Here is a 72089-nt window from a genome sequence, read left to right as displayed (position 1 = left end):
TTTTATGCCATAACATGTCTCCATGTTTTAATTGAATGGAAAAGGTGCAGATTAGGGGGATAGGGGGTTCCTTGGCCTATAGGTCTCTGAAGATTGGCTGAAACCTGGTAAAAAAAAATTTGATAAATTATTGTATGAGGCACTAGAGATGTCGCGAACTGTTCGCCGGCGAACTTGTTCGCGCGAACATCGGGTGTTCGCGCTCGCCGGAAGTTCGCGAACGTCGCGCGACGTTCGCCATTTTGGGTTCGCCATTGTTGGCGCTTTTTTTTGCCCTCTCACCCCAGACCAGCAGGTACATGGCAGCCAATCAGGAAGCTCTCCCCTGGACCACTCCCCTTCCCTATAAAAACCGAAGCCCTGCAGCGTTTTTTCACTCTGCCTGTGTGTGCTGAAGAGATAGTGTAGGGAGAGAGCTGCTGCCTGTTAGTGATTTCAGGGACAGTTGAAAGTTTGCTGGCTAGTAATCGTTTTGATACTGCTCTGTTATTGGAGGGACAGAAGTCTGCAGGGGTTTGAGGACATTTTAGCTTAGGTAGCTTTGCTGGCTAGTAATCTACCTTCTACTGCAGTGCTCTGTATGTAGCTGCAGTGGGCAGCTGTCCTGCTTCTGATCTCATCTGCTGACTGCTGCAATAACAGTAGTCCTTGTAAGGACTGCTTTTATTTATTTTTTTGTTGTTTTACTACTACTACTACTACTACTATAAGAGCCCAGTGCTATTAGTCTAGCAGTGTTGGGGAGTGGGACTGGTGTGCTAATCTGCTGCTCCTAGTAGTTCAGCAGCACCAACTTTAATTTTTTTTTTTTAATATTCATTTTTTTTTATTTTACTTTTTTTATTTTACTACCGCTGTAGTAGTGTATAAGTTGACCTTTTAGGCATTATTTGCCCTGTAGGCATTATTTGCACAGTGTTTTCTTCAACCCGCCATCTAGCTGTGTGACCTTGTTCACATTCTGTCTAAATATCCATAATATTACCGTCTCCAGAAAAAACACCGGAGTGACTTTTTTCAAGCAGCCATAATATATTTTACGTAATCCGTATCCACCGCTGTAGTAGTGTATACGTTGACCTTGTAGGCATTATTTGCACAGTGTTTTCTTCAACCCGCCATCTAGCTGTGTGACCTTGTTCACATTCTGTCTAAATATCCATAATATTACCGTCTCCAGAAAAAACACCGGAGTGACTTTTTTCAAGCAGCCATAATATATTTTACGTAATCCGTATCCACCGCTGTAGTAGTGTATACGTTGACCTTGTAGGCATTATTTGCACACTGTTTTCTTCAACCCGCCATCTAGCTGTGTGACCTTGTTCACATTCTGTCTAAATATCCATAATATTACCGTCTCCAGAAAAAACACCGGAGTGACTTTTTTCAAGCAGCCATAATATATTTTACGTAATCCGTATCCACCGCTGTAGTAGTGTATACGTTGACCTTGTAGGCATTATTTGCACAGTGTTTTCTTCAACCCGCCATCTAGCTGTGTGACCTTGTTCACATTCTGTCTAAATATCCATAATATTACCGTCTCCAGAAAAAACACCGGAGTGACTTTTTTCAAGCAGCCATAATATATTTTACGTAATCCGTATCCACCGCTGTAGTAGTGTATACGTTGACCTTGTAGGCATTATTTGCACACTGTTTTCTTCAACCCGCCATCTAGCTGTGTGACCTTGTTCACATTCTGTCTAAATATCCATAATATTACCGTCTCCAGAAAAAACACCGGAGTGACTTTTTTCAAGCAGCCATAATATATTTTACGTAATCCGTATCCACCGCTGTAGTAGTGTATACGTTGACCTTGTAGGCATTATTTGCACAGTGTTTTCTTCAACCCGCCATCTAGCTGTGTGACCTTGTTCAAATTCTGTCTAAATATCCATAATATTACCGTCTCCAGAAAAAACACCGGAGTGACTTTTTTCAAGCAGCCATAATATATTTTACGTAATCCGTATCCACCGCTGTAGTAGTGTATACGTTGACCTTGTAGGCATTATTTGCACACTGTTTTCTTCAACCCGCCATCTAGCTGTGTGACCTTGTTCACATTCTGTCTAAATATCCATAATATTACCGTCTCCAGAAAAAACACCGGAGTGACTTTTTTCAAGCAGCCATAATATATTTTACGTAATCCGTATCCACCGCTGTAGTAGTGTATACGTTGACCTTGTAGGCATTATTTGCACACTGTTTTCTTCAACCCGCCATCTAGCTGTGTGTATTATCGTTTCCAGAAAAACCAACTGAGTTTTTGTTGTTGTTGTTGTTTTTTAAAAAATAATGCCAGGCAAAGGCAGGCCGCCACGCAGAGGCCGTGCTAGGGGCCGTGCTGCTATGCAATCCTGTGGCCCTAGCAAATTGCCCAGTTTTAAAAAGCCAATGACCCTGAACTCCCAAAATGCTGAAGAGGTAGTTGACTGGCTTACACAGCACACCCCATCCTCTACCGTTTCTAACTTTACCACAACATCCTCCTCATCCTCCACTGCTATGGCCACCCCACGTAACACTTCCTCCACCACCGGTGCCCCTTCTTCACTGGGGTCAGAGGAGTTATTTTCCCATGAGTTTCTTGAACTGAGTAATGCGCAACCATTATTGCCAGAAGAAGATGAAGGAGATGAGGACCTTACACCAGATTTAATTCTGGCAGAGAACACGACAGAGATGGACATAATGAGTGATGAGGAGGAGGTCCCCGCTGCTGCTTCCTTCTGTGATGTGTCAGAAGAAATTGATGCATCTGAGGAGAATGATGATGAGGAGATTGATGTTTTGTGGGTGCCTAGTAGAAGAGAGCAAGAGGAGGGTAGTTCAGATGGAGAGACGGAGAGTCAGAGAGGCAGTAGGAGAATAAGACTTAGAAGAAGCAGGGAGGACAGCCCGCAGGGATCAGTAGGGCAACAACATGTATCGGCACCTGTGTTCAGCCGGCCAACGCACCCGCCATTGCCGCCAATGCCGCCAACTTCTACTGTTACCGCCAGATCGCACACTTCCAAAAAGTCAGCAGTGTGGGATTTTTTTAATGTGTGTGCCTCTGACAAAAGCATTGTAATTTGCAATGAGTGCAGTCAGAAACTGAGCCTTGGTAAGCCCAACAGCCACATAGGTACAACTTCTATGCGAAGGCACATGAGCGGCAAGCACAAAGCACTTTGGGAGCAACACCTCAAAGGCAACAGGCAAACTAAAAGCCACACTCCTTCTGGTCCAGCATCTTACTGCTCTACCTCTGCTCTCCTTGACCCGTCTGAACCACCCTCCACTCCGCCTTCCACCTTGACCACCTGTTCCCATTCCCAGTCATCTGCACCAGCCAAGTTTCTGTGAAGGCCATGTTTGAGCGTAAGAAGCCAATGTCTGACTGTCACCCCCTTGCCCGGCGTCTGACAGCTGGCTTGTCTGCACTCTTAGCCCGCCAGCTTTTACCATACCAGCTGGTGGACTCTGAGGCCTTCCGCAAATTTGTAGCAATTGGGACACCGCAGTGGAAGGTACCCAGCCGCAATTTTTTTTCTAAAAAGGGAATACCACACCTGTACCAACATGTGCAGAGCCAAGTTACCGCATCTCTGTCACTTAGTGTTGGGCCAAAGGTCCATATGACTACTGACGCATGGTCCTCCAAGCATGGTCAGGGCAGGTATGTCACCTACACTGCCCACTGGGTGAACTTGGTAATGGCTGGGAAGCAGGGAATGGGTAGCTCAACAACAACAGTGGAGTTGGTGTCACCGCCACGGATTGCACGCGGTTCTGCCACCACCTCTACTCCTCCATCGCTCTCTACCTCGTCTTCTTCTTCTTCTTACTCTGCTGCTGGGTCCTCCTTCTCCTCCTCCACACCTGTGCACCCCCAGCTCCCCTAGGCTATTCGACGTGCCAGGTACGCCGTTGTCACGCTGTCTTGGGGATGACGTGCCTGGAAAGCAAAAACCATACCGGATCTGTACTCCTGTCATCTCTGCAGTCACAGGCCGATCGGTGGCTGACCCCACACCAACTGCAGATCGGAAAAGTGGTGTGTGACAATGGAAGCAATCTGTTGGCAGCGTTGAGACTAGGCAATTTAACACATGTGCCCTGCATGGCACATGTGTTAAATTTAATAGTCCAACGTTTTGTCTCCAAGTACCCAGGATTCCAGGACGTTCTCACCCAGTCCAGAAAGGTGTCGGCCCATTTCAGACGTTCCTACACAGCCATGGCACGCCTTGCTGACATTCAGCAGCGCTACAACATGCCAGTCAGGCGTTTGATTTCTGACAGCCAGACTCGCTGGAATTCAACGCTCCTTATGTTGGAACGTCTGCTGCAACAACAAAGGGCCGTCAACGAGTACCTTTTTGAACTGGGTGGTAGGACTGGATCTGCACAGCTGGGGATTTTTTCCCCCGTTACTGGGTGCTTATGCGCGATGCCTGCAGGCTCATGCGACCTTTTGAAGAGGTGACAAATATGGTCAGTCGCACCGAAGGCACCATCAGCGACCTAATACCCTTCGCTTTCTTCCTGGAGCGTGCCGTGCGACGAGTGACAGATGAGGCTGTAGACCAGCGTGACGAGGAGCTGGAAGCGCACGATTTCTGGTCGGAATCACCAGAACGAACCCAGGCACCTGCTGCAACGCAGGGAGAGGTGCCAGAAGTGGAGTCAGAGGAGGAAGGTGGCTTTGTGGAGGAGGAGGAGGAGGACCAACAGGAGCAGGCTTCCCAGGGGGCTAGTGGTGACCTTTTGGGGACCCCTGGTCTTGTACGTGGCTGGGGGGAGGAGACCGTGGATGATGCAGTCCTTGATAATGAGGAAGCGGAGATGGATAGCTCTGCATCCAACCTTGTGAGAATGGGGTCTTTCATGCTGTCATGCCTGTTGAAGGACCCCCGTATCAAGAGGCTTAAGGAGAAGGACCTGTACTGGGTCGCAACGCTACTAGACCCTCGGTACAAGCATAAAGTGTCAGAAATGTTACCAACATACCACAAGTCCGAAAAGATGCGGCATTTACAAACCAGCCTGCAAAACATGTTGTACAATGCTTTTAAGGGTGATGTCACTTCAGGAACTCATCAACATTCCAGGGGCAGAGGTGCCAGTAATCCTGCCACGAGCACACCTGCAAGGACAAAGCCCTTTGGCCAGTCTGTAACGTCAGACATGCAAATGTTTTTCTGTCCAAGGCAGCGCCACAACCCTTCTGGATCCACCCTCAAAGAACGCCTCGACCGGCAGGTAGCGGACTACCTGGCATTAACTGCAGATATCGACACTCTGAGGAGCGATGAACCCCTGGACTACTGGGTGCGCAGGCTTGATCTGTGGCCAGAGCTGTCACAATTTGCCATGAACCTCTTGTCTTGCCCAGCCTCAAGTGTGCTCTCAGAAAGGACCTTCAGTGCAGCAGGAGGGATTGTAACTGAGAAGAGAACTCGCCTAGGTCACAAAAGTGTCGATTACCTGACCTTTATTAAAATGAATGAGGGGTGGATCTCGGAGGGTTACTGCACGCCGGAAGACTTGTTCTGACTTCTATGCAGCTGTCCTTCTCTTCAAGCCTCATGACTCCACACACAGCTGTCCTTTAGCGTCCTCCTCCTCCCTCCGCCCACGTTACAAACTAGGGTGCAAACCCTACTGGTTTAATTTTTTCTGGCCTCTGTGCTTCAGTGGCTGCAACCAAAAAAACTGGGCAAACAATGTCTACAAGGTCAACGTATGGCAAAAAATGACTATTTTCAGCATTTATATGGCAATTTTTTTCTGGCAACTGTGCTTCAGTGGCTGCGTCCAAAAAAATGCATATTTTCTGCATTTATATGGCATAATTTTTCTGGCCTCTGTGCTTCAGTGGCTGCAACCAAAAAAATGCATATTTTCAGCATTTATATGGCATAATTTTTCTGGCCTCTGTGCTTCAGTGGCTGCAACCAAAAAAATTTATATTTTCAGCATTTATATGGCATAATTTTTCTGGCCTCTGTGCTTCAGTGGCTGCAACCAAAAAAATGCATATTTTCAGCATTTATATGGCATAATTTTTCTGGCCTCTGTGCTTCAGTGGCTGCAACCAAAAAAATGCATATTTTCAGCATTTATATGGCATAATTTTTCTGGCAACTGTGCTTCAGTGGCTGCGACCAAAAAAATGACTATTTTCAGCATTTATATGGCATATTTTTTCTGGCCTCTGTGCTTCAGTGGCTGCGGCCAAAAAAACTGGGCAAACAATGCCTACAAGGTCAACGACGTTGACCTTGTAGGCATTGTTTGCCCAGTTTTTTTGGCCGCAGCCACTGAAGCACAGAGGCCAGAAAAAATATGCCATATAAATGCTGAAAATAGTCATTTTTTGCCATACGTTGACTCAACGTATATGGCAAAAAATGACTATTTTCAGCATTTATATGGCATATTTTTTCTGGCAACTGTGCTTCAGTGGCTGCGACCAAAAAAACTGGGCAAACAATGCCTACAAGGTCAACGTATGGCAAAAAATGACTATTTTCAGCATTTATATGGCATATTTTTTCTGGCAACTGTGCTTCAGTGGCTGCAACCAAAAAAACTGGGCAAACAATGTCTACAAGGTCAACGTATGGCGAAAAATGACTATTTTCAGCATTTATATGGCATATTTTTTCTGGCAACTGTGCTTCAGTGGCTGCAACCAAAAAAACTGGGCAAACAATGTCTACAAGGTCAACGTATGGCGAAAAATGACTATTTTCAGCATTTATATGGCATATTTTTTCTGGCAACTGTGCTTCAGTGGCTGCGTCCAAAAAAACTGGGCAAACAATACCTACAAGGTCAACGTATGGCAGTTGTTTAAAGAGAACAGTAGATTACTAGCCAGCAAAGCTACCTAAGCTAAAATGTCCCTCAAATCCCTGCAGACTTCTGTCCCTCCAATACAGAGCAGTATCAAGCAGATTACTAGCCAGCAAACTTACTATCATCTGTCCCTGAAATCACTAACAGCTCTCCCCCTACACTATCTCTTCCAAGCACACACAGGCAGATTTTTCAGATACATTTTTGCCCTTGATCCCCCTCTGGCATGCCACTGTCCAGGTCGTTGCACCCTTTAAACAACTTTAAAATCATTTTTCTGGCCAGAAATTTTTTTTTTAGATGTTAAAGTTCGCCTTCCCATTGAAGTCTATGGGGTTCGCGAACCGTTCGCGAACCGCTCGCGTTTTTGCGCAAGTTCGCGAATATGTTCGCGAACTTTTTTTCCGACGTTCGCTACATCCCTATGAGGCACACATACTAAGGAGCGAAGTGGCTAACGCTAGCGACAATTCGCCAATTTACTAACAGCGGCAGGCAGCAATTTGCTATCGAAACTGACCGTCGCTAGCGGTCATTCGCACTCTATCGCCAGGCGACTTCTCACTCTATCGAACGGACGTTACTCCACAAATTCACTAAAATGTGGATTTTACTGAACGTTACCTCTTTCTCCAGAGTTACCTTCACCACCTCAGACCAGGGTAAGTGCTATAAAGCAGTTAGATCTTTCTCGATCTTCTGTCTCTTACATCATATCCTGTGTGCTGAAAATACATCAAAGTTCAAAAAACGCTGGCGACTTTTACTTTTTTTTAAAGCGGGATTGGCTGCAAAAGCCCTAACTTACTTTTTTGGATAAGCGGTTTTCTCAAAACATTTTATAACACATGGAACATTAATTTTTCAGTGGGCTCACATGTAGGGCATTATATTAAGGGCTCTTACACACGGGAGGTTCTTACTGTGCTTCTTCCGTTCAGCCGCAGGGGAGCGCCGGAGTAGACTCACTCAATTATTGTGGAGGGGGCTGTACTCACACAGACGCATGTATGCACCAAACGCAGGTGAAATGCAACATGCTGCATCCCACTTGTGTTTGGCGCTTACATGCGTCTGTGTGAGTACAGCCCCCTTCACAATAATTGAGTGTGTCTACTACTGCACTCCCCTGCGGCTGAATGGAAGAAATCACAACGCAGGGGAGCGCAGGAAAACCCGCCCATGTAAAAACCGTAACTCTCTTGTCTTTATTAGTGAATTAGCGTATTCATGGTGTATTTGCGTTTGGCGAAGTGGTGGTAACGCTGGCGATAATTCGCCTGTTAGTGAATCTGTGCTCAAATGAGCAGAGAAATAGAGTGCAATCAGGTGCGTAACTATAGAAGAAGCAGACCCTGCGGTCGTGGGGGGAACTGGGGGGCCCAGACTGCAGGGTCTGCAGCACCAAAGAACTCCCGCCGGTGCCATCTTAAAGAATTTTTTGCATGCACGTCACATCGAGCAGGCGTGCATGCTCGAGCGACGGAGGGGGGAGTAGTGGGGGACTGTTTTTATTCCTGCAGTACCCCTTGAAAGCTTTTTGGCGGGGTGGGCCCGGCAAACACTCGTTACTCCACTGAGTACAATGAAAAGTAAGGTTAGACAACTTGGAGACTTTTGCATGCAACCAACCATTAATAAAATCAAATCCGTACACAGAGAATGAGAGGTGCCAAAAGAATCAAAAATGATTTTACAGTGGAATGATTATCTAAGGAAATGAACATTACCTGTTCACAGGAGATACACTCACTATCCAGTTCCTCTGCTTCCATTGTTGATGATGAAAGGGAGAGCAGAGCAGCTTTCTTCAACCACTGGGGCATTTGAAAGTTGGTAAGAAATGTTTTTCATTAGTTTCCCATCTAACACATAAAATAAAAATATTACATAAAAATAACAGATAAGCTTAACAGAAAGCTACAAGAACAAAAACAATAATTTATACATAAATTAACAAGACAGTGGTTATGTACATGAAACTACAGTCAGTACTGTTACAGTTGCTGGAGTTAAGCCATAACTACATTTGAAATGCCTTCAAATCTTGACTTTGCATCTCTTCATTTTATTGCATGTGGCCCCCACGTTACTTCCCAGCCATGCAGAACTCAAGCAGCTTTGTTTGTTTCTCTGTAGAGCGACTGTGTAGAGATTTGGATTGGATTGGATAAAATCCTCATTAGATTACAGCACAGGGCCCAGTGCAGTCTGCATATTCTGATTATCAGTCTTGCAGCCCAGACCACATTGAGCATGAGCACAGTCTTGGTCTTGCAAAGATGTTTAACAAAGTTACAAGATGGTGACCCCCTGTGGCCAACTTTGAAAGCATAAATTATTTGTTTGATTAGGCTTGTGGTGCAGTAAGTTCATGTTTATGTTTAGTATACAAAATACAGCATTTCTAGCCTTATTCTATTTTAGACTTTACTTTAAATTGCAAACATCCTCTCCATCCCAATGTTAAAAGGGAATAGAAATGATGTAATGAATATTGCCTTTCAGGAACTTCATATCTTCTCTCTACATTGCCTTAAGAAACAGATTTCTACCATGAGTTGTTTCTTTTTAGGAGCAGACGGAGGGGCAGTGCCTTGGGATATCACTGTGGAAAGCCTGAGATGCTCTAAGCAAATGGATGCACATAAAGCAACTAATTACAGAATAAAAAAATGAAAATCAACTGCAAATTGTCTCAGAATATCACTACAGATCATACTAGAAGTTTATTTAAAGGTGAACAACCCATTTAAAGCTGAGCAGAGAGTGCATGTGCGATTGGGTCTCAGTTTTTGAGAGGAATTATTTGTATACATTTTGTGGTACTGTCATGGGAAAACATGTTTTTTTTTCCAAAATGCATCAGTTAATAGTGCTACTCCAGCAGAATGCTGCACTGAAATACATTTCTCAAAAGAGAAAACAGATTTTTTATATTCATTTTTGAAATCTGACATGGGGCTAGACATATTGTCAATTTCCCAGCTGCCCCTGGTCATGGGACTTGTGCCTGCACTTTAGGAGAGAAATGCTTTCTGGCAGGCTGCTGTTGTTCCTTCTCAATTTAACTGAAGGAGTCTCAGTGGGACATGGGTTTTTAATATTGAGTGTTGTTCTTAGATCTACCAGGCAGCTGTTATCTTGTGTTAGGGAGCTGCTATCTGGTTACCGTCCCATTGTTCTTTTGTTTGGCTGCTGGGGGGGGGGGGGGGAGGGAGGGGGTGATATCACTCTAACTTGCAGTACAGCAGTAAAGAGTGATTGAAGTTTATCAGAGCACAAGTCACATAACTTGGGGCAGCTGGGAAATTGACAAAATGTCTAGCCCCATGTCAGATTTCAAAATTGAATATAAAAAAATCTGTTTTCTCTTTTGAGAAACATCATGATAAGTCATCAGGGGAATAAAGACATTTGGTCCAGAGTCCAGACTAGTAAATGCTGCTCTAAGTGTACTTTTCATGCAATGAAATATCACTATACACTTTCTAGTCTAAGATGATTCCACCATAACTCCTATAACTCCTCCATATACAGGTGAACAGCAATAAGTAAAGTACATAACTACAGGCTGGTGATTTAACCGCTCTACTTTTTAGTTCAGAACAAATAAAATAATGTTGGCAAAATATATTACATTGTGCAAAATAAAGTGAGATGTGGCATATTATTTTGTAGAGGGCTGTTTGGTATAACATTCTTATATTCTAATACGCAAGTAATGATGCTCTACCCTATTGTGCCTAATGCATGTCTATGGACACAAGTCCACAATCTCATGATTGTTCCTGTAATGTTTTCTGCTTACTGCCCTGACATCAAGTGGTTTCACTGGAATGCTGGATGCACTGAATTCAGGATTCTCCTGAATCCAAGTTTTTTTAGGTGAATCCTGAATTTGCCCAAACTACAGAGGAAGCAGACCCTGCGGCTGCAGGGGGGCCCAGGAGGTACAGGGGCCCCATGTGGCTCTCATTGATGAGCAACTTGAACATATATTGGTAAAAAAGGACAACCTCTGGATATGTTGGGGGCCCTAAAATGAATTTGCTGTGGGGCCCAGCAACATCTAGTTACGCCACTGCCCAAAAGCCTGGACAAACCAAACTCAAACCCCAAAAAATGTGAAAAATTTGCTGTGCTCGCTATAAGCACATGCCAATTTGTGCATGTGCATCAACAATTTCCACCTCTGTCAAGGGTTCAGATTCTGCGGAATCCACAATCGAATATTCAATGCATCCCTAGCTGGTACAGAAGGGGCTAATGTATTTTTTACTATTAATGCCATTGCTATTGAGTGAGTTACATTATAAAAGCTAGCATTATATAAATGTTGTTCTGAAAAATACCACTGGCACAAACTCACATTCAGGGAAAGTGGTAGGTTTGGTTACTATAGGAGCAAAGGATTTTGCAATCCATCTCTCCCGAAGCCTGTAGTAAAACAGTGTAATCATTGTCAAGTGTGTATAGTTGATGAGAACAGAAATAAAGCAGAGTTTCTGAACTATTATTTTTCATCAGTCTACACAAATGAGGAACCAAGTAATGAAGGTTTCCTTCTAAATAGTCCCAATGCTATTAATACATTAAATCATGCACAGTTCACGCAGGGGGAAATTGAAAAGAGACTACAACATGTAAAGATAAACAAGGGACTGGGACCAGATGGTATTCATCCCAGGGTACTAAACAAGCTTAGCTCTGTGATTGCCAAACCTCTTTACTTAATTTTTCAGGATTCATTGTGTTAAAAGTAATTTTAGCAATTTTGATAACACTAGTGTATTGATCAATTGAACTTGCAACTGTTGAGAAAGCAATTCACTAATGTGTATTCAGTCAACATGATTACAGATAAGGGATCTATTACCGATTGGTGTCCATGCCACAAGGCTACTAAAAGTATTTTAAAATGCCAATAGGATTGTTTTGCCACCAATATGGGCTATGCAGCTTAGTTACCATCAAGTACAATGTCCTATTTTCTTATTACAAACAAAAAAGTTTGAATTGTTTGCTTAATACTCCATGGTTCATGCCATTTTCATATTTTGGAGCTTTTCTAAGATATGTTATCCAAGGTTAAAAATCCCATAACTGTACTAAGGGAGGCCAGGTGTAATTTGCAGAGATGGCATGTGCCTCTGGTAGGTCTCATATAGGCCACAGCCAATAGCCTGACATGTCCTGAGCATGCCATGATCACATTGTTTTGTTATGCTCCCAGCAGCCTCTGGGAAAACAAAATGTCCATGAGTGTGGAGCACCACATGTATTATACATTGGGCAAAGGATTTGTGAAATCGTGTGTTATTTTAGTGGGAAATAGAGACTGCAAAAATACATTGTCACCAAGAAATAATCCATAACAGGTCTTTATTTAAATATACCCTGGATAAATATTAGAGATGACAGTATTTACATGCTGGCAGTACTTCCATCTCAGGAATTACAAGCACCTGACAATACGAAACCTTTTTCCTTGGATTGCTGTCTCTCTGCTTCATTACCATGAGGAGGATGAGATGCAATTGATATAGGCTCAAACTTTTTTATTTTTCTGCATTTCCTTTTGCTCATTGAACAGAAACTCAAAAACACTTTTATACTAATTGCAACAAAAGAACTGAAATCGAATAACATTTAATTATAGGAAAGGACATTTGCCTCTCATTGTACTCATTGTAAGCATTGCAATTATTGAGAATGGGTATATCAAGCTTTTTGTGAACAGAAACAACCTTTATTCCCCTGGTTGACAAGTACATATTTTGGAAGATAATTTGAGCCTTTATTATTCAATTTAAAAAAAACATTACCGAATCAGAAAATGACTTCTTCACAAAATAATCAAAAAGGAAATGGCCACAGCATTTGTCCACATAATTCACACTTCTACTTTTCAGACTGCTGATTCAAGATCTAAGTAAAAACATTACTTATAGGTTATCAGATATCTGACTGATGGTCACTAAGGGCAGTGTCCCACTTGGTATTTTTTGTCATGAAAACGACACTGGCATAGATACACCAGCAGAGAAATATGTGAAGTAGCCTTGAAACTAGCCAGCAGTATCTTCCAAAATATATATTATATATATTGATGTCTACACTCCTTTTAACTTTCCATATTTTAACCTACCAACAGTTACTGTACATTCTTAAAGGGATTTAATCCGTGAAAAAATAAAAAGTAAGTATGTTTTGTGTTGAAATCCATCCCATTTGTGCTTATCCCATCCCTGTCAGTGCATAACAAGATAAGCTGAACAGGCTTATCTATGCCAGTGGATAAAACACATAGGGGGTTATTTAATAAAAGGCTCTAAGTTTGCCCAGGTACAACCAATCAGCAGGTAGCATTTACTGGTCATCTGTTGAAAAGCAAACATCTTATTGGAGCTATGGGTTACTGCTCCTGGACAAACTTTTATTTACATATGGTGGATAGGGGTATATTTATCATGCTGTGTCTAACAAGTGGAGTTAAGCATTACCAGTGATGTTGCTCATATCAACCAATCATAATGTTAAAATTTAATTGCTGATTGGTTGCTATGGGCAACATCAGCGGTAATGTTTTACTCCACTATTTAGACAACATGATAAATAGACTAACTGTGACACTTATCTTTTTCTCACTGTGTCCATAGTCTAGTTATAGTATTCTATATTGGGGAAACTAAAGCTACTCCATGTTTGAATCTTGCAAGATAAATACAGGCATGTGGTGTCTTATCCAGAAAGCTCAAAGTTACTGTCTGCTATAAAGTAAATTTTATCCAAATAATGAAATTTTTTAAATTATTTTATTTTTCTCTGTAATAATAAAACAGTAGCTTGTACTTGACCCCAACCAAGATACAATTTATCCTTATTGGAAGCAAAACCAGTCTATTGGGTTTATTTAATGTTTGAATATTTTTTTTAGTAGACTAAAGGAATGAAGGTCCAAATTACAGAAAGATCCCTTATCCAGATAAACCCAGGCCCCAAGTATTCTGGATAACAGGTTCCAATACATTTTTTCCTCATTAAGACAAAAATGATGTTCAGTACAAGCCCTATTAAATGCACTTTAAACTGTTAAACAAGGGGTTTACTACTCCTTTAATGATACACTACTGTTGGTTACTGGCTTGCACCTTAAGAAAAAACAGTTCAGTTTCAGTTTTCTTATGAATATTTACTAATATGAAACAATGTCACATTAAAAATTAATTTTACATTTCAGTGGTTTAAAACTAAAAGATCACAGTGAACATAATTTTAGTTCAGGGTAAAATTCTAGAATTGTTCAAGGGGCCGAAAGGCTGCATAAATAACTTTATCTGATGCAAGAAAAGAGCTGAAGATGCCCACAAGCCTGTTGCTCACATAATTCACACCAGTGAAGTCCAACAGGAAGGCTCCTGTTTCCATTAGCATTGGGCTGCCAGGCACCCTGGTTAGCTGTTGTGCACTACTTCAATTTTACCGTGTACATGAACTGCATAACAGTACAATATGAAGACTTTTGCAGGAATGTCTCATTAAAAAAGTAAAATGGCGGTATTACTATAAGCAACTGAAAAGTACTATCTATATGTATTTTATCTCTGGCAAGCAACAGGCAAACTTATTTTGTCAGCTAACCTTCTTCATCTATTGATTTGATTCTAAGGGCAAATCAAACACAGGACATGTATGGATCCATGGGGAGTTGAGGTGACAGTTCTAACAGATTATCCTGCGTGTCTACTTGCATACTCAGCTTGACCAAAATTGAGAGAACAATAATCAATCAACTTAATTGTGTTTTAATGGTTATTGTATGGCCATCTTAATTCATTCCTGCAAATCTCCCAGTTCCTTTAGATAAAGTGGAGCAATGATAAACCAATTCCAAGAAACAATTAAAGTGGAAACAGATTTTAATAGTTAAAAGTTCTTTTCAAAAATGAAACAAATGCCCAAAACATTAATGACAACAAAAATACAAGTATTACAAAAAATTCACGTGGAGGGTCAGGAGGCCTAGTTATGGTTTGTCAAAAGATCTGGAACAGTGAAATGAGAAGAACACTAAATAATCATCAGATATCTAATACTACTGTCTCTGCCCATAGCTTCTGGGTAGCTGTAAAGTCCACACAGGATTACATAGTATTTCCTTATGTTATCTCACCAGAAGTATGTCTAAGGTTGCCCTTATTGATAAATACTACTACGTTTGAAATAGATCAATTTAGTTAAATATTTAGCTAGATTGCTCAGGAAAATTACAAACTAGTATAAAAGTGTTGTGTATAAGTTATCTCTTGTATTATTGCCCACCACCTACTAAAGTAAGTTCACAAATTGTTAGGGATGACAAAATGGTATAACAATTCATTGTAACGATATGTGTCATTGCAATTTAAAAGAGAACTAAACCCTAAAAATAAATATGGCTAATAATGACACATTTTATATACTGAACTTGAACAATGAGAAAATGTTAGCTTCTCAATAGATGCAATGATCCAGGACCTCAAAGTTGTCATAGGGGTCACCATCTTGGAAAGTGTCTGTGACACTCACATGCTCAGTGGGCTCTGAGCAGCTGTTGAGAAGCTAAGTTTAGGGGTTGTCACAAATTATCAAGCAGAAAATGAGGTTGGCCTGTAATATAAGCTGATGCAACAGGGCTGATTATTAAATTTTGATGCTAGTTGCACTAGTTTCTGAGCTGATGTAGTAATTATCTGTATTAATTACTAATTAGCCTTATATTGTGACATTTATATTCTATATTGTGAGTGGGTCCCTAAGCTCAGTAAGTGACAGCAGCACAGAGCATGTGCAGTGAATCAGCAGAAAAGAAGATATAGAGCTACTGGGGCATCTTTGGAGACACAGATCTTTACTGCTAAAGTGCTGTGATTGCCTTGGGCTGGTACAGAAGCCCAAAACATAATGTACAGCATTTCTAGCTACTTATTTAGTTAGGCTTTAGTTCTCCTTTAAATTAACTCATAATTTTAATCTTAAAATGTTTAATACAGGTACCATATTCTAATTGGATGTATCCCACAACTCTAACTTTAAATGCAAATTTAAATAAAAATCTATAAAAATTTAACCACTTGTGTTGGATGTGTTGAATATGAAAAAGTAGCTTTTAGGTGGGAATGTTGGTAACAATATGTAGATGGAATCAGAATGCTGGAGTCATTATTCAATATGTGTTTTTAGCTAACCTATCGTTTAAAGAGAGATTTTGTATCCCATAAAAATTGTTTGTGTGAATACCATAACAAACAGGGGAAAGTTGTGCTCACCACTAATTTTTAAAACCATTAGGCGGGGGTGCAATGAGGCTGTGACCACAAAATACATATAGACAAATACAAGAGTCCTCTGCACTCAACCCATTATCAATATATTTAAGACATTGAGATTTGTGCATAGAGCTACTAAAAAATCCCATAACCTTTAAACAAAAAAGGAATTGTTTGTCCATATATTGAAATATATTTAAGCTGGCCAACTACTATTTAAGCATGTTACAAATACCATGCCACAATTATGGGGCAGATTTACACTTAGAAAAGTGGCTAACGCTAGTGACTTTTTGGCAGCGTTGCCATCCGCAGGGACATTGGCAATTCACTAACAGGCGCAGGCACCAATTCGCTAGCGACTTTTCGCTCTGGCGAATGGACGTTACTCCGCAAATTCACTAAGATGCGGATTTTACTGAAAGTTAGCTCTTTTGTCGCCACCTCAGACCAGGCGAAGTGCATTAAAGTAGTTAGATCTTCCTCAATCTTCTGTCACTTACATCATATCCTGTGAGCCGAAAATGCAGTTCAAAAAAGTTCAAAAAACGCTGGCAACTCTGGAGAACCAAAGCTTTTCAAACACATGATCCTTTATTGAATTGCACTACATGTTTCGGATCAGGATGATCCTTCCTCAAGTGATAAAAAGCCAATTGTAGGGTATAATTCTAGGAGATTATTTAAAAAAAAAATCTAAGGGGAATAATTTAACTCTTACTACAGAGTAATCTAGATGTGGAATTATGTATGAAATATGTTAGTGTTACAGGATCTGTAATATTGTTAACATCATTATACTCGATAAGGTAGCCAAAATGCAATCATACTAATTATGTAAACTACCATGGTATTATGGTACAATTAATAATCTTGCATTAAAATTAGATCTTCTTTAAAGGGGTGGTTCACCTTTAAATAGTGATGGGCGAATTTATTCGGCAGGCGCGAATTCGCGGCGAATTTTCGCGATTCGCCGTCAGCGGATAAATTTGCAAAACGCCCGCGAAAATTTGCGGAAAAAATTCGCCGGCGTCAAATTTTTTTTTCAAAAAACGGACACCGGCGTCAAAAACGGGCACCGGCGTCAAAACCGAGACGCCGGCGCCGTTTCGCGAATTTTTCGCCGTTTCGCAACTTTCTCGCGAAATTCGTGAATTTTTCCGCGAAACGGCACAAATTCGCCCATCACTACCTTTAAATTAACTTTTAGTATTTTATAGAATGGCAAATTATAATAAGTTTTTCAACTGATTCTATAAGCAAAGAAAAATGCCTGGTCTTCATGATTTTATTTTTTATAGTTTTTTAATTATTTGCCTTCTTCTTCTGACTCTTTCCAGCTTTCAAATGGGGGTCACTGGTCCATCTAAACTAATTCTCTGTAATGCTACAAATTTTTGTTATTGCTCATTTCTATTACTCATCTTTCTATTCAGGCCTCTCCTATTCATATTCCTGTCTCTTATTCAAATCAGTGCATGTTTGCTAGGGTAATTTGGACCCTAGCAACCAGAGTGCTGAAACTACTATCCAAAGAGCTGTTGAAAATATCTCAAAAACAATAATAAAAAATGAAAACCAATTGCAAATAGACTCAGAATATCACTCTACATCATACTACAAGTTAATTAAAAGGTGAACAAACACTTTAATTTCAGCATATGTGACAACTAGCTAGTTGAAATTATTATAAAACTATTTTTTAAGTCTACAGGTCGTCGATGAAAAGTGTTATGTTCAACAAACTAGGATACTCATCGGTCAGCCGAATACATAAATTGATCATACAGGCAGAGGTGATATACTTTGTTATATATATATATATATATTTTTTTTTATTATGGTGTCTTAAATTCTGTAGCTAGGCCAAGAGAATAATCCAGCATCTCTCTGAAATTGTGAAATCAATTCTTATTTGTCTAGGGCACTGTATAACAATCAGTCTTAAATAAATGTTTACAACCCTCCACTTTCAAAAAGTACTTCTTTAAAAGCACATGTAAAGTCTGTTTTACAAGGGATGGTTAAATGTAAAGTACTCCAAGTAGAATAGGTCTCTAACTTTTGGTCTGGTACTTCTATTAGGAGAGACAGGCACTGATCTGTGCTACCATTTAACTGAACTTTCTACAACAGGTATGGGACCCATTATCCATAAACCCAGGTAAAGTTGTTGTACCATGTTAGCCAGTAAAAATGTTACAGGGCAACCATTTTGAAATAAAAAATTACAAAGTGGCATAAAGGTGATCCCTTTATAAGCTATCTAAAATAATCATAGCAAGCTTTCAGAACATTTCAGTTCCTTCTTCAAGTTGATTACAAAGATCTGCAAGAGACAAACAGATAAGGTACAAGTTAATGTGGGTAAGAGAGGCTGAATATAAATTAGGGCTGAATTAATGGAATAAAAGGAATTCCATATGATCTTAGTCCAGATAAACACGTTTGTATTTCTGACCTGGTGCAGTCCTTTCTTAGTCCACATAATTAGCCACAATCCAAAGCCCAGGTTTAGTCTCTTTTCCAGAGAATTGAAAGTTTCCATTACTTTGTACCCTCACATCTTTCTTTCATTATCTGTTTTAAAATTGCCTATATTCAGCTTCTTTAACCCATTAATATTGCTCTCTACTTACCACTAAAAGTTAATTAAAAGGTGAACAACCTCTTTAAAGGAAAATTCTGTATAGCAGTGTTTTCTAAAGGAAAACCTAACTAGTGTTAATTTATTGATCATATGGTTAATAATCTGGTTTGATTTATTATGGTATGGTTTTTGATATAATCATGAGATAACAATCTACAGTTCTCAAATGGATTGCTGTTATTACTTAGTCTATATATTACACTAAAGTGAAGTATGCATAAGCTTGAAGTAAAGAGTTATGATGTAAGAAGAAGAAAATGTTTTTTAAATAAAAAAACATAACATTTTTGTATTTTAATCTTTCGTTGTTTTAAACAGCAAATCATTGTCTGTATAAACATTTGTATAATAATATAGATTGGTAATTCCCTCATTCGTATTCGCACATTTCTGTGGAGGCCAAAGCCAATTTTAAAATAAACATTTTATAGCAGCAGAGGTGTTGACTCTTGTTAGCCATGTTTTTTTTTGTTTTAAGTGTACAATTATAAAGTAACTAGGGATGCTTTGAATCCACTATTTTGGATTCAGCCGAACACCTGAATCCTTCACGAAAGATTTGGCGAATACCAAACCGAATCCAAACCCTAATTTGCATATGCAAATAAGGGGGAAGGGGAAAATATTTTTACTTCCTTGTTCTGTGACAAAAAGTAACACAATTTCCCTCCCCACCCCTAATTTACATGTGCAAATTAGGATTCGGATTTGGTTCGGCCAGGCAGAAGGATTCGGCCGAATCCTGAACCGAATCCTGGATTCAGTGCATCCCTAAAAGTAACAAATCCAAGATTGTGCAGTTTTAACTTTTTTTTTTTCTTCTTTCATTTCCAGGTTGCACATTTCAACAAAAGAGCGATCCTGACAGATTGGGGGTTGACCTACATTAATGACACAGTAACACATAATATGGACAGTAGTATGACCAGAACTAGTGATGTGCTGGTCGGGACAAAATCCAACTTGCATCCGTCCTGCTCACGACGTCACAAAAGGGGCAGGCGAGCAGACGCGCATCTATAAAAATGGAAGTCAGACCCAGGTCCCGCCGGTATCGGGCCAGCTCACACATCACTAACCAGAACCGTTGAAGTCATTGAATAGATGCCTTTCTAAAAAAAAAAACACCACTACATAGACTTGATGACATTCTAGCATCTGTTAAAGAGATTATAAATAAATACTGTTGTAACAATTTCTTTAAATTATTGAGAACAACTACTTAAATCGCTAACATTTTAACTCAAATCCATTTTTTTTTGGTATAACATTTAGGTGATTTGTCTGAAGACTGTGATTCCACAAGTTTTATATGTGCTGTAGCTTACTAAACGTTAAAGTCAAAACTACCCTTATTATAGCACTTAATCATTAATGTAACTGTACTTTGTATTTACTATTGTAATGCCCCCTCTTTGTTCTATTAATTTGTTGTTCTGCTGTAAAGTGATGTGTACATAAATAAAGCTATATATATATATATATATATATATATATATATATATATATATATATATATATATATATATATATATATATATCTATTGTAAGAGTTTGGGTAGCTGGGATCAGTTTTCCTGGGGTAACACAGCCCACGGCACAAGCACAACTTATGAGAGTATAGTCTCTGTTTGGCAGTTTATTGTCTCTTGCAGAAAAAATAAACAAAACAAACAAAATCCTTGCCACTTAATGGGCTTCTAACTAATACAGGTCAGTTTTCCTAACTAACCAGGAGAAAGCCTACCACCTGTCTCCCCAAAAACAAAGAACATACAGAAAGATATAAAATCCCAAACCTTTTGGTGATTTCAATCCCTCTCACACAGGCAGCTTTCCTGTGTCTTTTTCCCAGCCAGGAACTCTCCACTCTGGCTTGAGCTGCCTCTTTAATTAACCACCTGAAATACATCAGTACAACTCAAAACACCCGGGCTGGACTAGCAGTCCCGGAACCACTCTGTTAGGAACCTGGGGCATAAATAAGCTCCGTCCTGGACTTTCCCAGGTATCCTAGTAGTGACCTCACCACAATATATATATTGTACACACAAATTCACTGGATGTGCCAGTATGTTATACAACTTCTGGTAAATGTAATAAATAGGTTCCGCATAATAGCCTAGCACAGAGATTGCATACATCGATGCCATAATTGCCATTTCCCTTCATTAATCAGATCTAGTTGACGAGAGGTATTCACAGAGTAACTGGGGTGGTACAGCAATAATTGTGCACTTGGCTCATATCTCTTTAACACATCCTTGCCATAACATTACAGACTTTGTAATGCATTTCAGCAGTGTAAGTCACATGCTTTGAACCCTGAAATAATAGCGATTAGCTTCAAATCACAATAACAGTAGCCCAGAGGCAAGTGCTAGATCACTATGGGTCACATAGACTTATTGGTCATTCTCAAAGAATCTTACTGTGTTCTGCACCTTAAAATTTCAGTGTGAGTTAAAGTATAATATACTGTTGGGCTGCACTGGTAAAACTGGTGTTTTTGCTTCTGAAACTCCTGTGCCTTTTCTCCTTTTTCAGCTTTGAATGGCTGCCCCATGGCCAGGGCCGGATTTCTGTTTCGGCCGCCCTTAGGCTAGAGGGTGAAACTCCCTTCCCCCTCGTGATCAACCTCCCCTTGTGAGGACCAAACCTCCCCTCGCGAGCATGCATGCACAGTCTGCCTCCTGGACACTGGTAAAGCACTGGCCATTGAAGCAATCATCTGATCCCCAGTGCTTTTTACAAAAATAAGAATGCGGCAGGACGGCATGCCGCCCCTAAAATATTGCCGCACTAGGCCCGGGCCTTTGTGGCCTCAAACAAACCCGGGCCTGCCAATGGCTACACAACAGCTTTTTTTTATATACTGTATATTATATTGTCATTCCTTTGAAACACTTACATTTTGTGATGTTACTAACCTCTCATGAATACAGAGCTGCCAAAGGCAGGGACCTCTGTATTAATGCAGGAGTTGCATGGAGTACAATGGCCAGTGCCTGTGGGTGCTTTCCCAAGGGATGGAGCAAAGTGTAAGAAAAAATGCCAGACCATCTATATTTTGCTCTATGCACCTTGCACTATACACCATGACTACTAAATTACCCCTTTTGAGTTTGGTCCTCAATGGTCCCTACAGTATATGAATAGGTAAGAATGTAAAAAAAGACACACAAAGCATTACTTAAATAACGATACTTTTAAACTGTAAAAACACATTAAACTGATGTTAGATTTTAAAAATTACAACACTTTCATTACACTGTCCACAGCATCAAGATTTCAACAAGCAAATCAAAAATTCAAAAGATTTGATGATGTTTATTATGTTTGTACTTTCTTTATGAACGGTAGCGACAGTTATTTTAGGGGGCCTTCAACACCACCTGTCTGCTACATACAATGCTGTTCTAACATTTGTACCCAGGTGGTTGCAAAACACTTCACACGTCCATTCATGCAACTTTTACAAGTAACACCTGGAGCTAGGTGTTGCATGATATCTTGGTAATCCTATCACGGTAAATATACAACATTCACACCTCTGTGAGTTTCAACTGTCACCTCTCTGAAGAGTTACAGTGGGCCATTGTGATTGGATTAATGGAAGAGTTTATATGTCGAGGATTTCCCATACCAGTCAGTTGAACTGAAGAAGCTGCTCGGATGAGTAGTGAAACGTTTTCAATGATTACTCAGCAAGTCCAGTTGCTCTAGAATTACTTATACTAGATAGAGCAGCTCTAATCTACAAATCATTTTCTGTGTCAATGCCAATTTGTAGTAAACCCTTGTTAAATTTCATTGCTTTAAGTTTAAAGTAGTACTTGTTAATTTCCTTCATGAGGCTTCACAATTTGCTGGAGTGTTAGAGCTCCAACAACTGAAAGCAGTTAAACATATTCCAATACACAAAGTGATCAGAGCATTAAATATGTCGGTTTATTAAGCACTTATGACTGTTAAGAAAATGTTATTATAGAGAAAAATATCAAATTGCTGATAATCCCTCATACTTTGATATTTAGAAAAATCTGCTCCTATAGTATAGAAAGTCATGCTTGTGATAAATTGTGTAATTATATATATATATAATACACAAAAGCCATGAATATCCTGTAAATTATATCCTTATAAACGGTGAGTTCTGATGTCATCAGTTATAAACGGTGAGTTCTGATGTCATTTCTGTCATATGACTCACTGAAACTTGTGTATTATAATAAATAAAGTACCCCCAGTTGCAAAATATGAGGATATTAGAAGTTACCTCGGAGTTCCATGACCTGTATAAAAACACTCGGCCTTCGGCCTCGTGTTTTTATATGGTCATGAAACTCCTCGGTAACTTATAATATCCTTATATTTTACAAGAGGGGGTACTTTATTCACTATATATATATATATATATATATATATATATATATATTTATATATATATATATATATATATATATATATATATATATATATATATATATATATAAAAAACAAGGGAAAGTTGTGCTCACCACAGGTGATCCCACTGGTGTCTAATAAAAGGGCAGCCAAGTTTGGGAGTTTTACTTTGAAAGCAGCTAGTAAGTTGCAGGTAAAACGTATTCGTCCCTTTTATAAAATGTATAATGAAGCAATAGAATTCTTAATGAATCAGATAAAATTGAGCATAGGACTGGCCAGATATGGGATGACTTTGACGTAGTTGGCCAGCTTAAATATATTGCAATATATGGACAAACAATCCCTGTTTTGTTTAAAGGGTAAGGCATTTTTCAGTAGCAGTATGCACAAAATGTCGCTGTCTTAAATATATTGATAATGGGTTGAGTGCAGAGGAATCTTGTATTTGTCTATATGTTTTTTGTGGTCACACCCTCATTGCACCCCCGCCTAATGATTTTAAAAACTAGTGGTGAGCACAACTTTCCCTTGTTTGTTATAGTTATACAGGAGCAGTGACCAGCTCCATGTTGTAGCTCCCACCCCCTCCAACTACAGTCAGGTGATCCCACTGGTGTCTAATAAAAGGGCAGCCAAGGTTGGGAGTTTTACTTTGAAAGCAGCTAGTAAGTTGCAGGTAAAACGTATTCGTCCCTTTTATAAAATGTATAATTAAACCATAGAATTCTTAATGAATCAGATGAAAATTGAGCATAGGACTGGCCAGATATGGGATGACTTTGACGTAATTGGACAGCTTAAATATATTGCAATATATGGACAAACAATCCCTGTTTTGTTTAAAGGGTAAGGCATTTTTCAGTAGCAGTATGCACAAAATGTCGCACTCACCATTCACTTAGCCAGTTGCTGGGTGCTAACCAATCAATACTTATTATTCACAGTCCATGAAAGCACTCACAGCGAACGCCGTCCAGCGTGTATCAAAACATTATTTATTGGTGCATGGTGTATCAACGCGTTTCGGCTCACCTGGAGCCGTCGTCCATAATATATATATATCTTTTGATAAATTATAGGACAGCAAAGTGTGGGCTTAAATTGCACTTTAAGCTAAATTCCCTCAGTAGAATGGAACTGATCCGTGCCAGTTAATTGATGCTCCCTCCCATTTGGTCCTGACTGTCATCTCCACAGAAGGGAATTTCTTTTCCATGTCCCCTTCATCTGCTTTGGACCGCTCCTCCCAATGATGCGAGTGAGTATCTGAAATAGGAAACAGATTCACGGAAGTTAATAGCAAGAGAAAAAGATCTAGTTTGAGATTGTATATATATTTTTACGTTTTATTAAAACTGACATAAAAGTAGAATTAACAAGGGGACTTTGCCTCCATTAGATTGAAAGCTCTATGTGTCAGGGACCTCCTTCCTCTTGTATCTTCAATATTTACCTCTTAATCCCTAATGCAATTCTACTTTGTATTTATTTGTATTTACTATTGTATTGACTCCTATTTGTTTTATTTATTGTTCTACAGTATTGTGCTGTGTACATAAATGAATTAGCACGATATAGATAACAATATACATACATACATACATACATACATACACTTGTTAGTACACCCAGCTTTATGATCAGTGCCTACCGATAGTCAGATGTGCTGTTTTTCTTTGAGAAAGTTGTCCATTGTAGAAATAGAGATCAAAGAAATGTTCCATTTTCCAGTCACATAAGAGAGAGGCGTTTATGCCAAAAAGAACACTGTATGTTCCATTAACGTTACATAGCCAAATGGGAAATTTGGGTGTTTTCAGCATACTTCCAACCTAAAATCAATAAGCAAGTTTAACAAAGATTATTGCTAAATGGTACCAAGCAACACTCAGAAATGTACCCCAACAGTGGCACTGCTATGATACTTACCCGTGGGAGTCTGTCTTGTTGCATTTCCTCTCTGCTCCAGTGCAAGAAACCTATGTCACTGCGCACAAGGACTCCATGCTGTACATGATGTTCTGTGTTGTCTTCATCCAATACCTGATCTCCATTGAACACCTGAGGGCTTGCTCTTCCTGTTAGCATCAAGTTAATTAAAGCCTGTAAATCAAATAGTATTTCCTAATGTATGTGGATGGGTAGGTGGGGGTAGCTGCTACACCAGGAACAATATTCAAGAATATTTCAAAGCAGAAAGGCATATGTTCCTGGCTGGATTTGCAACCAGCAGTAATTACCAGTAAAGTGGTTCTGGTTGAGAGGACTAGTAACATCAAAAAATTTTGCGCTCCTCTTCAGAAAAGGCGACATGGCGATGATCCATCACATTACGTGTGATTTCTCCTCCCTGGCTATCTCATATAAGGAAGTCAGGGAGGAGAAATCAAACGCTGCACATTTGTTGGATCGCCTTTTCTGAAGAGGAGTGCAAGCTGAGTTTCGGTAAGTTATTTCTTAATAAAGGCTGTGCGGTTTTAAAGTTTAATTAGTCTTGATGTTTTTTTTTGTGGTATACTAACCAATTTTATTTAAAAAATGTTGATGTTACTGGTCCTTTAAGGGGAATAACTAACATTTTTAGACGAAAAGAAAAGACTCACATTTTTTGAGATTTTTTATACTCCTACTAAAAATCCAAATACCAAAATACTCCAGCTAAAACCTGTCAGTCATAATGGCAGAAGTCCCCATTTACAATTGGAAGAGGTTTTTTGCCTTTATGATGTTTGAGAGTTTTGGGCTGTTTGATGCTGGTTTTCATTTGAAAACTCAAAAAATATAATTTTTGTTTTGGATTTGTAAGTAAATTAAGCCAAATTGTGATTGGGAGTTAGGTTGAATTTTAATAAATACCCCCTTAGTTATTGAAAAAATAAACAGAACTGGGAAACCAGGGCAGAAGCATTTTCAAAAAGAAGCAAGAAACACAGTTAATACCAGGTTGAAAGTTAGAACAGACCAACGATATAGGATACCAGGCCAAAGTTCAACTTCCAGAAATCCACAACAGAATAGATAAGAATAAGTATGACAAAGAAGTCAGAATAGAAATCATATTGAATTGCTTTAGTGAGCTGGCTACTTTCTAGAATACAGTATTTGGTTTAAGGGCTAGACATTACTTGTGTCACGTACGGCTCCCTTAATTTAGAACAAGTGCCAAGCTCCCTGGTCACGGCTCAATCTTCCGCCTGTAGCAGCCGCCTTTGACCTCGGGTGGAGCCCTCAGCTACTCAGATGCCGCCAGGTCTTAACTTGAGAGCAGCAAAACAAGTGTTTTGAACGAGCAAAGGGGCACATTCGTTTCAAAGGTTTTGGACGGAAGGCAATAATTCAAGGAGTAGACAAAAAGTCAGGCAGGCAGGCCCGGGTTGGTACAGGCAGAGTTCAATCAGGGTCAGACAGGCAGTGGTCGGTACAGGTGGAGTTCAAGGAAGGTCAGGCAGGCAAGGGTCAGAATTGGCAGAGTTCAGAATAGTCAGGCAGGCAGGGATCAAAACCAGAATCAAGACAAGACAGAAACCGCACCCAGATACTTACAAGTTTGACGAGCTCAAAGTCCCTTTAAATACTTTAAATTTTTCCACGGATGTGATGATGTCATGGCGCGTAAACCACAGATGTCCCATGTCCTTGCTGGCCCACTAGACTACCAGGGTATGTTACAACTAGGGTTGCCACCTTTTCGAAATCTGGCCCTACCAGCTGGTGATGTAGAGGGTGGTGGCGGGCCATAGAGGGGTGGGGTTATGACATTTCAGGGTTTCAGTGGCGGAGTCAAGGAGTTTTATCAGGTAGGACTGCAGCCTTGGAATAGGTGAGTTAGGGAGTGGGGGAGAGGGGCAGATCTGAGGCAGGCTAGGGGTGGAACAAGCCCTGACCTTGGCTTGGTAAAATACCGGCCAGGTGGCAACCTTTGTTAAGACGTGGCTTATAATACCTATATTGGGTTAATCAGGACATTTGTACGTGTACAATTTTAATTTCAGCACAGAGACATCTGCTAACAAAGCTGCTGCACAGGCTAAAAATATGCTGACTGGGGGGGCAGTGTGTAAGGTTACCTGGTGGCTCTGTGGGGCAGCGACGGGGTGCCTGTCACTGCCATCTCGGGGACACCTGCAGTCTGTTAATTCTTGCCAAATGCACACACGAACATTTGTTTCTTGTATATGTGCGTAAGTGACATAATTTTTCGGCGCATGTAGTGACCTCGCCTTGGGGCGAAAACTTGCCTATTTAAACCTAATTCCTCAGTATGTCAGTGCCAGTTGTAGGTCTATGCTTCATAGTTCCTGGTGCTCTTCTGTTTTCATGTTGTCTGCCTTTGTCTGTTAACCTGACCTCGCCTGTACACCAATTTGCCTAAACTCTGCCTGGAACGACTCTTGCCTGTTTCTAGAACATGCTTCTGTATCTACCATCTGAATCTACCATTGAACTTTACTGTGTTTCCCAATCTGTTACGAATTGGCCTCTTTGCTTGCTCAAAACTTTTGTCCTGTTTCTCTTACACTGGCGGCACCTGAGTAGCTGAGGCTCCTCCCAAAGCCAAAGGCAGCTGCTATAGGCAGAAGAGTGATCCAAGATGGGTAACTTGACTTTAGTTCTTAGTTTAGGGTGCCATTCGTGACACAGTGTTTTTATTGGCCTATGTTTGTCCAGCTTTATACTGTGAATATAGAACTATCTGTAAATAATCAGCTGTTCTTATTCCAGTATCTTCTCCAGTCAGCAAAATCATGCTTTTTTTTACACTGCCTGACAGATACTGATTACAATTTCACGCAAGCTTAAAGTCTTTTTTTAAGCACTTTTTTTTTGATTTCTTGTGATTAAACCCAGTCAAATAAATACAGTTCATCTAAAGAATAAAATAATCAGTGTACCTGTTTGGCTGAGAAGTTCCCAAGACTGAACTGCAACAGATGTGGTGTAGTGAAGTCCAAGTCATCTTGAAGCCTGTAGATGTATAGAGAAATAATGACACTATTAGTGGGATAGACCTAATAAAATAGGTCCCCATGATAACCTTTACTAACGTGAATTTTTTCTACAATAAAAATTGGCATAAAAAATCAAGGCACGTTGCTGGTTCTAAATCAATTTTTGGGTCACAAATTACATTTCTGTTGCTTGATTTGGTTATTCTTTTAATAATCTTAAGAAATATTGATGTATATATTTAAATTTTAGCCTTATTATTTGGCCCAATCGTCAATGCCTGATGGCCTTATATTTTAACACCCTCTTATCTTAGAATTACATAATTTTTATATATTATATATACCATCAGCATCCCCAGTTATATACTGTATTTAAACATCTGCCTTAAGAATCAACATGTGCCCTGAAATCCTGCAGTTAACTTCTACTCAGTTGCTGATATAATATTTCATTTTTATAATGAAATATAATTTGTAATTCTTTATACACAAGCCTCCTTCACAAGAGTTACAACCTTTAATTAAACAGAAATGTTTATTTCACTTTCTCAAGCTTTATTACAAAAAAAGAAAGAAAATCCAAGCCACTGGCCTCACGGGATTTACCTACGAAGTGTCCTAGAGAATAACAAACTGTACAGAAACAGTATCATTCCATGGCACCCCTCGTTTTTGAACTAAAAGGAAAACAAGAAATAATTCAATTAGAATTTTATATAACTCAAAGTAATATTACCATTAATAATATTACAGAAAACGCATTTCATCAGTAAAAGTATTTCTACTGAAGTGATTGAAAAAAAAAAAAAGTGCTGCTTCAAATGTAGTAGTAATATTGTCCATGTGTTCTTATAAAGTAATTAAAAGCACGTTAAGCCTCCCAAACTACCTCTAGCATATCTCCCAACAATTGAAAAATGTAAAGAAGGCCAAAAACATTAGCCTCGCTATGAAATTGTTTGCCCATGCCCATTTTATGACCACACCCCTAATTACTATGTCCATTTTACAAAATTTGGCAGCCTATGAAAGTTTGAACACATTTATGGGTATTTTAGGGCAATGTTTTATGTGTTATAACAGTTTTGCTAATGAAGCTGATTGCCCTTTAAGTCAGTTGCCCCAAGAGACTTGCTTATCTTAAATTGTTACAATTGTTTCTTTGCTCATCTTAAATTGTTACAAATGTATCAAAGTGCAGCCTCACAGTGTTCTGGGCTCTCTGCCAAGAAGCTTCTTATTTTAATTACGCTTCAGAGATTTTGTATCTTTTTCTGACGTCAATGCAGGAGATAAAAAAGAAACTCTGGACATTTCATTAAGACACCCGGGACTGTGGGCAGAGCTGTCAAAATCGGGACTCAGGACAGTTGGGAGGTATGTCTTTAGCTCTAAGGGGTGTGCTAGAATAATGGACCATGTGTTGTGACCCTTTTTGTGATTAGCTGTGGCCAGGATAGAAAAAGAGGCTTCTTGAAGCAGCCATACAAAATAACTTTTTACTTCCTGAGAAATAAACACTGTGATTTATGGAGACTTTCAGACCTTTTCAAACGTTTGTAACATAGCCGGAATGAAAAAAAAAAAAACCCTCCACGTTAGCAGGAGATGGCCTCTGATTTTTCATTTTCTCTTTAGAAGATAAAAACAACTTATCTCCTGCAGGAGGAGTGAATTTCTTATCACAACCTGCAAACAAAAAAGAGGAAGGATGCTTTTTCACATCTTTAACAGCATCTCTGTTTTACTCTCTGGAAGATTTCACAGCAGTTTCTTTATACTAAGAGCAGAGAGAAGAGAAATGAGAGAGAGGGAGAAGGGAGAGGGACATTTATATGAAGGAATATCATTTTTAGAAGGATTAAAATGAGTTTTAATGTGTTATTGAAAAATGTAAAAAAAGCTGTCTTTCATTCAAGATAACAAAGTGCAAATGTTCCAGAGCATGGCACAATGTATGAATAAATATTATTACACAAGTAAGAAGTAGGGATGCACCGAATCCAGGATTCGGTTCGGAATTCGGCCAGGATTCGGCCTTTTTCAGCAGGGTTCGGATTCTGCCAAATGCTTTTGTCTGGCCGATCCGAATCCAAATCCTAATTTGCATATGCAAATTAGGGGTGGCGAGGGAAATCGCGTGACTTTTAGTCACAAAACAAGGAAGTACATTTCCCCCCCTTCCCACCCCTAATTTGCATATGCAAATTCGGGTTCAGATTCGGTTCTTTATTCGGCCGAATCTTTCACAAAGGATTCGGGGGGTTCGGTCGCATCCAAAATAGTGGATTAGGTGCATCCCTAGTAAGAAGTGGTTAATGGTTATGGTTAATGGGCACTCACACAGTGTATGTGGGCACCGAGGAACTTCTCAAGAATTTCTTTGTCCACAAATTCAAAAAGCTGGAGCTGGTAAGTAAGAAGAACACAGATTTAATTTGGACTTGTCACAGCCTGGGCATTAGACCTTTGAAAGGATAGTTTTAGTGAGACATTATGGGGCCCATTTACTAAAAATTAATTGGGATTTTTTTTCACAAATCTCTAAACAACTTATGGTTTTCATATATTTCTTTCTTAAAAGCTCTAAAAAGTTGAGATTTATTAAGTGTAAAACCTCTAAAATCACTTACATTTGACATTTAATAAATAAGTCTCCTGCTAACTACAAAGTTGCAGACATGCATAAAAAGTGATTACTGCTGAGAAAACACTTAAATGAGAACTAAAACTTAACTAAAGAAGTAGACTGGAAATGTTGTACGTTATGTTTTGGTCTTTTGTACCAGTCCAAAACAATCACAGCCCTTTAGCAGTAAAGATCTGTGTCTCCAAAGATGCCCCAGTAGCTCCCCATCTTCTTTTCTGCTGATTCACTGCACATGCTCTGTGCTGCTGTCACTTACTGAGCTTAGGGACCCACTCAAAATATACTCTATATACAGAATAGAAATGTCACAATATAAGGCTGATTAGTACTTATTACAGATAATTACTAAGTCAGCTCAGAAACCAGTGCAACTAGCATTAGAATGTAATAATCAGCCCTGTAGTATCAGCTTATATTATAGACAAACCCAATTTTCTGCTTGATAATTTGTGACGACCCCTAAGCTCAGCTTCTCAACAGCTGCTCAGAGCCCACTGAGCATGTGAGTGTCACAGACACTTTCCAAGATGGTGACTCCCTGTGAAAAGTTTGAAGTCCTGGATCATTGCTGCTATTGACAAGCTGAAACTTTAGGCTGATGCAATAAGTTCAGTATGATAAATATGGCATTTTTAACTATATTCATTTTTAGGGTTTAGTTCTCCATTAAAGTAGTTTATAAAACAATTTAAAGAAAAAAATTTATCTTTCTTGATAACAGAGTTAAGTTTTTCATCTATTTAGTTACAACTTAATTTGTGTGTCTACAGTGGAACCTCAATAAAAATAAGTTTTCCCTCATTTTACATTGTTGTTTTGTGGTCCCACCTATATATTCTGCATAATACATTTCCCTGATTTTACATTTTCCAGGATTTTTCTGGTCCCCTGAAAAACGTAAAATGTATTTCTATGAACTTTTTATGCTTTTATGGAAGCAATTTCTTTTACAAATTGAACTTTTTGTCTATGTGTCCTTTGATTATTTTTAATCCCATTTTAAAATAGGGGCAATTTACAGTATTATGGCTCTACAAACCTTTTCAGGAAACGTTAAACCAACAATTACATTTTCAGGAAATCACAGCATTCCATTCCAATACCAGTACTCTTTACAACTCATTAAAATACTCCATTGTACCAATAGGATCTCATCGTATGACCATTCTCTAATGATACCAGCCTTAAGATAATCATATAAGGAACAAATTTACAGGTACCTGACCAACTGGCTGCTGACTGAATTGATGGATATTGTGCCCAAGGGCCATGCATGACTATTGTCTTCTGTTGATTTATTTGTTTGGACCAATGGATGCCATTGGATGTGAAGAGGATATATGGCTCATTTCACTTCCTCATGTACCAATTCACCATTCATACATTGACAGGGTTCATGGACAGATTAAAATGTTCAGATTTGACAGAGCAAATAAAATCCAGTTGGGTTGCAGGATGTTCTGTTAGTTAGTTAACGTACATGCCCAAGTAATCAGTTAGTATAGCTGGACCAAATCTTCACTTCTACTCCAACTGGAATTTCATGTGTGTATGTACATTGCTATCCTTTATTACAAAAATGATGATGCTGTTAAACATATTTTAGATATAAATATTTCATCATCAGCATTAATATTAGCATATGTTTATTGCAGTGTACATACCCTTTCAGTAAAATGATCTGCTTTGTAGTCAGTACCCTGTGTGAAATAGGGTTCATTTGTGATGAGGCAGATTATTGCTTTATTCCCCTCGCCCGCTGTCCAGAGGATATCTGCTAAAGCTACAGCCAGAGCTCTCTCCTGTTGTTTTTGGCTATGTTCATATAAGCTAATAAAAGAAAGGCATATTGTTTATCACTGCAACAACTACATTGCAATTGGTAGATAATATAAATATCAAACATGTAGCATTGTATGCCCATGCAGACATACTTAAAAGGAAAAGTTCTAGTCATTACGCAAACAGATCTTTGCCCAATTTCACCACCGATTTGGCAACAACTGGATTACCTGGGCTGTGATGCAGACATGTTTAGAAAAGCAGCATTTATGGCTTGGCCTGTTAAAATACTTTTCACAGACGAGATGGCTTTTATGGTGGCCATACACGCACCAATATCATCGTATGAAACACATTTTCGTACGATATTCGGTGCATGTATGGTGGGAGACAAGCCGACCGATATTGGCAGAAGGCTTGGATATCAGTCGGGTCATCGATTGGTCCAGACGGAAAATTTTGATTGGGTGCCTTCAAAGGACATTGAACATCGAAACAAACATCGGACACTGTTAGTGCTGAATTGTCAGATACAGGTAGAATTCTATTATTTCTACCTGTATATCTGATCAGTTCCACACAGGTGTATTAAAACGAACAATCTTTCTAGGAAAGATCTTTTCCAGGAAAGATCATAATTGTTACATCTATGGCCACCTTTAGGCAGGTCATTATATTGCCAATAACATACTAATTCTATCAGGAATGACCAGAAACAGACCTGAAACTGTCTCATAAACATGCCAAGAAGGGGTATTGACACATTTTATTGTTAGTGGGCAAGTTACCCAATCAGATCTTTGTTTCTATTTTCTAAATTGTACTAGACCAATCAAAACAAATTGCTGAGTGGCAGCTATAGGCAACTACACTGATGCAATTTATTACCTGTGTTTGTAAGTCTGTTCTTTATTGTGGTCTCCCAGTACATGGGACCCTCAAGTTGATAGCCTTGAGTTTTGGTATCAAGCACTTTGATACCAAATCCCACAGGGAAAGGCAAAGTTTTCTTTCTAAAAGATTCTTGCTAAACCCATAGCATTAAATAACAGAGTAGGAAGATAGGCTAGAGACTGGCATTTTATTAACATTTAAAAAGCTGATATTGTTGATAACATATATTTACTGTAGGACAACTCTGTCCACTTACTTTTGAAGAGAATTGTGTTCATCTCCATGCTTTGTAAATAGAAGATACTTAATTATATGGCCCTGCACAGCCATCTGTATTGCTCTTGTCCCAGTCTTTAAAAGACAAAAAAAAATTACAGTATACATTACTGTGTCAACTTATAGCCCCACTATCTTATGGTTCTTTTAATACAGGCCTCAGGTGGCATTATGCATAAAGGTGCATCCTCATTCCATGCAAACATAGTGAGTAAATGATGAACGATCCTTTGTAAAAATCACAATTTTTTTTTCTTACTTTGTCTGCTTCCAGTGAATAAGCCATATCTGTAAAGGGTTCACGAAATTTAAAGAAAGATTTTTTCCATTCATAATTGAATGTATAAAATGTGTTTCCAAAGAGAATTTTTCTTAACTCCTGCAAAAGAAAAGCTTCTGAAATTATTCAGCACTCCTTCATAACATAACTACAGATTCGTTAATATTAGCTTGAAAATAACTTTAAAATAAGAATGAGCTGCTTGGATGTTAAACTTCAATCAGCAGTTTGGAACAGCACAACAAATAATCTAAAGGAAGATAGGATAAAACAAGCTGTACTTAGTTTTTAAACCCAGTTTTTGTAGTACTTCTTTTAAAGGGGACCCGTCACCTTAAGAAATAATTCTTTAATTAGTCAAGCAAAATAAACCATTGGAGCTCATACTCCAGTGTCCGGTCTTAAAAACAGCAGTCTGATATGTTTCATGCAACAGAACTTTAACATTATAAATCATAGAAAATCTCTCTAGATTGATTAAACCATGGTATTCCAATGAGGAAAAATTCCCAGCACAGACAGTTTCTATAGCAGTACCACTGCCATCTAGCATGTACTTTCCAGGTGTCCCTCAAACAGGGGCAAATTCACTAACCTGCAGAGTTGCGTTAGCGCAGGCTTCGCCGCACTTCGCCAGGGCGCCGCTAATTCACTAAAATTCGAAGTTGCACTCAGGGAGGCGAAAGGTAGCGAAAACGCATCGCGGCGGTGCACTAGTGCAGGCGATTTTGCGCTGTAGCCTATGGGGAAAAGACGCTGAGGCAGTTCGGGGAGATAGTCGCACAAAAGACGTGGCGATAAGTCGCCAGGTGACAAAATCTCCCCGAATCTCCTCGTCTGGCCTAACCCTAAGGATACACAGGCTTTTTTTTCTGGGATCACACACAATGCACACAGTTAATTTAGCCTAGAAATGCATTTTCGTGCCAAAATCCACTCTGCGTGCCCAAAGAGATTAATCTTGTGTCTGCCAGTCATACTGTATATACACTAGATCTTTCATTAATGGAAATAACCGCCTACAATGTGAGGTTTGGGCACTTCTCTGTCAGTTGACAAAAACATTCTAGTACAGTGACAGACACAATTTATTATTTACAGACATTTGTTTTAGAATTAAGTATTTTTAAATGTCCAATTTGTCCATCAACCATTGCAGAACACTTTATACTATATGCTTACTTTGACATTGTTATCAGTTTTTATGTTGTAAGATAATGTATTTCATTGTCAATAAATAAATTAGAGTTTTCAGCCTGTCTGTCAGTGCTGACAGCTCTGGAATTGAAGTATGCAAATCCTACAAAGCACCAGATAATATTCCCCAGACTGTTTGTTCGTTTCAGATTAGGTTTCCCCTTTTGTTTTATTAACAAGGTTTACTTACCACTGCCATTTCTATTGAGATAGGATAGCCACCAAGGTCTGCTGCCACAATAAACTCTTTTGGGATTGAATACAAAATGTTGGCTGGAAAGTATCCATGCTTCTTGATGCTCAAAGTGTCTGACTTTTCTTCACTTTCTTCATCTGCTTTCTGATTCTCTTGGGATTTCTAAGTAACAGCAAGTCAGTGAGTGTAAATGATAGAAAGACATAGGGACAAATAAGGTTGCACCAATTAAAGTGTAAATATTATAGAAGAATTAAATACCTAAGTTATTTATTTTCACTAATTTTACTAGACTTGTAAAAATCTACCGAAGACTTTTATCTTATTTTGCCTTTTATCAACAACGAGGTGTAAAAAGCTCCAAAGAAAAGAGTATTTTTGTGGCACATTTTATTTTCTATACATACTATTGCCCATATAATGAGGTATGTGTAATATGTTTAGAAGCATTTTATGCAAAACATTTGAAGTCCAATACTAAAATAGAAATGGCAACATATATACTTTTAAACACATGGGGCCAAAACTCCCCAAATCCTCCTTCCTTGGCCTTTAGAGTTGGCCTAGCAACCAATGGTCTAGCAACCAATAAAGGACAATTTGGGCCATTGTAAACATTTTATCAAATATTACCCATTATTTTTCTACACTATTCAAAATGTATTTTTCATAATAGTGTCTTGCTATTCTTATTTATGAAACATCAAACCAAAAAATCCATAGCAGTGCTATATGGGGTTTGAATAGTATTCTATTAAAATAGAATGAAAGTGCAATAGTTGTCAATGGCTAAATGGAAATTACATTGAAACAGTAATTTTTTAAAAACAACTCTAAGTTTGTAAACTGTAAAAAAAAAAAAAACAAGCACGACAAAGTTTTTTTAAGTTTATTTTGTTGCTATAAAACAAACTCTTTGACCTTTCCTTAAAGTTTTCTTGACAGAACTATAATATACATTTTAGCATTGACATTTTTTATGTAGAGGATGAAATGAAGCCAACATATTGGAAATTAAACACTAGTTAGATATCAAATTCTTGTTTAAAAGTGAAAATTGGAGCATAGTGATGGGCGAATTCGTCTCCTTTCTCTTCGCTGAAAAATTTGTGAAATGGTGGAAAATTTTCAAAACGCGAATTTTGATACCTGCGTCAATTTTGACACCCACATCAATTCGTGACAATTTGTGATAATTTCGTAAATTTTGACGCTGATGTTAAAGTCAACAGGCATCTGAATAATGTTGACGTGCAACTGTTTTGACGCGACCGACTTTTTTTGACGCCAGTGAATTTTTGCTGCAGTTTCGTGAATTTATTCGCCAGGTAATTTACAAAAGAGATGCACAGCACTGTTTATGTTCTTTCATGAACCTGAGCATATGGAAAGTTAGGCTCACTACATGAGTCATCTCTGACTGATTGTCTTCATCAGAACAATTAGGGGCAGATTTATAAAAGGTCGAAGGTTGAATTTTTTTGAAGTACTGTCTCTTGAAAACTTCGACTTCGACCATTCGCCACCTAAAAGCTGCTGAAGTGCTATTTTAGCCTATGGGGGACCTCCTAGAACCTGTATGGAGGCAATTGGGGGAGTAAAAAAAACTTAGAATCTAAGTAGATCGAAGTAACGCTACTTCGAATTCTATGATTCAAAGTAGGCCCACTTCGACCACAAAAAACTTCGACCACCATTTTTTTTAACTTCGACCTTTGATAAATATGCTCCTCAATGTATAAGTGCCATTAAATAAAAAAGAGGCACACACAGCACTCACGGGTTTAACAAAATTGTTTTGCTGGGAGGGAAACTGTGCTTATTGAAAAATGACTCATATAGCCAGCCTAGCTTTGTAATTATTTATTTCCCTCCAGGTATCATAGGGGCACCTATCGGTATTAAACATGCACTGAACTAATTCACACACAGGCTAAAGAGACAATTATCTTTATTATAATTCATCTCATCATACACAATCATCTGATGATAGTTTCACATAAGATTGTCACTGAGTTCAAACACAGTCCTAGCAGACTTGGGGATCAGTATTTGCATAGAAAATCTGTATTTAAGGTTTAATGACTAGTTACCTGAGAAAACATCTTTTGTACTACTCTATAACCAGCAGAAGAATGTACACAGGAGGATATCACTTACTGTTGGTTTCTTCTGAAAGTCTTCATGCAGTAATTCAATGTAACTCAACTTTGACTTGTCTTTCCTTGGCAGCACACAAACATTCATAATAGGTGGTTGTTAATGTAATGATAGAAGCTGGGGACCGAGGGTACCTGATGATTGACAATTTAAGAGCCGCCTCTCTGCCTACGTCTACCAAGATACTGCCTTCTTTGCCATTCTCAGTTACTGTTACATACTTCTCTCCTTTCCAATGGATAAGCCTATACAACGGATCTGTCCACCAGCTGTGATAATACTACATCCCTACAAATTCAACTGCAGAACAAACATTGCATATGATTGGCCCAGATAATGGACTGGGATGTGTGCTCTACTATTATGGTTAAAGCTATGATCTTTCTATCCTAGATTTATGAAATGTGGGCATTCATTTAGATGCTTACTAGGAAATATTCAGGCTAAAAATCTCCAGTACTGCCACTTTTAAAGAAGTTGTTAATCTCTGAGTTAACTTTTAGTACAATGTAGAAAGTTATATTTTGAGACAATTTATAATTGGTTTTCATTTTTTTATTATTTGTAGTTTATGAGATATTTACATTTTTGCCATTTTAGCAATCTGGTTGCTAGGGTCCAAATTACCCTAGCAACCATTCATTGATTTGAATAAGAGACCGTAATATGAATAGGAGAGGGCCTGACTACAAAGATGAGTAAGAAAGTAGCAATAACAATAAGGGGGTTATTTATCAAAATCTGAATTTTTAAATAAAAAAAGTCGGACCAAACTAGAATCCACAACTTGCCCTTGCCCATTTATCAATAAAAAAGACTCAAAAAATTGGATGGAGAAAAACTGTGACTTTTTTTGGATTGTCATGCGATAAACCTGAATTTTTCATGATTGATGCCTGAAAACCAAAAATCCAAAATTCGCAAGGGATCAAACATCTTCAAATGGTTAAGGGGACATCTGCCATTGACTTTTACATGAATTCGGCAGGTTTTCGTATTTGGACTTGGATTCGGGGCATGCTTTTTTGACTGATTAAAGACCTCAATGACTTCATCGCAAAGTTTGCAAAAAAATTGTTTTTGCAAATGTCCGCAGTGGATGTAATAAAATTTCACAACCTTTTTTGCGACAAAGTATTTAACAAAACTTCAGAGCGAAAATGCGCAATGTAATATTTGCCAGTGACTGATTTCACATTGCGAAGGCGACATTTTAAATAATGCTTGCGACTTTTAATTACATTCCCCCTTTTGTTTTTTAAATGTGGTCAGTGACCCCCCATTTGAAAGCTGAAAGGATCAAGAGAAAAAGGCAAATAATTTAAAGAACTGTAAAAAAAAGAAATAATGAAGACCAATTGAAAACATTAATTATGTGTTATCTAACGTAATTTTCAGTGACTCTGAGGAAATGCCGAGTATCTAGGTAAGAAACGCGTAAGTCCAGCGCACCCACTGTACAATATCTGTACCACTTAGTGTGTTTCAATAAAGCCACTTTTAAAGAAACGGAATTGGTTCTCTATGAAGGTCCGGAACAGCCAGGTTATGCGGGAACTTTTCTAATTTTCTTGCTAATTTTAAAAAACCTTGTTTGTACCTTGTATTTATATTTATATTGTGTCATATTGCTGACAATTTTCTTTTTTAAGAGTAAACTGTCTGCCAATACTGCACTGGTCATACCAAGAGACTATATTATCAATAATTATAAATTGTAGCCATTTTTTGTTATCACCTTAAATTATCATGTGTGGGGTAGTATTATAAGTCTAAGAACATTAAAATCAACTTAAATTGATAAAATATGATATTTCTTTTAGGAATATACATATTAACATATGGGGCAGATTTGTCAAAGACTATTAAAAAGTTCAATAATTTTGGCAGTTACGTTTATGCCAAAAACAACCGTTTTATCAGTCAAGACAACATTTCCATGCAAGTACCATTCATTTTCCTATTGTAATAGCTACTCACCCGGGTGGTCTAGCGGTTTGCCGGGGATGCCCGCAATGGCGTAATGACGCCAGCACGCAATGGAGCGAAATTCAAAGATATTTAATGGGGCCTATTGTATTTTTTCATTGCCCGTTATAGGTTCTTCTCTAAGAGTTCCTGAGTGCTTTAGTTTTTTGTATCTTGAATCTGATTCCCGGTTTGACCCCTGCCTGCCTGATTAATCTGTCTTCTGTGATCCTGACCCCTGCCTGGTAATCGACTATTCTGAAATCTGTATTCTGACCCGTGCCTGTCGGACTCTTCTTGATTGATACCCTGGTTTTGACCCTTGCCTGTCTGACTCCGATTGTATTCCGCCTGCACCGACCCGTCCTGGTTTTGACTACGCTTTCTGCCTGCTCCTTGAACTGTGACCTTTTGCCCAAAAGACTTTGCTAATGATAGTGCCCCTCTGCGGCACGAAAGGCGGCTGTTAAAGGCAGAAGAAAGAGTCGAGACCAGGGAGCCTAGCATTGGTTTTGGATTCTGGGTGCCGACCTTGACACCTATTTGCACAAAAATGCATTAATGAATCATTCTAAATATACATTGTGTCTAGAAATAAACCAAACAAAATATTGCTCCCACTTCAGACCACTGCTGAGAATTTGATTAAAGGGCCCCTCCATGTTCCACATATATGGCACATAGTCGTATACCTAGGAGTGTCAACCTGTATTTGGACACTTTACCACCAAAACTGGTTCTCAGCTAATAATTTATTTCATTATAACATAAATAAAACCATAAAGAAGTTAAAATTGGATTTATTAATGTACAGTATATATGAAATTAATTGTTAGCTGAGAATCACCTTTTCCATTTATTATTGTGTCTAGCGATTAAGTAATGGGGTCAAGTTATAATTCCTTTTAATATTGATCACGTTTTTGGTACGTAGAATATAATAATGAGTAGTAAAAGTTAATTGAACAGTTGATATAAATAGACAGATACAAAATATTTGACTGTTGTAAAATTGTCATTAAAGGAGTAGTAAAGCCTAACTAAAGAAGTGGGCTAGAAATGTTGTACATTATGTTGTGGGCTTCTGTGCCAGCCCAAGGCAACCACAGCCCTTTAGCAGGGAAGATCTGTGCCTCCAAAGATGCCCCAGTAGCTCCCCATCTTCTTTTCTGCTGATTCACTGCACATGCTCTGTGCTGCTGTCCCTTACTGAGCTTAGGGACCCACTCACAATATACAGTACACATGTCATAATATAAGGCTGATTAGTAATTAATACATATAATTACTATATGGCAGCTCAGAAACCAGTACAACTAGCATCAGAATGTAATAAACAGCCCTGAAGCATCAGCTTATATTACAGACCAACCTCATTTTCTGCTTGATAATTTGTGACGACCCCTAAGCTTAGCTTTTCAACAGCTGCTCAGAGCCCACTGAGCATGTGAGTGTCACAGACACTGTCCAAGATGGTGACCCCCTGTGACAAGTTTGAAGTCCTGGATCATTGCTTCGATTGAGAAGCAGAATCTTTAGACTGGTGCAATAAGTTCAGCATATAAATATATATTTTAGCCATATTCAGTTTTAGTTTTCCTTTAAAACTGTCTACGGAATGTGAATATGTTGAAATCACCCTCTGTTTATTTCGATGACCCTCGAAATGCAGGCAATTCCCACAGGAATGAATGGAGGGTAATTCTGGAATACACTCTTGTAATAACAATAACAATAGGAATGACCCAGTTTGCCCTTTTGGGGTGTTTGTCACATTTTGGGGATATGTTTTCAGTTTTAATTACACATAGAAAGTCCATGTGTCTAATTTTACCCTCCCTGTAATGTTTTAATATGTATCTATCAGTGTTTATTGCCTACTACATATGCACAATTTTTAATCCATACAGTATATACTTTTATGGTAGTCTGCCTTAAACTGCTACTCTTCTTTCATTCTTGTATATTCTTTTTAAATTATTTACAATTGCTTTGCATTAGTCAGACTAAGAATTACAACTGCTATAAGGTTGGTATGGCTTTACCCTACCAATCAGGTACACAACAGTTAGAATGAGCAGACTGAAAGACGAGCAGTCAGTGACCCCAACAGCAACATTTTCAGGTGTAGGGTGGAAAGAGTCAGAAATGGAAGGCTAATAAATCGAAACACATAAACCTTAACCTTAGTTTCATTCACAGGTACCAGTTCTTTGTTTGGTGTCTCAAATTTCCCTTGGATATGTCATAAACCTCATTGGGCAGATTTATCAAGGGTTGAATTTCGAGTTTATGGGAGTTTCTAAAAACTCTCATCAGTTCCCATAAACTCGAAATTCAGATTTTTTTTTTAAAAAAACTGGTGAATAGGATCAAGCTGCAAATTTGAATCAAATTGGAATCGATTCGAAGTTTTTTAAAAATTTTTTTTTTTTAAGAAAACCCCAAAACAAAACGTTTTTTTTTTCAAAAGTCCACCAAATGACTCCAAATTGATTGTAGGAGGTTCCCACCTAGGCTAAAACATCAATTTTGCATTTTTTAGATGGTGGATAGTCAAATTCGAATTCTTAATTTTTAATTTTTAATTTTTTTTTAAATTCAAATGGAATTTGGACTATTCCCTACTCGAATTACACTAAAATAAACTCGAAATTCAAATTTCAAAAATTCGAATTTTCAATTCGACCCTTGATAAATCTGCCTCTATATGTTCTGATAAAGACAAAAAGTAAAATCAGACTGCCTGGATGTTGGTTAGTACATTACCTGTATCATTGCTTTGCTGACTTCCAACCTGCAAGTAATAAAAAGTGATAAAATGAAATAAATATAAAGTGTGTATAAAAAAATAAATAAATAAAAAGTGTGTTACTGTAAATCTGCATAATAAAGGGACTCACCCTTGGGAGCTGAATATTGACCTCCACTTGTCCAGGTCATTAATTTTGCTTGTTATCTCATCTAATTCCATCCTTGGTGGGCTAGTTAGGTCTCCTTGAGCCTCTCTCTTGTCCATCTGAAGGTATAAAGGAAAGCTGGATCAGACAAGAGAGTTGCTGCTTCTTTTATTATGGTCATACAGTACGATATTTCAGCCCCATGGGAAGCACACAAAGCAGTGACAAAGTGTTACCATTCTGACTTTGCTGTAAGCTCACACCGTCACATCATGATTAAACTTTAATCAGAGTTGGACATTACTTGTTTGTTGCTTTTTCCTTTTCCGTGCTGTTTATAGAGTTCATCATCAATTTTTAACAAAATACACATATTTAGATTTTGTCTGAAGTTACATATCTGTTTCCGCAGCGCTTGAATTATTTAATCGTGGACATTGTGTCGGAGGAACAGAACAAATATTTTCATGTCTTTCTGTGGCACATTTTTATTATGTTGGGACAGAATGAAGCTGAGGATTGAGCAGTTTTATAACAGAAGGAACACATTCAACTCCTCTTAAAAGACAGGATTTTATAACAGGTATTTCAATGATCACATCTAGTTACAATAGCACAGTGTTTGTATGACCCCTATCTGAGAACAAAATATTAATAGACTAGATACCATTTTTTTAATACATGTATCTGTTTAGTGATTATTCATTTGAAATGGGAAATTCTTCTTAAAAGTATTTATTTTACATCTTTTTTTCTCTTAAACAAGAAGCCAAAGCAATTAGCCATGCAAGGGCTGCCATTGGCTGCCATACCTAAATGAATGAGCATCTTATTGGCCCATATATGGGGCCAAAACTACAGCCACATTGACTTATATATGTGTTGAAATTGATGCCAAAAGAGTCAAGTAACCCAATTTTTTTTAAATGGGACCTTTCAACCAGACCTAAAAAACTGTACAGGTTTAGGATCTGTTATCCAGAATGCTCGGGACCTGGGGTTTTCCAGATAGCAGATCTTCATACCTTAAAATCTACTAGAAAATCAGGTAAATATTAAATAAGCCCAACATGGAACATGTACAAGGTACTGTTTTATGATCACAGAGAAAAAGTGAATACTTTTTAAAAATTTGGTTTATTTGGATAAAATGAAGTCTATGGGAGACTGCCTTTCCGTAATTTGGAGCTCTCCGGATAACGGATCCCATACCTGTATTATGAAAGTCCTCTGCAAGTTAAACATGAAACCCAAATTATTTATTTTATTAAAACTTCCATACCTGTTATAAAGATGTTCAAATATCTGAGCTGTCAATCATGCATTGCCTGCTTCACTTCTATGCCTGAGGCATATAGGTGGGGAAGTCAATTACTTTTACTTTCCCATTCTCCTCTTCCTCTTCCTAGATTTCACAGCATTCCTCACATTTCCTCTAACTTCTTACACTCTATAATTGTGTAGGGCACATCACATAGGCATTAGATCCCCTATTGTGATGCATACACTAGATTTTTGGGTGATATGCAATTTGACAATTTGTCCACAAAAGGGCACCCACTCGTTAGCTGTGGTAGGGCTTCTAGTTCCGCCACCTTTCTGGTGGCCCCCATGCTGCCTTGGGACTTCCACTTTGGGATTGTATTTACCCAGTTAGATAACAGTTAACAATTAGGATGAACATGCCATTAGAGAACACTGGACTAAGTGCCTGTGGCATTTAGTAGTAATTTCATTTGAGTTTAGCACACTTCCTCAACAGTACATTCATTTTTCTTCCATTATTATCGCTTATTATAGGGATATTGTTATGGGAAAATATGTTTTTTTCAAAATGCATCCGTTAATAGTGCTGCTCCAGCAGGCTTCTGCACTGAAATCCGTAATTTGTTATTCGGCTAGAAATAATGTTAGTTTCGCAGGTGCCCCCAGTCATATGACTTGTGCTCTGATAAACTTCAGTCATTCTTTACTGCTGTACTGCAAGTTGGAGTGATATAATTCCCCTTCCTTCCCCCCCAGCACCTAACAATAGAACAATGGTAAGATAACCAGATAACAGCTCCCTGGTAGAACAGAACTCAGTAGTAAAAATCCATGTCCCACTGTGACTCCTTCAGTTACATTGAGTAGGAGGAATAATAGCCTGCCTGAAAGCAGTTCCATCCTGAAGCACTGGCTCTTTCTAAAAGCACATGATTAGGCTAAATGACCTGACATGGCTGCCTACACACCAATATTGCAATTAAAAAAATACACTTGTTGGATTAGGAATTAAATTTTACATTGTAGGGTGAATTAGTTGCAGTGTTAACAGTGTAATTTAAAAATAAAAACTGCAGCATAAAAATCATGACAGAATCCCTTTAAGTTTAAGATACACAAGCAATTTCACTAATTTGACAGTCATAAAATTTTCAGGTTTATGCCCATGGTTGGGCCAAATCATTCTGATATGATAATTTGGTCATTGTGTCATAGGGATCTGTGCAGACCTTTTGTGAAAGGACTCAAACTTATGTTGGCCTGTTCATAATGTTGCCAAATCCACCTTCTTTGTCCTACTAATATGTGCTGATTTTAACATTGTTTTTTTCCAGTCTTGGAAATCATTAAGTCGTTTGGCCTCTTAGGTACTGATTTTGCCTTTTTGTTACACTTTCTCGTACTGTATTTTAGCACTTCAAAGCCCCTTCCCATAATTATTGTTTTGGTGTTTCTCAAAGCCTAGTATTAATTTTTTCTGCCACTCAGCATCGGACTGGGAGCTGGGCCTCGGGGCCTCCACCCTCCCCAGGCCCCCTGCATCAGCCGCAACCCCCCTCTGGCACCCCTGTGCCTACCTCCTTCTTCTAGGGGGCAAGCGGGGGGACCAGGGAGGAGCCTCAGAAACCACTAGGGTTTTTCTCTGTGTATTGCTGGCTTAGTCCGACCCTGCTGCCACTCCTGATTTAGATTTTCAAAACTGATAAGATCATGAGGCATAGCAGGTGTCCATGTATTTTTTGTCATATTTATATGTTCTACTTAGAACAAAGATGTATCTTGCTTTCATATCAAATAAAACCAACTATAGTTGTGGAGAGGGTTACTAATTTATTATTGTTATCTTCTGACACGATCAACAAAGGCAATGGCTTAAACCTTGCAGTTCTGTTACCTGGTGACATTATTTTATCTTTGTTGAAATCTAATGCTTGCAGCTTACCTTAATCCTTTCCTAAATGTAGCAATTATTATCTGTACTTTTTCCTCAGTCAATTAGAAAGTTGGAAGGGATTGTGTTAATTATAGGTTGCAAATATGGCATTTATGACACTCATTCAAATTCAGGCGTTATCTATTTACATTTTTGAATCTGTCATGCCATGAATTTAAGGCAAAATTCCATCTTATTTCAAACACACATTGCACACTCCAGGATGCAGTAAAAACAAACCTTTATTCCAAATTACTTTTGGCCTGACGCGTTTCTGTCTTGCCGGTGGGTAATCATAGTCACAAATTATTTAAAAAGGTAAAGGGAACCCATCATCAAAACCAATCAATCCCTTACATCTGTTACTGAATTTCAATCAAATATAACATCTTTAAATTAATTACAAACATTTAACAATTAATATTTACAATTTTAAATGTAAGACCACCTCTTCATTAAAATTGAATTGTAAACTATATTCATTCATATTCATTTCTATTATAAATGACGAAAGATTTCCTCCTCTGTGTAATGGGCACAGACTTTGTACCATTATGGTCCCTTTTTTATGGAGACAAAATGTGGAACATATAAAATAATTGTGCATAAGTAAATATGCTAGTGCCTCTAAAATAAAAATTTTCATAGCTTCATTCTATTTACTGTATTGTGTTGTGATAATTATATTAATCCTCTTTTTTGGTGCAAAATACATGAATACAAACCAACCACGTCCACTGTAGCCCAAGCAGAAGATGACTCCCATTCAAAACCATCAAACAATTGAATCATATGCTTTGTATCTGTGAAAACAGATCTACCAACTCAGAAAGGTTCTCATTAGGGAGCCAACACCTAAAATAGTTTCTCTCCAAAGAGGGCACATTTACTTATAGATCTTTGGCAAGTGATTAAATGTGGGTATAATGTTCTTTTATTAAATAGCTCATTTTCCAAACGTTTCTTTACTAACTCCATAAGGGCACCTTAAATAAAACAATTGGATCCAACTTAATTTTCTGATAGGTCTCCTTGTCATTCAGTTGTCACATTACCTAATTTACATAATCACTTGTGTTCATTACCACCACCATTCCCTTGTTGGTAGTGCCCCACAATATTTTAAACCCACCTATAAAGATAGATAGAAATAACATTAGGTAGATATACCAGTAAAAAATCTGGTTGTAGAGAGGTAGTAATTTAAGCATTCCTGTGCAGAGCATTAGTGACCCCTAGTGAGTAAAGGTGGCCATACAGGCTACAATTACGATCTTTCCCACAACCATTGGTCATATGAAAGATCTTTTGCAGGGATCAGGGCGCCATCATCGAGGGGCGCACTTTTTCAAGCGTTTATTTAAAAATTTGTTTCAGTAATCATGGTCACCCAGTTGGGTGGAATCCATCTCCTTCCCCTTCTCCCTCTTGCCGGCAAGTAATAGCTCCTTCTGTGCGGTGCACCACGATGTGCATATACATGTCAATCACGTCACTGATGTGTTGTATGACAGAGAGAGGCAGAGAGCTGGGGGCCTGCTTGGTGTGGCTCTCGCTGCTCTCAGCCTTGCACAGTTGCACTGAACTGAATTCATTCTTTCTATTACTGTAAAGTGTTGAAGCTTTCTGCTGGCACAGCCAGGTACAGATTTGGGGGCCATATGTTTGCTGTTGCTGCTGGGCTGGGCGCTAGCACAGTGACATAAATACTTGGGGGCAATATGATGTGATCAGATTTATTTTTGGCTGCTGCTGCTGACACAGGTAAAGATTGGGGGCAATATGATGGCTGCTGGAGGGCTGTATGATGGATGGCTGCTGAGCTTGATTGCACAGGTACAGGGGGCAGTAATATAAATGAAAAAGTGTTGTACATTTTCTTGCTTTCTTTATTTAAAAACCATCATTGTAAGGAGGGAAATGGTGATGCAGGACAGGGGGCACTGATTGAAGCTCTTGCCTAGGGTGCCGAACTACCTTGTGCCTGCCCTGGCAGGGATGTCACTCATATGTGAAAAAAGTTAAATCATATTAACACATACCCATAAATCCATATGCCTCCTCCTCCCCTGCCCCTCCCCTACCCCAGCATATGATTAAACACATTAGGGGCCACTAACAATAATTTTCAATTGCTAACAAACCCCCAGAACAAATACCAAAGTATGACACACACAGGGAGCATAGGGAAGGCAGAACAGAGCAGGAGACAGGAATCAGGACCAGTCTAATATGTAATACATACAGTGACACAGTGCTGGTGCCCCATTAGCATTTTGAATAAGGTGTGAACAGGTGAACAATGTGGGCAGTTTCAGTCTGGGTCTCAGGTAGAACAGTACAGGACTTTAGGGGAGTGAACAATAGAGGAGTCACAAGTATGAACAATACAGGGGGATCACAGGTGTGAACAATGCAGGGGGTTAGTCTGAATTTGAGGTTTAGACAATACAGGGGCCAGTTAATCTCTGTAGTGATACTTTTTAAAGTAACATATGGTAAGCAATGCGGCCCACCGTCCGCCAGTTGGTCAGCCCTGGTGTAGATCATGAATGGAAAAGTTCATTGTAGTTGTAGTTTATTTCAGATACAGGTGGATTCCCCCACCCCCAACCAAAGTACACTGGTTTCTTAAGGAGGGTTGGCCAGTATTAAGAATAGAACCAAAATTGAGATGGTCAAGGCTCACAGTAAAATCAGGCATTTTATAATCCAGACTTTGTACATTTAATTAATGTTGTTTCATTGGGAAACCTCTCCAGACATAGGAAATGAAGTGTCATTTGTAAGGGGGTGGAAAAGGGCTGTTAATTTAATATAAGGGTAATTTCTAGTTTTGGAACCTAGATGGAGCCAAAGACTTATGTTGAAAGATAATAGTTGTAACTAGAGAGGTACATTTCCTGAAGAAAATGTGAGTGGTGCTTGCCGTGGCAAAACTCAGGCCCAAATCTGATTGGCTGTTGTTGCCCCGCCCCTTTTTTTCCTAATTGTGAACCACAGTCACTCAGTGACTAACATACCAAAGTTTGGGAATGCTGTCATTTAATGTGTAAAAATGGCAGCATTTCTATTTTTTTCTATTGAAAATCAATGAATGAAATTTGATTGGTTGTTGGTGGCTCCGCCCACTTTTTCTAAACTTGAAGTGGAAACTCCCAGCGACCACATTTGTGATATTCAAGGTCCCTGACATCAATACTGAGAGAATGGCAGCCTTCTTAATTTTTCCCATTAAAACCAATCAAAGAAATCTGATTGGTTGGTTTTGGCTCCACCCACTTTTCTTAATTTTAATCCCAGTCCCCCAGTGACCAACTGTGCCAAGTTTGAGGACCCTGCCATTAACCGTCTAAGAGCGGCAGCAGTTTAAAATTTTCCTATTTAATTGAATGGCTGAAATTTGATTGGCTGTTGTAGACTCCGCCCACTTTTTGTAAATTTTGGCCGCAGTCACCCAGTGACCCACGGTGCCAAGTTTGGGAGCTCTGGCTTTATTACTGTGAGAATTACAGCTGTTTACATTTTCTCATTGAAGTCAATAGGGAAAATCTGATTGGTTGTTTGCGGCTCCGCTCACTTTTTTGGGTCCCCAAAATAGGACAGAAAAGTCACAACACCCCATTCCCGAATAAGCTGAACGGTTTGACACCTCATTCATGGGTCTGCGACAAACTAATTATTCGATAAATTCCCCATTATAAGTCAATGGGGCAAATTTGGGGACCTCTCCTGCCCCGGGGGTAAAACTTATACCCTCGTGTGGGGTATCATCTGACACAGGTCGCAAACCTCTTCAAATGTGGTAAATTTAACGTTTCTACAAGATTCCCTCTCTGCGCTAGAATCCGTCAAAAGTTGGCCTCAATGTTAATCTATGGGACTTTTCGGGGTGGTTAATTGCTCCCGCAAGGGGCAATTAACCACCCACCCCTTAGAAAAGTCATACCACCCCATTCCCGATTAAGCCGCACGATTTGACACCTCATTCATGGGTCTAGGACAAACGGTGCGGGACTAGTTACGCGCCAAACTTTCATACGGAAGAAGAATAAAAATAAGTTTGCAAGATAACAGTAGTGATGCTTTGCTTCGCAAGCACCACTAAAAGATAACAGTAGTGATGCTTTGCTTCGCAAGCACCACTAATTACAGTACAGAGGCCTGTAGAGGGAGCTAGAAATAGATTCTTAGAGTTGGGGCAAAGTCCTAGATGGCGGAGACTAGAAAGAGTATAAAATGGGGAGTTCTGGAGGAAATTTAGAATACTTCATGGGAAAAAGTTCATACAGGAAGTTATCTGACCAGCAGGTGCAACCCAAACAGGAAGATGTATGAAATTGAGCTATTGAAGGGCCTAGCTAGTGTAATAGCACACTATAATAGTGTAGGTGAGTTAGGAGAGTAAGAATGAGCAGCTTTAGCCACATCAAGGAGTAAGAGGGTGAAGTAGCCTGGTGGGTTATCCACCAGTCAGGGTTGCAGTGGATCGTTAGGGGACAGAAACCAGTGAAAGGTGCTGGAGTCCCACTGAAAAGCACCTGGCAAGACCGATGTGTGTGCTAAGCCCTGTAAATAGGGGAGTGTTGACTGGACCCATAGGAAGGCACAAGAGGCTGATGGTGAGGGGCACCTGAGGGACTGGAAAGTGTACAGTTATGGTACCTGTGATCCAAAATGCTCAGGACCTGGGGCTTTCCGGATAATGGATCTTTCTGTAATTTGGATCTTCATACCTAGAAAATCATGTAAAATTTAAATAAACACACTAGGTTGGTTTTGCCTCTAATAAGGATTAATTACCGTATATACCCGAGTATAAGCCGAGTTTTCCAGCATCCAAAATGTGCTGAAAAAGTCTACCTCGGCTTATACTCGGGTCAGCGGTACCCGACCCGAGTAGCTGAGATTGCAGTCACTTTTAATCATTCCTATACCAACAGTACACTTGGGGAGAGACTGCAATATCCCACAATGCCCTCTGTTGGTTATATGAAAGAATAACAGTGCGCCCTCTGTTGGTTATATGAAAGAATAACAGTGACTGCAATATCATACAGCGCCATCTGTTGGTTATATGAAAGAATAACAGTGACTGCAATATCATACAGCGCCATCTGTTGGTTATATGAAAGAATAACAGTGACTGCAATATCACACAGCGCCATCTGTTGGTTATATGAAAGATTAACAGTGACTGCAATATCACACAGTGCCCTCTGTTGGTTATATGAAAGAATAACAGTGACTGCAATATCACACAGCGCCCTCTGTTGGTTATATGAAAGATTAACAGTGACTGCAATATCACACAGTGCCCTCTGTTGGTTATATGAAAGATTAACAGTGACTGCAATATCACACAGCGCCCTCTGTTGGTTATACGAAAGATTAACAGTGATGGCAATATCACACAGCGCCCTCTGTTGGTTATATGAAAGAATAACAGTGACTGCAATATCACACAGCGCCATCTGTTGGTTATATGAAAGAATAACAGTGACTGCAATATCACACAGCGCCATCTGTTGGTTATATGAAAGATTAACAGTGACTGCAATATCACACAGCGCCCTCTGTTGGTTATATGAAAGAATAACAGTGACTGCAATATCACACAGCGCCCTCTGTTGGTTATATGAAAGATTAACAGTGACTGCAATATCACACAGCGCCCTCTGTTGGTTATATGAAAGAATAACAGTGACTGCAATATCACACAGCGCCCTCTGTTGGTTATACGAAAGATTAACAGTGATGGCAATATCACACAGCGCCCTCTGTTGGTTATATGAAAGAATAACAGTGACTGCAATATCACACAGCGCCCTCTGTTGGTTATACGAAAGATTAACAGTGATGGCAATATCAAACAGCACCCTCTGCACATGGTAGTGGGACAGTGGGACAATGCACACAGTAATCCGTTTGGCAATTCTCTGTCACCATCAACTTTGCAAAGAAGTCCGGTTGATCGCTGGGGGGTCGCTTTGGCAGAATGTGCACTGCTGGGAGACAGGGCTGTAGTTGAGTCTAGGGTTATACTAGAGTCAATAAGTTTTCCCAGTTTTCGTAGGTAAAATTAGGTACCTCGGCTTATACTCGGGTCGGCTTATACTCGAGCATATACGGTATAGCTTAGTTGGGTTAAAGTACAAGCTACTGTTTTATTATTACAGAGAAAAAGGAAATAATTTTTAAATATTTGGATTATTTGGATAAAATTGAGTCTATGGGAGATGATGATTCTGTAATTTGGAGCTTTCTGGATAATGGGATTCCTGGATAACAGATCCCATACCTGTACTTTGTAATTGCTTGTGTGATTTAGCGTTTATGGACTCCGATAAACTTGAAAAAAAAAACCAACCAATTGAAATATAATTTAAAAATCAAATTTTTTAAATTCGGGTAAATAGGATCGACCTGCAAACTCAAATCGAATTCTAATCAAATTCAATCATTCAATCTAATAAGAGTCAAGTTTTTTTTTTTTTTAAAAAATTGATTTTCAAAAGTCCACCAAACGACTCCAAATTGATTGTAGGAGGTCCCCGAAAGGCTAAAACACCAATTCGGCTGGTTTTAGATGGCAAATAGTTGAATTTGAATTCTTAAATGAGCAGTACATGATACATTTCGAAATTCGATTTTTTTTTAAACTCATCGAATTTGGACTATTCCCTAGTCGAATTACACTAAAATAAACTCGAATTTTTAATTTTAAAATTTTAATTTTTAATTCAAACCTTGATAAATCTGCCCCTTGATGTGAGTTAACAAGTGTGCCTGTGAATCTTGGTTTGGTTCTTTATAACTCACAGTTCCCTCGTGTTTTCCAATACAGTGTGAAAACAAGGGTTAACTTACACTTTGTCCTCTCAGAGGCACCTAAATAGATTTAGCCTATTCTCTATCACTAGTTATATTGCAACACCTGGTATTGGAAAGGAGCAATTGCCCATGTGAGGAGTCTGTATAATTGTGATGAGGATATGGAAGGTCTGTCCGTCATGTACCCGTGTTTAGATAAAGAAAGGATTTTCTTTTTCCATTCCGCCTCCCCCCTGAAGTGCTTTTCCCCCACTGCAACAATCGTTATGGCTGCGAATCTGCTGAAGGAGCTATACTCCTGACCCGCGTTTCGCCCGTGAAGGCTTTCTCAAAGGCAAATGGCGCACAAATCTCGCAATATTTACATCATCACGTTTGCGCCGATTGCTTGTGGCTCATCACAGGGTCGGCTGACCTTGCTCTGGACTTCACTGGGTCCTAAAGCCGAATTGTATGTGATGTAACTATAGGGAATGTGGATAATAAACGCATCTACACCGTCATTTCTCAGATTTTGAAATTATAAATACAAAGTAAATCATTATTTACATTTAAAATGTGAAAAGCAAATTTATTTGCACATTGATAGTGTTAATGCATCGCACAGGTGGACAGGTATTTTTTCAAAAGCATTTGCCCAGGCAAATATTTTCAGAATGGGTAATTATCATATCTCAAATTCCAGGAAATAATGGATGTATCTCATTTAAGATTTGGAATGGAGATAGAGAGTTAATAAACTATTCCGTATTGACCTATATAGGTATGTAGTGACAGGCTTTCGTTTAGCCCACAAGGAGTCAAAATATTAAGTTCAATAATCCATCTACTTTCTGTGGATAATCATTTTCGGATCCAGATCACCTTTTCTGATTCCCAAAGATATTTTTTCTAGGACAGTTACTGTTGTTCCTTCCAACTTTCCAACTTTCCATTATGGTGTAAATAAAAATGTTTTCCCTAATAGACTGACTTTTTGGATTTACTAATTTCCATTTCTGTCCTATTTAGTTCTAATGCCTGCATTTTACTCAGTGTATTATAGGTGGATTTTATACTTGATAAGTGTTCAGATATCCTTTTTTTTAAAGCCCTCTTTGTTTTACCTATATATTGTAAATTGCAAGGCAAGTGATCATGTAGATTACTCCTGATGTGCAGCAATTACTCCAATGTTTAAAATTATGCCTTTTACCAAATCTGTCCACCAATAATATTATTGATGAAAGGACAAATATTGCATTAGACACAGGGGAAAGTACCAAAATTATGATCTGAAAATTGTGATCTTCTTTTTCTATCGCAAAAATGACTATGTACAAGCATATCCTGTAAATTGGGAACACGTCTTGAAGTAGCTTGTGGAAATGTCTGAATATGAGCCAAATCAGTATGCAGTATATGCCAATGTCTTTTTAAAATTGTTATGATATCATCCCACTGATTACAGTATGTAGAAGTTTTTTCATTTATCTTTGGACATAAGATCTGTGATTTGGGTGTTGTAACAGCCCTTCTTTTGCCTGCTCGAATAGTTATATTGCTGTATCCACACTTTTTTAGTCTGCCTGCCAATTCTTGTGTTCTTTTTTTAAAAGTTGAGTCATTGGAGCAATTTCTCCTAACTCAATGCAATGTAGAATTAATAGCTGTTTCTTTTCTGAATATATCTGTTTGTAGTAGACTGTGTTCATCTTTGATTATAGTAATATCCAGATGTAAATTTTGTGCGAATCTGTTACATACATCAGTTTGAGATTCAAATTATCGGCATTCAGAAAATTGAAAAACTGTTGTAAGGAAATTCACTCACCCTCAGCACTTAACTAAAAGTATACCCTATAGCCAGTTCTTAAGGCTATGATGGGCATGTTCAGATATTGATTATCATTTGCTTTAATCTTTATTATCTACTTCAAAGTGGTTATTGCATTGAGAACATAAAACTACCTTTCTAAGAGCCACATGAATTGAAAGATATGCTATTTTCAGGAATATGATAATTATTTAATTTTGTTCATTACAAATTCTGTTTCTTTTTTACTTACACATGGTTATTTTCTGTTTGATCAGAAGTATTATCTACAGTGCTCTGGCACTGAAATTCACTCACCCTCAGCATTTAATTAAAAGTATACCATATAACCAGTTCTTAAGTCTATGATGGATATGTTCAGATTTTGAATATCATTTGCTTTAAGCTTGTCAGATAAGAGATTGTCTACTCCAAAGTGTTTATTGCATCGAGAACCTAAAAACTACCTTGCTAAGAGCCACATGAATTGAAAGATATGCTATTTTTAGGAGATATGGAGTCTGTGATGAGTCACAACATTCTGTTACCATTCCTTTATTCTGTAGTAAGGGTGAGAATGTTCTTTGCTAACAGAATGTTATAGCTGAGGCCCTATCCTGCATATTAATTTATAGCTTTTGGTTCAACCAAATTAAACAGATAGTACAGAACAATAAAGCAATACTACTAAAAAACTAAGTAAAATGCTAGGGTTGAAATGTAACTAGTCTAAAATACGCAGGGAATACTTTGTCACCAAGTTTAATACTGAAGTTTACCCATAAAAAGAATCTTAAAGGGATACTGTCATGGGAAAAACATTTTTTTTCAAAATGAATCAGTTAATAGTGCTGCTCCAGCAGAATTATGCACTGAAATCCATTTCTCAAAAGAGCAAACAGATTTTTTTATATTCAATTTTGAAATCTGACATGGGGCTAGACATATTGTCAGTTTCCCAGCTGTCCCAAGTCATGTGACTTGTGCTCTGATAAACTTCAATCACTCTTTACTGCTGTACTGCAAGTTGGAGTGATATCACCCCCTCCCTTTTCCCCTCAGCAGTCAAACAAAAGAACAATGGGAAGGTAACGAGATAGCAGCTCCCTAACAAAAGATAACAGCTGCCTGGTAGATCAAAGAACAGCACTCAATAGTAAAAACCCATGTCCCACTGAGACACATTCAGTTACATTGAGAAGGAAAAACAGCAGCCTGCCAGAAAGCATTTCTCTCCTAAAGTGCAGGCACAAATCACATGACTGGGGGCAGCTGGGAAATTGACAAAATGTCTAGCCCCATGTCAGATTTCAAAACTGAATATAAAAAAATCTGCTTGTAACACCTATTTGGGCCACTCGGGGTTAATTCACCAGCTAGAACACTAGAGCATGGGTTACACACGACTTAAGGTGGCCATAAACGGAGAGATCTGCTCGTTTGGCCAAATGAGCGGATCTCTCTGGGCAATATCGGGCTGATCCGATCGTGGGCCCTAGGGCCTAATGATCGGATCCTAACGCATGGGGAACGGGCAGTCGGATCGCGGGACCGCATCAACGAATAGATGCGGCCGCGATCCGACGGGATTTTTTGTCCCATCCGATCGAGATCTGGCCGACTTTCGGGCAGATCTCGATCAGGGAAGCCCGTCGGGGGCCCCATACACGGGCCAATAAGCTGCCGGTCTGTCGGCAGCTTTTATCGGCCCGTGTATGGCCACCTTTACACCCAGGGCAGGGCCTTCGCTAAGTGGAGGTGTTCCCTCTATGGTGTAGTGCAACTACATCCCCCCCAGGCTACTGTGCACACAAAAATAACTTGGGCGCCAGGAGGTTCTTAACAATCAGGAACGGTTTATTTACTATGCACGAGGCAAGTGACCACAGGTTTAATACTCACGCAGGAGCTTGAGGAAAATAGAATATTGAGAGTTCACACAGAACAAAGGCAGGCTCACACAGAGAGTACACAGGCAATTGCAGTACAACCTTTCCCTCCTGGAAGTTGTCAGGAAAGTAGCTTCTACCCTACAGTCCCTCCTCACTGAGGTCCCTGACTGGAGGCAACACACAGACCCTCTGGGAAGCTACTCCCTTTCTGCAAATCCTTGTTGGAGCTTCAGCTGCTCTTTCTCTCTATCCTATCTGCCTTTCTCTCCTAGAGAGACTATGACAAGTCTGCCCTAGTATATCTGTTCCTCATTCACGGGGTTACCTGGTCCCTGACTTGGACACATGACTTCTTCTGGGCCTATTGCACTCAGTCCCCCTGAGCACATCCAGCTGGAATCACATCCAGAGGCAAAAGAGGAAGAGGCCACTCCCTGCACTCACTATATAGGAGTGTGTCAGAGCAGTGTCATCAAATCTCTCAGCCTATCACTGTAAAGGTTATTCTGTAACAGGGATTCTACCCAACAACCCAAGGAAATGGTCAAAAGATTAACTCTATAGGGCCTGTATCCCTATAGGGCCCTACATGCTCTTTTGAGAAATGGATTTCAGTGCAGAATTCTGCTGGAGTAGCACTATTAACTGATGTGTTTTGAAAACACTTTGGAGGATGCACTGATAGACCACATGACATCTTCTCAGTAACAGGTATCGAAATAATTATTTAACACCAGGGAGGAGGTAATATTCTTGATAGACTACTCAAGAGTGAAGTAAAGTGGATCTTTTATTTGGTTTTTATTTTAGACAATTCACTAAGCAAATATGATCATATCCATGGATTAAAAAATTTGAGGAAATAGCTGCTTTAAAAAAAAGGAAAATAAATCGTTTTTGGAGAATCTGGGCACCATGGGAAAAACTAGGGAAAAACCCACAGTTTAGTCTTGATTCTTGAAATACGATTTTTGAGATTTGACTCTTGATATCTGAGGAATTTTCTCTCTTATGATGGGAAACCACTTTTCGAACAAAACCTGTATTTAGAAATATAAAGATAAAAGATGGGATGCAAGGTCCACCAGTTAAGTAACCAGTTAAGCAACCGTTCAAGCAACTAGTTAAGCAATCAGTTAAACTACCAGATAAGAAATCCCTTTTCTTATCCTTTTTCTGCTTCAATCTTACTTTCTGATTATCTCACTTCAGTCTAAGTGGAATTATGAATAATCTTATAAATACCAACGATCAGATGGTATGCCAATAGCTAACTTTTTGTTAAAGTAGTTATGGTACAATTGAGGTGAAATGGAATACTTGATATTTTTTTTTCTGTTCCCCCTTTTTTCTGTTACTCTCTCCCCCCCCTTTTCTTTCTGTATCCCCTATAAAATTGTCATAAATAAAGAATATACAAAAAAAAGAAAAATGGAGAGAGAAAAGGTATGTCTATAGATCAGATTACTTTTAAGATCTACATATTGATCAGACCAGTTTTTATGAAGGGAGGAAACAATATGTTCCTTGTAGTTTTCTCTAACTGGCCATTTAATCAGGTTATGTGATTGACTACTCATCCATGTTTTGTGATTGATTATTTTAGCTTTAAATACTGCTCCATGTTCTCTCTGTCTTTAGCCTATGATTTTGTAATCCCCTTCCGTCTCTGGTTTTAAAAATTCAGGACTATGTTGCAAATATAAAGCAGATATGAGATAACACAGACAAGTAATCCTGTAAACTCCAATTTTTTTCTAATTTTAATGCAGAATTCTACAAGTTTGTTTTCTCTGACTGCACGAGGATCCTTTCTACTTTCCTCTTTTAGAGAATAAGGGTAAAAATGCTGCATGTCCCAGGGCTAGTGGAGAGAAAATTTATGTTGACCCGTTCCCTGTTAAACAATATTGCAAAATAATCTGTAAATAGCAACAGCTCATAAAATCAAACAATCCTGAACAGGTGAACTTTAATAAATGAACATGAAATCAAGAGTTATTTTGTTACAGTTTTTAGTTTTTTTTAGTGAATTTCTTTAATAAAATCTTACATTTTACAAAAAATGGATATAAACCCCGTAAGACACGTTTACACTGTTGGTAAAACAGTACTTTACATAAAAAATTATGAATTTATTTTCATAGGAAACAATATCAAAGGTGGGGATCTCAGATACAAATTGTAAATAATTTACTATCATAGGTAATAATAGCACTGTGAAGAAACAATAAAAAAAGTATTGTTATTTTTTTCTCATTTTTATTTTTTGTGCTTTGTGACATATGTATAGGTGTTTATACTAATACTAACATCCAGGGCCGCCATGAGAAATCACGGGCCCCATACAACAAATTTTCAGGGCCCCCCTGGGCCCCGCCCACCACTGCCCCCAAGCCCCACCCCAGATCCCGCCCACTCCACACTACAGTTAAAAGACCACATAGACATCAGTGCTAAAAAAGGTAACCCCCCCACACACAAGTTATAAAAAGCTATTGATTGTCAGGCCCCCTTATAAGTTAAAAAAAATATTGGCGCCAGGGCCCCCCATAAATTTTTTTTTTTTTTAAAAAATTGGTGACAGGGCCCCCCTTACAAGTAAAAAAAAATTGATGGCAGGGCCCCCCTCCACAAGTTATAAAAAGCCATTGGTGATCTGGGGCCCGCCTGCAAGTAAAGGGGGGGGGCATGCTTCACTTACTTGATTAGCCGCCCCCCCCTGCTTTCAGCGTGCTGCCAGTAGGACACTGTAGCTCTGTGCACAGAAGCTTTTCTCCAATTAAAGGAAAACTATACCCCCAAAATAAACACTTAAGCAACAGATAGTTCATATCATTTTAAGTGGCATATTAAAGAATCTCACCAAACTGGAATATATATTAAAGTAAATATTGCCCTTTTACATCTCTTGCCTTGAGCCACCATTTCGTGATGGTCTCTGTGCTGTCTCAGAGATCACCTGACCAGAAATACTTAAACTCTAACTGTAACAGGAAGAAGTGTGGAAGCAAAAGACACAACTCTGTCTGTTAATTGGCTCATGTGACCTAACATGTATGGTTTGTTTGGTTTGTTTGTGAGTACAGTGAATCCTACGATCCCAGGGGGCGGCCCTTATTTTTTAAAATGGCAATTTTCTATTTATGATTACCCAATGGCACATACTACTAGAAAAGTGTATTATTATGAAAATGGTTTATTTAACTGAAGCAGGGTTTTACATATGAGCTGTTTTATGAAATATCTTTTTATAGAGACCTACAATGTTTGGGGGGTTATAGTTTTCCTTTAAGATTTCCTGTAACCTCGTGGTCCTTTAAAAATAAGTCCCGGTAAAACTGTACAGGGATTGGACAAGGGGATCCAATCCCAATGCAGATTTACCGGGACTTATTCTTAATGGACCAATGAGGGTACAGGAAATCTTAATTGGGAAAAGCTTCCGTGCACAGAGCTGCAGTGTCCTACTGGCAGCACGCTGAGCTGAAATCAAGTAAGTGAGCATGGTCGGGCCCCCCTTAGACAACTGTCCCCCCTGTGACCCCCTGATGGCGGCCCTGCTAACATCCTTACTTAAAGGATGGCCTATAAAATAAATAGCTCTAGTAAATTGGACATTTAACCATAGTCATATTATTATTATTATTATTATTATTAACATGTATGTATAAAGGCCCAACATATTTCTCAGTGTTGTACAACAGAATGGAGTGTACATGAAATATACAAATTACTTACATAGTAACATAGTAAGTTAGGTTGAAAAAAGACAGACGTCCATCAAGTTCAACCTTATAAATCTATATGTAACATGCCTAATTGCTAATACTGGTATAGGAAGAAAACAGTTCCCGATCTAACATTACAATCTAAAAGCGGGTGCAATATTACTGTGCATTTTGATGTACCGTCTGCTGTTCAAGATATTCTGTTATCAAAATTTTCCCATTTCAGATGTAGAAACATCCTCCTCTATTCAAGTGATCTTCGGGTCCACCTTCACAAACTTACATGGCCTTTTGGAGAGCTGTACAATTACCACTATCAGTGGCCAAAGTAACTAAACGCTAACAGTACTAACACTTTATTTCAACTTTGTGCCAAGTATGATGGTAAAGTGCAACTTTACCACTCTGGTTTTTCCCTGTACCTGAGATATTAACCAAATGAATCAGCTTTCCTTGACACAACTATTTAGATGACTCTGACTACACTACTGAAAATACAATATTCAGTATTATTAATTGTTCTCAGACTGCTAAGTGAATGATCATTGGGAGTCTGATTACAGTTTGCTCAGAATACTGATCTACATGGTTATCAGATGGTAATTAACCTGCTGCCTAAAGTGGTATGATCTCTGCTCTTTTTCAATACATTAGATCGATTGCCCCCGAATTTGTCTCAAGATCCTTAGACTTTGCAAATGGGAAATCAAAACCTGCAACTCGAATCAGGAAAACGTTGGCTACGTGCACAAGGGTGCAAACCAGGATAATCCAGTAAGAGGTCTGGAACTGTTCACTGTGTGTTTTAAATGCAAAGCTTCCTTCTTTGTAATTAGCAATTTTTTCAGATAAATGGTGCATTTTCACTTCAGAAGAGAAGAGGATTAACACGAGACAGCCACAGGAACCTAAAAGAAGAAACAGGAAATTTGTTAAAGCAATATTGTGTTGCTGTCTATAACCGTCTCTAATAAGTTAGTATTCTGTGGTATAAGATTTCCAGCCTGTGACCATACGGCTGTGTGGTAGAACCGAATCTGATCTTTTGCCAAACATTGTTGGACGGTTATTGTAGCTCAGTAACATTTTGTATGCTGCATGATGGATATTAAAATAATCATTCTATAGAAACAGTAATCTCGTTTCATATGGTGCTATTGTCATTGTGTTACAGTAAAACCTCAATTTTACATCCCCTGATTTTAAGTTTTCCCTCACATTACATTGTTTTTTTGTGGTCTCACCTATATATTTTGCATAATACATTTCCCTGATTTTTTTATTCTGATCCCTTTAAAAACATAAAATGGGGGTTCTACTGTATTTATTTTATAAGCTAGAATCCTGAAAAAATGGAACTGCTTCACTGTCCTCATACAGTAGTCACTGGCCCTGGTAAACTGTTTTGTCTTATCTATATTATAGTATATATTATCTATATATGCATTGCCAAACTGTGACATTTATTTCATAAATCAACAATCTATAAATGTTAAACGGTATACTGTTTTTTGTGTTTTATGGTACCAAGGTTGGTCATTCCCAGAAACACCCTTATAAACCAAAAAACAACATATATATGGCAGTGCTAATATCAGCTGATATCATATTTACACTGGAATGCACAAAATCTGAATTCACTGAGTTATTTCCATTTTATTTTTTAAATAGTAGTAAATTGTAGTTTTGTAGAGGAAAAATATAATGACTGTTCAAAGAATACTTACATGAAACAAAGCACCAAAGATAGAGTCCAACAGGACCATGCAAAGTCTCGTAAGGATTACCAAAGGCATTGAACATGAAGAAGCCTGTTCCCACCAAGGCAAATACAATGAGCACTGTGGAGAATATGATGACACTGACGTGCATACTGGCAGGGATGACATTCAGCAAATCTGGAAAAACTTCAAGAAAAGAATACAGTTAAAAGGCATTCGCTCTTCAATAATCAGTTAGTATACATTTTGTTTCATACTGTATCTAACGAAGGTGGCAATGTTATAATGTCTGCTAAATTTATATCATGAAATCAAATTATCAGATTTTGACAAAGCATGGAGAATTATAAAATTCATTAGCCACAGTGTGCATCAATAGATCAGACCACAAAGAACACCAAGCACTGGAGATTTCAATAGAAGTGTCTAGAGTCATAATTTAGCCATTGTTGTAAGATGGTTTTAGCAGCATCTACCATCAGGCATTGTCACTTTTTTAGGTAGTTCACTCCAGGCAGAGTTTGTATAGTACTAATTCAAAAAGAAAATCTGGGTACCAAAAGCAGAACGGATAATACAGGCACATAAATGGTCAAAGCTACAGCAAGTACCGGGCAGCCCTCTGAGTGTTAACTGCACTGTGCACATATATACTCTCTCTATGTACCACAAATGATGTCTGGCAGATTAAGTAGCAGACATTATCCAATTCAATAGGGAGATACGGATGTCCATTAAAGTCTGTTGGGAAAACTGCTCAGACTATTGTAGTTCAGGGCAAACACCACACAGACAAAAGCAAAATAGTAACCTAACTATGAGCATTTCATTAAGGTACCGAAAACCTCAACACCCACCTCATGCCTTGCTGGACAAGTGTGTATTGCCATAAATCATAAGTAATTATACAAGAATAGATGGGGCCATGACACATTTGTGAACACTATAGCTATTATTTCTATGCTATGGGAAAGGAGGCTACAAATAAAATTTAGGTAGGTTCACAATTTTAAAAGTCTGGCCCAGATTTATGGAAAGTCCACAAAGAAGTGGGCCTAGGTCAGCAGGCCACCCCAATTCTCTGAAGCAGGGGTCCTCAAACTTGTTTTACCCGTGAGCAACATTCAGATGTAAAAAGATTTGGGGAGCAACACAAGCATGGTAAATTTGCCTCGGGTGTCAATTAAAGGTTGTGATTGGCTATTTGGAAGCCCCTATGTGGACAGGCAGCCCACAGGAGGCTCTATTTGGCAGTACAACTAGTTGTTATACAACCACAACTTGCCCCCAAGCCAGAAATGAAAAAAATAAGCCCCTGAGAGCAACATCCAAGGGTTTGGTGAGCAACTTGAGAGCCAATGGTTGGGGATCACTGCTCAGGAGCAACTTTAGTGAGGGGAGTTGCAGAGCAGTTGGGCATAGCGAGGTCAAGAAATTTACAGCCAAACAAATTTGGTAATAGAAAAAGACATTATTCAGTTAAATCCAGAAATTTTATATACAGTAAATATATGTACTGTATATATAAATATATTTTTCTATTATTATATTGATATCATATTGAATATATAATAATAATTATAATGATAACAACAATAATACTACTAATAATAATAATTAAAAATAAATTCTATACATTTTTCTTAATTAATGAATCTCTTGTATATTTATTTCTTGTACGGTAATGTTGATTTCATGGGTATTGCCTTGTATATGTGTATATGTCTATAAAGTATGGATTTCGCTGTAGCACTTCAGAATGCTGAGCTAAATAACTTGACATAAACGTGGCTCTCTATGGGCCAGAGGCCAGTTATTCATTGTATTGGGAATTGGATTCCCTCATTTACATTGGATTCAATTGCCTTTTATTGGCAGCCTACCACATGCATTCTATTAGCTGACAAATCATTAAACTTTCACATGTGACATATTGGAATATGTTCAGCTTTACTGTTTAATGTTTCAATGAAGTGAAAACGAAAAATGAATCTAAAAAGAATTTGGTTGACGTTAATGAATAATTTAGTTCTGCGTATCTATGCCAGTAACCTTTCTGCAAATAAACTGCTGACCCAGAAACAGATGGGAATTAACAAGAGTAGCAAAAGCAGATATAAGCTTTATAACTAGAGAGTTGCAGGCTGCACAAATTCCTTTATAATTAAAAGATGCATGGAGGAGAACAGGGAGCATATCTAACACTGCTGTATAATCTGAGACCTATTCCGACTGCAGACTAAGTTTATTGTAACTATCTTATTTATATGAGATTTTGGTATTTGTGCAAATGGAGGCAGCAACAAAAATAAAGCAAACAATGAAACAAAGTGGCATATGAATCATGTACTCTATGAACATAATTAAAGGGTGAAGACACACGGAGCTACTAGTAGCAGCTATTTAGGCTACTAAATGCCCTGCCATAGACAATACTGAGAATTTTCTCTGCTAAAACGCACGTAGTGTCGTATCAAAGCCAATTATGACTATTGTCTATTTTGTAGCTGTGCCAAGTAGCTGCTACTAGTAAACCTGTGTGTCTTAGGGCCATGTACAGCATGAAACACAGATTTACTTCTAATATTAGAGCTACCATGGTTATTGACTATGAGAAAGCAGATTGTTGGGGGTAAATTTGACATAAGATATGACAATACAATCTGCCCATCTAAATGAAGTTTGCTGGGTGACACTGGCTATTGTGATTTTGTTGTGAAAGTTGGAGAGGAAAATTGTCATCTAATTACAAAAAGGGGATTAAATGGAACACATATGATAGATAGAAAATGGAGTGGAGCAGACAGTGAGCCAAGCACTGAATCAGAAACACAGAACTACATAGGGAAGAATCACCCATGCCAGCATTTATGTTCACTGGAAGATAGCGCTGATGTGGCATTTTGACTCCGCTATTTGGACAAAAAATGATGCTTTTGTCATAATGCCATTTAACAATTATTTTGGTCATTGTCCTTACTGCTTTTTTGGGGTGGTCTTGATCTAATTTGACTGAGAATGTTTTCTATGAAAACAAACTGCATATTTTCCTTTGGTCCTGATTTAGGAGGGACAGCCCTTAGTTGCAGACCACAATATGACTCAAGGTTATTGGAAGGTGGGAGGGGTTTGGGTGGAAGAGAATGGTGCCTGTCATAACTGAGCATAACTGAGCATAAATGAGCATCACCAAATTGTTCTTTTTATTATACAAATGTTGAGGGATTTCAAACTACTGCACATTTGCAAATGTTCTCCAATGTTCCTAACCCATTTGCTGATGATCCTTGTTCAGGCTTGGACAAGGATTAAAAATAGGCTCTGGCATTTCAAGAACACAGAGGCCCAAACAGCCCCCCACCAGCCCACTAAACAGTAACAGCCTATGGCAACTTAGAGCAGCCCCTCTGGCATTTGCCAGAATCTACTTATTGCCAGTCTGGGCCTATAGGAGTTCAGTACTCAACTGAAACACATTGCTCTATGCTGCTCAGTCACTTTTCTTCCCACTTCCTCTCATGTCCAACAATATGAACATTATCAAAAGCTTTACTAAAACCTAAATATTTGAACTACTTTTTTTGCACTTGTCCACCCTGCTACCAACAAGTTTTTTCTTTGTTGGATTCACAGCTGGCTCTCAGATAGGCAGTTTATCCTTATTAGGATGGGCATGTGCGTTCTATTTAAGGCAGATCTGATTACAACAAACTCTCCAGTATATAAAGTTACCAAATAGAGTATGTTACCAAGCATGCTAATTAATAATTCACATATATTTGACGATAAGGTTAATGGCATTTCTTACAAGATCAGAATGTCACTGTAGGCTTGCTATGGTAGGATGCCAACACACAATGGCAACTACCTTTCTTAGTTGGTTCATTCTTTTGGATCTCAAGAATAGTTATTCCTTTGTAGCCATCACTTATGAAATAATTTGTTCTTAATACTGAGGAATACGTGCCATACATGAAGCAACTGTTTGCATAAGTCCTGGGCTTAGTGTGATCATTGCCTTCTCCTTAAGGGCTCTTACTCACTGGCGTTCTGACCTGCGCTCACTCAGGCGCGTGTAGGCGCCGAACGCAGGTTGAGACGCAACATGCTGCATTTTTCCTGCGTTCGGCGCCTACACGCGCCTGAGTGAGTACAGCCCCATTTGAAATAATGACATGCGTCTATTCCTGCGCTCCCCTGCGGCTGAACGCCAAAAAACAGAACGCAGGGGAGCGCCGGTCAGAACGCCAGTGATTAAGAGCCCTAATAATGAAAATAAGTGTCTGCCTCACATGAAGTAATGTGCTGCATAAGTCTTGGATGGTGAGTCATCATTTCCTTCTCCTGAATAATAAATGAGGCATCTAATTAAAGGTTTCTCAACTCAGTTCCTCATTTACCTGCAATTGGTTCATGTCCCTTCCTGAATACAAAAGTAATACATTTAGCTCAGTAACGCAGATTAGCCCAGATAACATGAATTTTGCACATGGGTATTTTTTAATATTGTGAAATAAACATAATGATGCTGATTTCCTCTACTGTGCCTTTATAGGACCTGCAATTTATCCATTGCTAATTATTATTACAAACTCTGCATCTAAAATTCAGAGTGTCCAGGATGTACCTATGAAAAGCAGGCGTGTCCCTAGTTTGATATGAACACATATTATAAGGTACAGTCACTCTCACATTACATAACAAAACATAACTTTTTGTTCAATTTCTTTTTCTATTACATTTTAAATGCAATAACATAAAAATGTAAATCACTATTCAATATTCAGCACATCTGCTATAGCTTGATTAATAATAAAATTGCAGCTGAAATGTTAGGACCACAATAATATCAAGCTTTATGATATCAGCTTCATTTAAATAGAAATTACAGGCAACTGAGTAAAAACGTGGTAACAGCAGTAATGCCTATATAGTACTGACTCACAGTGATGCCTTCATAGTTATTACTTTTACACGCTTTGAAAAATAAGCAAACACCACAACATACAGCACTTTCACTAATAACCACATTTTTATACACACTTTTTATTTTTATAACCGAAAAGTTATCATTTGTATACCAATAAGCATGTTTAATAATATTTGCGTATGTGAAGTCTTTGTCCAATAAAAGGTATCTGCCTGCACATTCTGCAATTTCTCTTTCATAAATATACAATATTGTTAATGATTTTTATACAGAAATAATAATGTTCCTTCCACAAAAGCCAAAGCTACCCAGCACAACTCACATAAGTAATTATTGTTCAGGATACTTACATGAAAATGAAGTTGGTCTCCCCCCAAGCCCACATTGCTTCACTCTTTGTCCATAGAAAAGGCCATACTGAATTTCCCCAACAAATTTCTGCAGCTCTTCCTCTGTTGCATTGACCAGCAGGGCTCCAGTTTTACACAGGATGGTCCCTTTGACCCAGAGCTGCTTCCCTAGAGCTGCTGCAATTCCGAGAGCACAGGCAAAGCTCAACACACCGGCCAAACAAAAGAGGATTTTTTTCTGTAAGTTTGGCATGACTGCCCAGAAATGCTTCCCTCCACACCAAGCTATAATAAGTCTCACGAGCTGTCTAAAATACCACTAGCATTTTACCACAGTTCCACAAACAGACCAGCCTCCAATTTAGATTTTACTGAAAACAGTTCATTAGTGCTCAGTGGAGCAGCTGTAGTTCTCCCCATGTTAAACACGACAAATGAAACAAGTGCTCAAACTGTTGATGCCTCCCCTCTCCTCTGACAAAGGCTCCAACAGATGGAACCTGTGTGTAACTTGATGAACTCAGTTCTTTTCTGAGTCACCTTCTGCTGGGCTGGATCAGCGGAAACAAGCACGGCTTCCATTTCAGTTAGATAACTGTTGGCTGAATGGATTTTGCCATTGTGATTTTCCTTAGGGATCCATATATCTTACGCTGGAGATTGACCTGTAAACAGTCACAGAGGCATTTCAATTACTTGCATAAGAGGATTGGATTGATTTATTAAATTTCAACACCACTATGATTCTAAATATAAAAATGCATTCAAAATTAAAATATCACCTTATTCTCTCTGAGATAACTAGGCCAAATGTAATATCACTGCCATAGTTAGTTTTATTTACTTTAAATTTCAGTGCATAAATCTACACACCCATCTATATCCCATTTGTATCATTATACTTGCACTGCATTCTAACAGGGCAACACAAGGTCTTATCATACTGAATGTTTGTTTTAAGGTGAACTATTCTTTAATCATTTTTATTAGTAATCTCTCATGAACTAGTTAGGTGTCGAAGTTTGGCTTCGATTGCAGATGGAGGAGTTAAAGCCACAGTAGAGCCTAATGGTAGAGAAAACAGGATATTAATCACCAAGCTATTAACAAGATTTCATGTAAACTAGTCTTCCGATGAACACTAGTATCAGGTCATTAACTGCAGTAGATATTTTAGGACTCATTAGGCTTAGATTGCTCAGGTTTCTCTCTTCTTGGATTCTGTCAGGAGCCAGAAACTCAATTTTTTTTATTTAAACTCAAATTTATCGGGATATATTAAAGCCCGATGCTGCAAAATGTCAGAATCCGAAAAAACACTATTTCAGACCTGCGGAGGTTGTATATATAAAAGTCAATGGGAGCGGTCCCTATCCTATTTGGAAGTTTCTGTGGTTTGCACAGCCTTGAAAATCCGACTTTTTTTTGGCTTTTCATGCAAAAAATCCGAAAAATGCTGGCTTTTTGGGAAAAAGCCTGAAAAAGTCTAGCGATTCGGAAAAAAACTAGAAAAAAAACATACAATAAGTTTTTAAAGAATTAAACAGAAAGAAATCTGAAAATCTGGAAATGTAAAATGTTGCTGTGAAAATATATCTTTGTAACCAGCATTGTAAAAAGCTAAATTAGAGAATTAAAATAAATCAAAAATTATTTCCAAAATATATGAATAGTAAAAAAATCAACCAAGAAGGAGTAGGGCCCTTAGTATCAGAGGGAGGTCTATTGGTTGTTAGGAACAGAGAACTGTTATTTTTCATCTGTCTACACACTAAGGAACCAGTTAATGGAGATTTCCTTTGTACTAGGTCCAACATTAATTATTCAACTATTGATGGCTGATTGACTCAAGAGGAAGTTTTTAAGACTAGAGACTAGAACATGTGAAAAAGAACTCATGTCCAGTACCTAAAAGTATTCAACCAAGATATTGTGAATCCACTTTACTTCATTTCTATGATTATTTGATGTCTGGCATTGTACTGAGCAAATTGCTAATGTGGTGCCGCTAATCAAAAAGGAATGTTGTTCTCAGATGGGAAACTATAGGCCTGTTAGTTAGACACTGCCGTAAGAAAGGGTTGGGGGGGGGTAATAACAGTTTAGATACCTGGGATATGCCACCCTCTTGGAAACCCGTTATCCAATTTCAATTTACAGGAAAGCCATCTACCATAGAGTCCATTTCAATCAAATACAGTAATTGCCATTTTTTTCTCTGTAATAATAAATCAGTAGCTTGTAATTGATTTTAGCTAAACTGCATGAATACATGCTGGTAGCAAAAATATCCTATTGGGTTTATTGTTTATTTAATGTTTAAATGTTTTATGGTGACCACATTATGGAAAGAGCCTTTAAAAAAACTCAGGGCTCAAGAATAAATGACAAAATATCCTATACCTTAGTGATGTCTCTTAGTGATGTAATTTTTATCACTAAAACTTGTGTATTATAATAAATAAAGTACCCCTTCTTGAAAAATATGAGGAAATTAGAAGTAACCTCGGCGTTCCATGACCTATGTAAAAGGTGTACTTCACTATATTCACTATATACATAGTACACACGCACACACATTTATATATATACAATCATATTGGCACTCACCATTCTATTAATCAATAGCCAGGTGCTCACCAATAATAATCCAACTTCGTAGTAGAAAGCACTCACGGCACACAATTCCTGTTCGGAATATGATTTAAAAATGTATTTTGCCAAAAAAACACATCAACGCATTTTGATCCACAAAGGATCATCGTTAGAACGAAACTCGTTGATGTGTTTTTTGACAAAAACTTTTAAATCACATTCCCAACAGGAATTGTGTGCTGTAAGTGCTTTCTACTACGAAGTATATAATGCAAAATGTATAAAATGCATAATTCCTTATTTTACAAAGGTTCAAAACTCCAGATGTTTTGGCCACTGACTGGACTGTGACCTTCCTCATGGGAACAAACCAAAAAGTTGTTTGTTCACAGACAGAGACAAAGATGTTGGGTTTTTGAACCAATAAACACACTTTGGTGTTGTTGAAAAGACCTGCAGATATATCTATATCTGGTTAAATGTCTGCACTCTTGTCACATTTTCTCTTTTTGAGGTGCACAGTACAATAAATACATCTGTACATTCTCTATACAATCACAAATTATTTGTGTCTATGTTTTGGTCCTTATTAGTACCTTAATCAAAGATAACAGGGTATTGAAATATCCATTGAAAATCTCAACATACAATTCCCATATGTGATCAGTAGGTGTCACGCAGCCAAACTTTTAAAGGCTGTCAATGTTCTCATAGATGTAAAGCCTTATGTGAATTCATTTTATTCAAGGGCCACACTTTGCATAACCCTATATGGGTTAAAGGTATGAAAAGAAACAAAGACTTGTGTGTGTCTACACTATGGTTTTGCCTACATTACAAAATGTCCATGTGAAATAATATATGGTGGCAAAATTGTATAACAATAGAAAAGAGGATTGGAATGCAAAGAGCTGCAAAGAGAGTGTTGGATATAAAGAGACACAAAAGGTTGTGGAGGAAAACCAGATATAACCCAACAACCAATTGTCTAACATGGGGCAGATGCCCATCAGGATCCAGCAGCTTTAGTTGCATCATGTCCATAGATCAAAAGGTGGTGACCTGTGGAATGAGTTTCTTAAACTGGAAGCATACTAGATACATGAACTAAATTGTATTACCGGTATACTTAGGGGCCTAAATGGACAGCTTGTTTTGGGTTGCTTTTTGACATAAAAAAAAGTATATCAAATATTCTTTATATCCCGTACCATAGAAAGAATAAAGATATAAAATTGGGTATAATTTGTAGACATACAGTAATTGACAGATCTAAGTAACTTCTTATATTTAAATTTTTTACACGATGGACTGTCTTACATTGTGTCCAATATATAATATCACAAAACTTTTAGAAACTGCAATTTTAACTCATTGAACTATTTGCAAAACTCACTGGAGAAAAATAACACATGCACTTTGTACTGTATTGCTATCATAATGCTGTCATTTTAATGCTACAATTTTAGTATCTAAATATGTTTAAATGTTGCTATAATTTTGAAACTTATCGCTAGAGGTGCATGTGTGAGTGACAAAATAATATCCGACCAAACTCCTAAACCCAAATGGCCAAATGCCCTTGTGTTAAAAAAATGTTTCAACAAAATCAAACGTCAATCAAATCGTGTGACTTTTCTGAATTGATACTCCAAAAACTCAACTTTTTCGAGTTGATTTCCAAAATAATTGTATAATTCGGATCATCCAATGAAAACCAGCACAAACAGCACAATCAAAAATCCTGAAGGCAAAAAACATGTTCCTATTGTTAAAGGGACCATCTGCCATTGACTTCTACTTGACTTTGACAGGTTTTAGAAAGATTTTTTTTTTGGATTTCTAGCAACTTTGGAACATAATAAATCTCACAAGGCTAATAAGCCCCCTACTGTTCCCAAATAAAATTTGCTCTTTCAAAATTTAAATGAATATTGCACAAGTTTAAATGAACTGTATGGATTTCTTGTTTGGATTTATGTGTATTTAAGTTTTGCACAAGTAACTATTTGTTATCCTTGATAAAGGTCCCTGTTGCTGTCTTTTGGAGGGGTGGAAATTGAGTTTGTTTTTATTTTTTTAACCCAAATTAACTGTGGAACTGTGAAGTTATCTGCTCTCGCCTACTGTCCTCTATTATTAAGTGGACATATACTTACCCTGTGCTTCAATATCTCAGTAATGTAACAGCCAACGTTTTACTTGATGACTGATTTCAGAAACCCATGTGCGTTGGTTTACTTGTCAGCCAACAGAATTTCTCTTTCATTTAGTGCGCTTACAAAATATAAGAGAGATGGATGGATGTTGTTAGAAAATTTGGATTCAGGCTGATAATGGTTATGCAATATATACCAATTATTGTTTACTTTTAGTGCCACTTACTTGTGCTTTTAAATAAAAACAAATGAATTGATAAACATATAGCTTTTTAATTAGTTGTTCAACATTGCATAGCTCATATGCATGTTACAGTTTGGTAAAAGCATGTTTGGAATGCTCCAAACATGCTATAATAAGTTCAATTTTCTAAATATTACATGCAGCATTGC

The 72089-nt window shown here is 38.4% G+C and overlaps 2 protein-coding genes across 2 annotated transcripts; both read right to left on the bottom strand.

Moving 5' to 3' along the window:
• Window positions 1-24233: 24233 nt before the first annotated feature.
• LOC108717589 (inactive ubiquitin carboxyl-terminal hydrolase MINDY-4B) lies at window positions 24234-42634 on the bottom strand. The gene is made up of 12 exons (XM_018264805.2): window positions 42494-42634; window positions 42360-42387; window positions 35457-35624; window positions 34049-34168; window positions 33770-33864; window positions 32502-32667; window positions 30531-30596; window positions 28794-28864; window positions 28131-28203; window positions 25168-25341; window positions 24890-25070; window positions 24234-24504 (listed from the first exon to the last, which is right to left on the bottom strand). The coding sequence occupies exons 1-12, from the start codon at window positions 42607-42609 to the stop codon at window positions 24362-24364; spliced, it is 1401 nt and encodes a 466-aa protein (XP_018120294.1). The 5' UTR covers window positions 42610-42634; the 3' UTR covers window positions 24234-24361.
• Window positions 42635-59601: 16967 nt separating this feature from the next.
• Window positions 59602-67419, bottom strand: clrn1.S (clarin 1 S homeolog). Its single transcript, XM_018265766.2, has 3 exons — window positions 66943-67419; window positions 61669-61848; window positions 59602-60849 (listed from the first exon to the last, which is right to left on the bottom strand). The coding sequence occupies exons 1-3, from the start codon at window positions 67193-67195 to the stop codon at window positions 60584-60586; spliced, it is 699 nt and encodes a 232-aa protein (XP_018121255.1). The 5' UTR covers window positions 67196-67419; the 3' UTR covers window positions 59602-60583.
• Window positions 67420-72089: the final 4670 nt, after the last annotated feature.

The sequence above is a fragment of the Xenopus laevis genome, chromosome 5S (genome assembly GCF_017654675.1).
Source record: "Xenopus laevis strain J_2021 chromosome 5S, Xenopus_laevis_v10.1, whole genome shotgun sequence".
NCBI classification, from domain to species: Eukaryota; Metazoa; Chordata; class Amphibia; order Anura; family Pipidae; genus Xenopus; species Xenopus laevis.
The sequence above is the reverse complement of the archived record's forward strand: the minus strand, read 5'-3'. Positions and strand labels throughout refer to the sequence as shown.

Coding starts and splice junctions, on each gene's coding strand:
- clrn1.S (XM_018265766.2), bottom strand. CDS start 67,195: ATGCCAAACTTACAGAAAAAAATCCTCTTTTGTTTGGCCGGTGTGTTG. Junction 61,849..66,942: donor GAGACCAACTTCATTTTCAT/GTAAGTATCCTG, acceptor CTTTTCTTGAAG/TTTTTCCAGATTTGCTGAAT. Junction 60,850..61,668: donor TCTTTGGTGCTTTGTTTCAT/GTAAGTATTCTT, acceptor TTCTTCTTTTAG/GTTCCTGTGGCTGTCTCGTG.
- LOC108717589 (XM_018264805.2), bottom strand. CDS start 42,609: ATGGACAAGAGAGAGGCTCAAGGAGACCTAACTAGCCCACCAAGGATG. Junction 32,668..33,769: donor GAACACAATTCTCTTCAAAA/GTAAGTGGACAG, acceptor TTCTTTTATTAG/CTTATATGAACATAGCCAAA. Junction 24,505..24,889: donor AACAGCACATCTGACTATCG/GTAGGCACTGAT, acceptor TTCCTATTTCAG/ATACTCACTCGCATCATTGG.